The 72,089-nt window shown below is 35.7% G+C and overlaps 2 protein-coding genes, 2 long non-coding RNA genes and 3 pseudogenes across 6 annotated transcripts; 2 read left to right on the top strand and 5 right to left on the bottom strand.

Annotated features, from left to right (window-relative positions):
• Positions 1-14,574: 14,574 nt before the first annotated feature.
• Positions 14,575-18,164, bottom strand: LOC147499214 (protein TRIGALACTOSYLDIACYLGLYCEROL 4, chloroplastic-like). Its single transcript, XM_086559112.1, has 7 exons — positions 17,906-18,164; positions 17,671-17,766; positions 16,484-17,576; positions 16,197-16,277; positions 15,195-15,307; positions 14,851-15,073; positions 14,575-14,762 (listed from the first exon to the last, which is right to left on the bottom strand). The coding sequence occupies exons 3-5, from the start codon at positions 16,869-16,871 to the stop codon at positions 15,279-15,281; spliced, it is 498 nt and encodes a 165-aa protein (XP_086415238.1). The 5' UTR covers positions 16,872-17,576; positions 17,671-17,766; positions 17,906-18,164; the 3' UTR covers positions 14,575-14,762; positions 14,851-15,073; positions 15,195-15,278.
• A 395-nt stretch (positions 18,165-18,559) lies between these two features.
• Positions 18,560-20,260, bottom strand: LOC147499213 (uncharacterized). Its single transcript, XR_015194438.1, has 3 exons — positions 20,097-20,260; positions 19,594-19,810; positions 18,560-18,652 (listed from the first exon to the last, which is right to left on the bottom strand). It is a non-coding gene; the product is annotated as an uncharacterized LOC147499213 (long non-coding RNA).
• Positions 20,261-27,105: 6,845 nt separating this feature from the next.
• Positions 27,106-28,086, bottom strand: LOC147499212 (GRF-interacting factor 1-like; annotated as a pseudogene). The gene is made up of 3 exons (XR_015194437.1): positions 27,974-28,086; positions 27,750-27,834; positions 27,106-27,658 (listed from the first exon to the last, which is right to left on the bottom strand). The product of XR_015194437.1 is annotated as a GRF-interacting factor 1-like (transcript).
• Positions 28,087-38,824: 10,738 nt separating this feature from the next.
• On the bottom strand, positions 38,825-39,972 carry LOC147499211 (uncharacterized). Its single transcript, XR_015194436.1, has 3 exons — positions 39,419-39,972; positions 39,088-39,162; positions 38,825-39,007 (listed from the first exon to the last, which is right to left on the bottom strand). It is a non-coding gene; the product is annotated as an uncharacterized LOC147499211 (long non-coding RNA).
• Positions 39,973-49,388: 9,416 nt separating this feature from the next.
• Positions 49,389-54,870, bottom strand: LOC147499210 (uncharacterized; annotated as a pseudogene). The gene is made up of 3 exons (XR_015195730.1): positions 52,643-54,870; positions 49,983-50,146; positions 49,389-49,603 (listed from the first exon to the last, which is right to left on the bottom strand). The product of XR_015195730.1 is annotated as an uncharacterized LOC147499210 (transcript).
• Positions 54,871-55,603: 733 nt separating this feature from the next.
• LOC147499209 (uncharacterized) lies at positions 55,604-60,490 on the top strand (annotated as a pseudogene).
• Positions 60,491-61,228: 738 nt separating this feature from the next.
• Positions 61,229-61,900, top strand: LOC147499208 (zinc finger BED domain-containing protein RICESLEEPER 2-like). The gene has a single exon (XM_086563441.1). The coding sequence runs from the start codon at positions 61,229-61,231 to the stop codon at positions 61,898-61,900; it is 672 nt and encodes a 223-aa protein (XP_086419567.1).
• Positions 61,901-72,089: the final 10,189 nt, after the last annotated feature.

The raw sequence follows: 72,089 nt of genomic DNA, 5'->3' as shown, positions 1-72,089 counted from the left end.
GTGCTATATTTGATCCAGTTGCAAGCATGAATTAGGATTCAATGGTGGATTTAAATTTAATATTTATGAGAGCATGACTAAAGTAATATAAAGTTTATTGTAGTATCAATGACATGAGTGATTTTTGTTTTAAGTGTATTAGGACACTAATTTTCTTTTATGCATGATATGAAAGACTCCCTAATGTTTTATATCGAGATGAACTTTCTCCATATTATTGATTAGTTAAGTAGAATATTGATTTTCGTAGAGTTTGCTACGTGTCAAGAAACTGCATGCTAAAAAGATATGATATATTTGTCTTGTGTTTAAATAATAAAGAATAATTTGTTTTAATATAGACGGTTAAACTATAATAGATTTTGTAATGGCATGAGGACATATATTCGAATTAATTAAAATAATTAATACCAATGTTATCTTGTTTAAGTCTAATTAACGTGCATTCTTGTATAGGTTCTAAGTTAATAACCAACGCGTTTTGTTCAGTATAGCTTTACTTCGAATCTCGGGACGAGATTCTTTTGAGATGTGTATAGTATGCCCGTGATATTTTTAAAACACGTATTTTTATATTTATTAATTAATTAAATTATTTATTTTCAAAATTGGCTTGATTTGGACTCGGGATCGTGGGCACGGTTTTGGGCCCGAAGTTCGTGTTGGGCTTGGGTTTAGGACCCAAGTATATAAACACTTTTCTAGAAAATAGGGTTCATAAAATAATAAAATATATTAAAAATGGAGGCGAGCATGAAAGTTTGGATTTCGGAGGGTGGGAGCGACGGTTCGGACGACGAGGGATTAAGTAGGATTCGTTCGACATTGTGAGTAGCTATTTTGCTATATCACCGGATTTGATTTTTAAGTATATCGGTGTATAGATTCTTGTTTTTATATATTGATAAAACCGTCGGTATTAAAATTGAATTAAAATATGTTGAAACTTCGAATTTTTCGGTGGTACGAAGCTTTATGGCCGTTGGGCGATTAAAGCCCCATTACGTAAATCGGCGATTTTCCTTATTTTCTGTTTACACTCTTTTTGATTCTTGTGGCTTTGTTTGTTAATGGGGATCAAAACCCAGCCGATTTGTGGATCGATGTTGCGGGGGTATATATTGTTTAGTTCAAAACTCTTTGGAGCTTTGTTCATGGAGGCGCTTAGCCATGAATCCTACGCCATCATATTATGTTGTTGGGTTTTGGGGTATTTTGTAGGTTGAAATTGGTTGATGGACGTCGGGATTGAAGTTTGGATGCTTGTTGGAAGCTTGAGGCCGCCATTTGATAAAGCTTTTAGATCTAGTTTTGGAGGTGAGGGAAATCGTGATTTGTTAGTATGGGAAGATTGGGTTTTTCCATATGAGTCAAAATTTGGGATGAGGGGCGATACTGGGTGAGGAGTAATTGGATTTGGTAAGGCGAAATTGGAGGTGGTGGTGGTGGAGAGATTCTTTGGAGGAGGAAGATGACTATTCGGGCACAGGGGTTTGGGCCTTAGTGGTCATTAGAAGATGGGCGAAATGTTTAAGTTCTTTGGTGCCAAATTTCTATTTCTTGTTGGGCCCGATTTTTAGTTAAGTTGTGGGCGAAATGTTTTTTATTGGCTTGGCCGAAATTTCAATAGTGGTTGGACCGAAATTTCGGTTTAGTGTTAGTTGTGGGCGAAGTTCTATTAGGATTTGGGCCAAACTAATTAAATTTCGCTTTTGGGCCCGTTTCTAATATTATGCCGAGGTCACCCATGACTTAAAATAGATCTGTTTGGGTTTTCCAATGTTTAAACTTTTCGGGTTAAGGTTGGGCTCGAGGCGGTTGGGTCCGAACCATTACCTAGTCGTCCAAAGCTATGTCACTGGCCTTAGCTTTTCCTGTCGAACATGGAAAACAGTTTGACTTTGACCGGACGGTTTGACTTTGGCGCTTTGACCTTTGACCATGGACGGTTGACTTTGACCGGGGACGGTTTGACTTTGACTTTGGGACCGGGTTGACTTTGACCGGGACCAGTTTGACTTTGACAAGGACATGTGGACTTTGACTTTGACCGGGACCTTTGACTTTGACCAGGACCGGTTGACTTTGACCGGAGACGGTTTGACTTTGACGGGACACGTTGACTTTGACCGGGGACGGTTTGACTTTGACCGGACATGTGGACTTTGACTTTTGACCGGGACATGTGGACTTTGACCTTGACCATGACGCGTGTTGACCATTGACCATTGACGGTTGACTTTTGAGATTGACTTTTCCAGGTTTTCACATATTTGATCATATGGATATATATAGTAAGAAAATATCATTTGATATTATATAACTTGGTTGGTCATTATCTAATTAAGATTTGGCGTGAGTAGTGTGTAAAAAGTATATAAATATTGGGCTTTGATTGTAGACTTTTGACCGCCTAATGTCTTTACGTTTTATGTTGTATATTGTATGGACAAGCCATAAAATAAAATGAATGCGGAAACCTCAGATAATTGGTTAGTCAATTATCTAAGAAAGATTTGATGATGGCGTTGTGTATTTTTGACACATGACGATATTGAGATGTTAGGAGACATTATATTCCTAATACGTTATAATAAATAATGTATACGATCGTGGAAGCATTGTGACATGACATGATATAACACGTTATAATATATTGATGCAATATCTTGGAGAAATGTATATACACTCCATTATTTTATATGTGAGATGCTAGTATCTTGGTGAATATTTGCTTCACCGGTGTGTGGTGTAGGCAATAAGATATTGGCACGTGAAAGTATGAAATATGGTTATGAGATATATTGAGATATTTTAGAGATTGTGGCTTAGTGCAATAAGGTAATTGATGCGTGATATAGTAGAAATGTTTATGAGTCATAGATGTATGACACCGAATAAATTACGAACGAAAATCCTAGAACGACTACCACAACTCATGTGATTGGCCCTTCCGGCGTTCAAGTTAAAATTTGAATGGCCTTCCCTTCCGGGCGGCAAGTTAAAATTTGAATGGCCATGTAACCCGAATAATTTTTTGATTATTCCGTTCGCAAAATAGAACGATGATGCTAATATTTTTACGCGAATAGTGGCGTTACTTACATAATTGCTTCCGTGTGAGGATTTACGGTGTCGCGGCATCCCATTTTCGGTGGTTACGCACGCGAGTGGTTCATTATGTGGGGAGGCATGTGGATGTACATGTTCGGCGTTGGGTTCGCGATTGTGGTAAGGGAAACTAGGTAAAGACATAGATACGACGTGATTTTAGGGACACCACAAAGAAAGCCCGAAATAATCTAATTATGGTAATATGTTGGTAAAGGATATATCTCTAGATAGATGATTTGTATATGGTTGGTGGTTATAGTTTAGTTAGAACCTAAAAGGCCTCGATGGAGGAACTACATGCCTTATTTATTATGAGTATAGTTGTTGTGTGGTTAGTGGAAAGTTAAAAGGCCTCGGTGGAGGAACTACCTGCCTAGATTAGTGTACTTAAGAAGCTTCGGTGGAGGAACTACCTGCCTAGATTATTGTACTTAAGAATGTTGTATTAGTCGTTGAAAGTTAAGGCGCCTCGGTGGAGGAACTAACTGCCTTATGGATTGTGTATATATGTGTAATATTATAGGTTGTTTTAAGGCTCACACCACAAGCATTGTTTATAATGTCGACCGATTTGCATGTTTGCTTTATCGGGTGTGTTCATTAAATGAACATAGTTGATAAGTCTTGATGAGGTTTAGTGATGAAGAAGATTGGTTCTTTGCTTGTGGTTTTGCGTTAGCATTGCATCTCAGGTTGTGTTTTGTTTTCCCTTGAGGTGATATAGATTTTCAGTTGAGATAATATTATTTGTATTTTCATTTGTAAATTGTTTTATAATGAAGAGGACTTTGTTTAAGTTAAAATTTTTATTGGTTTTAATTATCCGCATATTTTAAAACTGTTTATGGGTTTTTTCGTCACACCTCGGAGATCGAAGAGTCGGGGACAAATAATGTTTTTCCGAATTCTGTCGAAATTCGGGGTGTGACAGTATTCTTAGGGGTTTGCAGCTGGTTTATTTGCTGGTGTCCTTGAATGGTTGTTTATTTTTCTACTATTCATTAATATTGTGTTCTCATACTTGGACGGGTGCCGTTAAATGAATAATTTTTTTTGTTAAAAAACTTGCAACTATTTGTAGGGAGGGGTTCTAGGGACATCATTTTTTAAGTTTGGACCCTTTTTATATATTTTTTTTCATTTTATTATTATGTATTAAAAATCTTATTTCCAAACTATATTGAAACTCATACAGTAAATTAATTTATTAAAGTTCCAAGAGCCAATAATTTGTTATGGTTATTAAGCAAAGTTACAAACATAGAGAGCACTGAGCAAAATCCATTAAAAAGTAAAAACTTGCGCTGTTGGTCATCAGTGTGGGGAAGACTGGCACGAAGGAGCTCCATTGGCATTTCCTTATAGCACTTGCTGCTTCTAACCCCAATAACTGTAACATTTTGACCCGCTAAAGAAAGCAATTGATTATACCTCTTTGCTTCCACTTATACTTGTAAACGACATATTAAAATAAGATTTTGTTATATGAGAAGCCACAATTGGTTTTAATCTAATGGTTCAATCTAAATTTGTTTTTATTTTATTCCAAAAAACTACAAAAGATAACCAACTTTAGAATACTAATTTTTTTAGTATTTAACCTCAGAATATTTATATCGTCAAATAAAATTAAGCACAAAACAAAATTTTGTTGAAATCTTACATGTGGCTAGTATAGCTTATGCATCAAAATCAATTAAACAGAGATAAAGAAAGAAAACCTGATAAAAAAACAATTAATTATACCTCTTTTTTGCTTCCACTTATACTCACATTAAAATGATATTTTCACAAATGAGAAACAATGGTAAGTATATGGAAAAATATCATAAAGTGCAATATATATGTAATATATGTATTATGTAGTACATTACACAGTAGTTGGGCAGAAGCTGATTAGGATTCATGCATGTAAGCACTTTTCAAAATGCAATTGCTAATCTAATTTCGTATAATTAGTTGGAAGTTAACGTATGGTAGTTGTTTAAGCTTTATCAATTTTGTTTGGTGTGCTACTTTAGCAGTACCACAACCTTTATGCTGTTATACTTTTTGGTAGCTTTAGTATCTGAGAGTTTTGGAATCTGCAACGCAATAATCACACAACATAATAATATAATACATCATTTTGGAAGCTGATGCTGCTCAATTTTCAGAGAAAATATATATAACACTACCTTTTAAAATTGTTTCATAAGACATACACCAATGAGAAATGAAAAACCCTTTTGCAACATAAGAACTCTGTTTACAATAGAGTTGTCGTACAATCACATACAATTGTTGCCTATGTATTAAAGCACTATACATATGCATGGATTCAGACAAAAAAGGATACAAAGCTTCTTATGAATAATGCACACCCTTAACGTTATTGAAAAGTGTTTGGCACTAATTTTCTTGTGTGAACCGGCATATTGCACTCTCGCAATTCCATCAAACAAACTGCTACAATGCTCCTTAAAGACTCATAAGTCATATCCATTGATTTGCACAAATTCTTCGAATATTTAATTCCGTCATCTAAAACTTGTCAATCAACAAAAATCTAAAAAACTGCAAAATAATTAATAAAATCTGATTAGAATAGCGGTAAGTGAGGTATCGATCCACATCTTGAAGTGAATAAATGGGGGAGAAAAGATTTCATAAACCAATAGCTAACTTGGTGATTAATATTAAAACAATTGTTGAGGATTTCTAATTTCTTATCTAAACTAAAAATAAAAGTAACTTGAAAGAAAATAATGACTAACTAAAGCAATTAATTTTCAAAGATCAATTTATCAAAACCCATGGTAGAAAGTTATTAACTCACCAACAATTCTTGTATTTTAGTTTTATACCTCTTGTTAAATTTCTCCGAAACTTCACTAAATCTTAAACGCTAGTTCTAGAATTAGTGGAAAATATAACTTGAAGAACATAATAAAACATCTCAATATTAAATTCAATCCTCTATTCTCTTTGACTCCAAATGAGGAAATTTTAGGCATTCAATGTCCACAATAAGAAGTACAAAAATCCCAAAAATCCCTTAATGACTAATAAAGTTGAGTCTAAAAGATTTTTAACAAAAAGAATAAACTAACAATGGAAAATACCCCGTATTTTTCACGGTGATAGAAACCATGCACATTTAACCTTAGTGCAAAAATCAATTAAAAATAGATATCATTAGATTTCATCAAAAACACATATAGTGGAGATTCTAACAAAAAGGACAAAAACAAAATAACAAGAATTTCATGGAGAGCTTTCACTTTCCACCATGGGGTGGAAGCTTAGCCCTCCATGCTATTAATTAACATGAAATAATAATTAAAGACAATGGATAGAGTGAACATTGAAACTGACTTTATTGCTTTGATGTTGATATCTTCTGAAACTTACACACTCAAGAGCACTCTTCCTCACTAATTAAATGAACTAAAACTTCAAAGCAAAATTTCTACTAGAATGGAGATAGAATGAGTGTAGAATGCTTGTAGAATGGTGTAGAATGCTTCTCCTCAATGCCAATTCTCTTCTCTATTTATAGCTTCCACCAACAAGATCTTTGTGCATATAATATCTTCACACAAAATAGAAATAATCTTTGGGATATAGGAAGAAAATATAAGATAAAAGAATTTAGGAAATGGAATACGGAAGAGATATTATCAAGGCATGAGGAAGGAAAGAAATATAAATTGGAAATCAAATAAAGGATAAAATGGAATGATATGGTTTTGAATTAGGAATGGAGTGATTGACAAGAATATGGTGAGGATATAGGAGAATATATGGTGGCTAGGATATAAGGTATTATGGAATGATTTGATATAATGAAATTTAGGGAATAAGTAATTAATGGAAATTGGGATATTTAATGTGGTGAAAATGGTAAGAATATATGGTGGTAGTTGCAATTATCCTTTCTTGATTTCCTTCCATAATTATCAATTCTCTAACATTTCCTTCCATTCTTGATAGCACAATTTACTCCATGAGATCTCACTTATTGATTCTTTAAGTGATCCTCTTTGGCTTATGGGCTCAGGCTTTGATTGGGCTTTGACCAACATATTTATTTCCTACAAAAAATATTAAACCAAATTAATAAAACATATTTTGCATTGGAATTTTCCAAAGACATGCACATATATGCAAATAAACCTTTATGACCAAAAAATGTGCATAATGCCATGGAATAAAGCAAATGTATGGTTTTACGTTAAAAATACGAAATTAAGCATAAATGATATTATAAAGTGCCTATAAAACTATATATAAAATATACAATTTTAGGCACTTATCAAACACCCCCAAACCTACATTTTGCTAGTCCTCGAGCAAAACAAAACAAAAGAAAATCCTAACTCACTTTCGCAGGAATCGCGGCTGCACTTAGTTTGTGCAACAAGCCGTTAAACCTCAAGGTTACCCCTAGAGGACGAGTGTTATCTCGTGAGGGTTTGCAGAGAATATACCCACAAAATTCTGGTGTTCGGAATTAGACTATAAAGACTCGATTATCAAGGTTATCACTTTAAGTTATCTCAGCAAAGTCCTTTCATCTCTTTTGGCAACAAACTTCAATTCTCGTGACACCAGAGTTAATAAGAATGCAATAAACACAAGCATTAAACAATATAAGCATTGTGCTATGAAAAGATGCAATGCTATGCACGAGTAACTTCACTTCTGGTATATTTAGAAAGAATCATTAACTTGGGTTCTCACCGGTTGTGTCATAGACACATATCACTCATATTATTACACTCCAAGTCAAGGTCTCTCTAGTGTGCGGGGCACACTCAATCCTTACACTCTCAATGACTAACCAAAAAAACCGAGGTCGATCATCACATCATCTTCTTACTTTCACACCACACTTAGCCTAGGAAGCTAGAGGTCTTAAATGGGTTGTAATGGGGCTTAGGTAGGGGTTCACAAGAAAAGGAATGGATATTTCAAAGAGCTATTACTTGAGAGAATAGGGTCTTCACAACTACTTAGAGAAACTTCGAACTTTAGTGCTTCTTCAATTCAAATTGTAACTTTCAAAAGGGCCCAATTTTTTTTTTTTTGAAGGTGGGCACATCTTCTTGCCATTTTGATTTTTAATTGACTTGTGGCAAGGTCTTGAAATTCTGAATTTTCTGTTAAGGAAGCAACTGACTTTGAGGACCCTTTATTTATTTTCTTCACAGTCATCCTAACTCTCAAGCAACAACTTAGGTAGGTTATATTATGGGTTAAAAGATATGGTTTAAGGAGTTTGGTTCACAAGAAAAAGGCTTAAAGAGCAAGGCTTCAAAAGGGCTTCTAAGGAAATGATATATATGGGTGGGATATACCAGGATCAAACGGTCAAAGAATGCCTAAATTCTACCTAGGTGTCCGTGTGCTGATCTAGCAAGAAGAAGTGTGCATCTCTCTACTCGGAAAAGCTTCATCCATGGTGTCATCACTCGAGAAAATTCACACATAATGCCGACTTTTGGCTCAGACTCACATGTTTTGTCTAGTTAATTCATCTGACTCTTGGATTCCAGAAGTTCATTACTCATAAAATGCAATGCAAGATTCATGCAAAGATACTCAAGAACTAATGCAAGGTCTATTACTCTAATTAGCTCAGATTTCTAAGACTCAAGTCAAAGTATGTAGCCAAATTGAGACTTCTAGATCTATTTCATCATCAAAAGTGTATCAAACCTTTATTATCATAAGAATCCTATAGTTGAAATCTAGAACACCATTTTTTTATTTTTTATTTATTTATTTTTTAAATTTCAACACCCCCAAACCTAAATGAAACATTGTCCCCAATGTTGAAAACTAAGCCACCAAAATGACAATAATGATGTTAATGACAAAATGAATGTAAGCTTGGAAAGAGAGAAATTAAAACATTTTACCTTGTTTGATGCTTATTTACTAATCACATTTCCTGCCAATAAAATAAGAATGAAAGCACATGGAAATGCAACTATACTACAACGACTATATATACAAGTGCACCCCCAAACCTAGAGTTTGGAATAGGTACAATACTTTGGGTTGCCTCCCAAAAAGCGCTAAGGTTTATGTCATCAGCCCGACGCATCAGTGATCAAAGAGATGATCAATCCTGATAGATAGGATCTTCTAGAAGTACTTCCTCTACTTCTGGGGAACGTAACTCCAAAAATGGCTTCAAACGTTGACCATTGACTTTAAAAGTACTACCATCTTTTGGGTTCTCAATTGTGATTGCTCCATAAGGAGTGACATGTGTGACTATGAAAGGACCAGACCAACGAGTTTTCAATTTCCCAGGGAACAAATGAAGACGGGAATTATAAAGTAAAACTTTTTGACCGACGAAAAATTCCTTCCTCATGATTTGGTTATCATGTACCCTCTTCATATTGGTTTTGTACTTTTTAGAGAGGTCATATGCATCATTCCTAAGCTCCTCGAGCTCATTCAATTGCAACTTCCTATGATCACCATCCTTGACAATGTCAAAATTAAGGCTTTTTACGGCCCAATAGGCTTTATACTCTAACTCTACAGGCAAATGACAAGGCTTACCAAAGACTAGACGATAATGTGACATACCAATGAGTGTTTTGAAAGCAGTCCTGTAGGCCCAAAGTGAATCAGGGAGTCTTAAACTCCAATCTTTCCTATCTGGTTGGACCGTCTTTTCAAGGATTTGTTTAATTTCCCTATTGGAGACCTCAGCTTGGCCATTGGTCTGGGGGTGGTAAGGTAAGGCAACCTTGTGAGTAACCCCATATTTCTTCATTAAACTTTCAAAAGCCTTGTTGCAAAAGTGTTTTCCCTTGTCACTAATGATAACGTGGGGAGTACCAAATCTAGCAAAAATGTGTTCCCTTAGAAAATTGACAACAACTCTATGGTCATTGGTCCTACATGCAATAGCCTCAATCCACTTTGAGACATAGTCAACTGCCACTAAAATGTACTCAAAGCTATGGGAGTTAGGAAAAGGTCCCATAAAGTCAATACCCCACACATCAAAAACTTCCACAATCAGAATAGGGGTAAGAGGCATAATGTGTCTACGAGACATACGCCCCAGGTGTTGACATTTACTACAAGCGTGACAGTAAGTATGGGCATCACGAAACAATGTAGGCCAATAAAATTCACATTGCAACACTTTTGTAGCGGTTTTTTTGGAGCCAAAATGGCCACCACGCATGATCATGACAAAATGAGAGAATAGCTCTATGTTCCCACTCAGAAATGCATCTACGTACTATCTGGTCTGGACAACACTTAAAGAGGTAGGGGTCATCCCAAGCAAAATATTTGGTAGTGGCCAAAAACTTAGACCTATCGTGCTTACTCCAATGATTGGGTAATTAAGTGGTGACAAGAAAGTTCACTATGTCAGCATACCATGGGGTCTAAGCAACAGCCATCAAGTGCTCATCAGGGAAACTCTCAGAAATAGGCCAGTTTTCAATGGCCTCAGTCACTAGCCTAGACAGATGATCGACAACTACATTTTCAGTTCCTTTTTTATCATGAATCTCAAGATCAAACTCCTGCAACAACAAGATCCATCGGATCAATCGTGGTTTGGCATCCTTCTTAGAAAGAAGATGCCTTAAAGCCGCATGATCAGAGTAAACAATCACTTTGGAACCAATCAAATAGTGTCGAAACTTATCAAAAGCAAAAACAATTGCCAACAACTCTTTCTCGGTGGTTGAGTAGTTAAGTTGGGCATTATTGAGAGTTATACTAGCATAATAGATGACATGAGGGAGTTTATCAACCTTTTGACCTAAGACTGCACCAACCGTGTAATCAGAAGCATCACACATCAACTCAAAAGGGAGTGACCAGTTAGGTGGTCGAATGATGGGTGCAGTGGTCAAAGCATTTTTCAGATAGTCAAAAGCTTTAATACAGGCCTCAATGAAATCAAAAGGAGCATCCTTAGCAAGTAAGTTACTCAGAGGCCTAGCGATTTGACTAAAGTCCTTTATGAACCGACGATAAAAACCTACATGCCCTAAAAAAGATCTAACATCTTTAACAGACTTGGGAATGGGTAGAGTAGAAATCACATCAATTTTAGACTTGTCAACTTGGATACCCTCACTAGAAACAACGTGACCCAAGACAATGCCTTTCTTCACCATGAAGTGGCATTTCTCCCAATTGAGGACTAAGTTTTTCTCCTCACATCTTTCTAAGACAAGACTCAGATGGTTCAAGCAATCATCAAAACAAGAACCAAAGACAGAGAAGTCATCCATGAAAACTTCTAAAAACCTCTCTACCATGTCAGAAAAGATATTAACCATACACCTTTGAAAAGTCGCAGGTGCATTACAAAGCCCGAAAGGCATGCGTCGATAAGCAAACATACCAAAAGGACAGGTAAAGGTAGTCTTTTCTTGGTCTTCTGGGGCTTTAACTATCTGAAAGTAACCAGAGAAACCATCTAAGAAACAATAGAAAGCATGACCTGCTAATCTATCCAACATCTGATCAATAAACGGGAGAGGGAAATGATCTTTTCTTGTTTGTGCATTAAGCTTCCTAAAATCTATACACATTCTCCATCCGGTCTGAATTCTGGTTGGGACTAACTCATTTTCATCATTTGGGACAACAGTTATCCTTGATTTCTTGGGTACAACTTGTACATGGCTAACCCACTGGCTATCTGAGATGGGGTAGATGATACAAGCATCTAAAAGCTTTAAAACTTCAGCTCGGACTACTTCTTTCATGTGTGGGTTCAATCTCCTCTGGGGTTCTCTAGAAGTTTTAGCATTATCTTCCAAGTAAATTTTATGTTGAACCACTAAATGATTAATACCTTTGATATCACTAAGGGACCAACCAATGGCAGACTTATGCTTTTTCAAAACTTCAACTAACAAGATCTCTTGTTCATCTGATAGATCAGAGGCAACAATAACAGGGTATGTCTCATTGGGTCCTAAGAAAACATACTTGAGTTCAGCTGGCAAAGGTTTAAGTTCTGGGCTTGCTGGTGAAGGAGTAGAATCAACTTTGGGCTCCCTACTAGGCTCAACCTTGGAATCAACACTGGAAATTGTTTTTGGAATAGGAGGGTGGAGTGGTTCTACCTTAGCTTTCCAATTTTCGGTATCTAGGATAGGTGCTGAGTCTAATAACTCATTCACAACACTAATGGATCCATCTATGTCAAAGTCACAAGCAAAATGGGTTAAACAAGCTTCTAATGGGTCTTCTACTTGTGGAGTAGGGATCAAACTATTGAGGAGAAAAACTTCACCAATATCCTCATCATCATTGTGTTTCTTCATAAGGTGAAAAACATTCACATCTGCAGACATATTCCCAAAGGACATCTTCATCTTACCATTTCTATAGTTTATCAAGGCATTGGCTGTGGCTAGAAATGGTCGGCCTAAAATGATTGGAATTCTATTATCTACTGACTCATGAGTGTCCAAAACTATGAAATCTACAGGGTAGTAGAAGTCAGCTACTTTGACTAAGACATCCTCAACTATACCACGCAGAATCTTAACAGATCGGTCTGCTAATTGCAAGGTGACTCTTGTGGGCTTTAAATCTTGTAGGCCCAACTCCTGATAAACAGAATAAGGTAATAGGTTGACACTAGCACCAATATCTAATAAAGCATTGCCCTTGAACTTGTTTCCAATGTGGCAAGAGACTGTAGGGCTCCCAGGATCTTTAAGCTTAACTATGGTTTTCTGGTGGATTAAGGATGTGGCTTGAGCAGTAAGAAATGCTTGCTTAGGGACATGGGTGTTCCTCTTAATAGTGCACAAGTCTTTCACAAATTTCGTGTAGGATGGGATCTGCTGAATTGCACTGAGAAAGGGAATATTAATGCTCACAGTTTTGAAAACCTCCATAATATTAGAAAACTGTTTATCCTTCTTATTTTGAGCAAGTCGCTCTGGGAAAGGGGCTTTTGGCATGACAGTTCTAATCTGGGACTTAGGCTTAGTCTGGGAGTCATCTGGCTTTTGTTGTGGAGTCTTAGAACTCGGGGTTACAGTTGACTTAGTTGCTTGACTAGGTGGGGCTGGAGTAGTGGACTCACTTGGCATCCTAACCTGATTGTCAATTTGTTTCCCTGATCTTAGTGTTGTGACTGCTTTCATCTCCCTAGGAAAAGTATTGTCTTGGGAACTTGAAACTTCAAAGGCATTTTCCTTGGTTTTCCCCTTTGGGTTAGCCAATGGTTGACTTGGGAACGTTCCTTTCTCTCTAGCGGCTACAAGATTAATGAGTTGACTAATCTGGTTAGACTGTTGGCTCACTTGTTGTTCAAGCTTATGGAAGGCTTCTTCCCATGGTTGTCTTTGTGGTTGTTGGGATGGAACATACTGGGAACTAGAAGATGGGTTGTACTGGTTGTACTGGGCTGGATTCATCTGCTGGTTCATGGGGAACTAGTTCTGTTGCCTACCTTGATTATTACTAGAAAAACCTGGTGGACCTAACTGTTGGTTTTGAGGCAAATTATGTCTCCAAGAGAAGTTAGGGTGGTTTCTCCAATCCTTGTTGTATGTTGGACTAAAAGCTCCTGGGGGTGTTCTCCTAAAATCATTAAAGGCACACACTTGTTCCATGGTGGACTCAGGTTGTTGAACAAAGATGGGACATGAATGGGCAGTGTGGTCTGGACCTGAACAAATTGTGCACGGAAAAGTGTTTGGTTCATTGTGCACACTCATCACGGAACTAGAAGCAGACGACACTTGTTGACTTTGGGCCTTATTGGATGTTAAGGCAAAAGTAGCAAATTGCTTAGTCAAATTGTTCAAACTATCCAACACAGTTTTGAGTTCGTCGGGATCTCTCTTCACTTCGTACATGCCTCCTTTCCTAGGTTCACTAGTCTGTCTCTCATAGATTGGGGTGGTACTAGTCACTACACCAAAACAGCAAATTTGTGACGGCTATTTGGCGTCACAATTATTTTTTGTGACGCCATTTTGGCGTCAAAAATTTGGCGTCTCAATTTGTGTCACTTTTTTTTGTGACGGCACTGTAGCGTCACAAATATTTGTGACGCCATTTTGGCATCAGTAATTTGTGACGGCACTGTGGTGTCACTTTTTTTTTTGTGACGGCATTCTGGCGTCAAATGCCGTCACAAATATTTGTGACGGCTTGTTGGCGTCACTTATTTATGACAACCCTTTTGCAATTAGTGACGCCTGACAGGCGTCACAAAATATCATTTAATTGAAAAAAAAATAACTTTCGTTTTTGATTGCCATCCTGTTTTTCTTTTTTCTCCCCCTTAAATCACCTGCATAAATACAACCACAAAAACCCCAAACGCCAAAATTTGACAAAGCATGTATCACAAAATGATTAACACAAAAAATATATCAAAAAATCTACCAATATAATGTAATCACTCGACTATAACTCAAGATCACATATTAAGTATTCAAGTTCATCTATGAGCAAAAAGTAATAGAAAAAAATTCATCATACATTTGTTTTGTATTCTGCAAACTAGTGAACATAGAGCGCCAATTGGCTCGGTCAAGGAATTGTGGCTGATATTCTTGTGCACAACAATAGAAAAAATGCTCGGAGGTTGACATAGGCACCCAAATGTTGCCAGCCAGTTCCTCTAGCAATACCTGCACATTACACAGGCCCCATTAATTCAAAACTTTTTTGGAAAAAGAAAAGATGGTCAAGCACTAAACTCTAGGACTTGTATCTAACCTGAAAGAGTTCCTTGTAGGGCTATTCATAATAACTTAGATACAAACTACAAGAGCCATTGCTATGACATAATTTGCCACCTCCTCCTCATTATTGTACGCGTATACCATAATGCGTCGACTCAAGAAAAGAGACAGATAACAACGTTGTACATATAATTCCCAAGCTTTTGGTATTGTTGCGCCACATAAGCTTGACTGCATAGTGTTGAGAGTGAACTCATCTGCGTTGGCAGAGTTGATTGACAGCACCAATAAAAGAAAAGAAGGTTAAAGTCTAAGGGTTGTTCAGGTGGTTGAATGTTTCTTGAAAGTTTTAAAAAACACAAAGATTTGGAATGTCACCTTTTCAAGAATGGGCTGAGTACGCTCCATCTCTTTCTTGGCATATTCAGAACCTTTCTCCAAATTGCTCTTGGCTGCTTTCTATTAGATCTTGCCATACCTAGAAATAGGACCTAAGATAGTATGATGAATTCATAATTCAGTATACAACAACCTAAGATAGTTAATAATTCAACCAATAAAAATGTTACTTAAACCAAGGAAATCTAATTCAACAAAGTATCTCAAGAGCGCATAAAAATGAACGAAATAATTACTACTACAAATATACAAGACAAGGAAGAATGGGACTAACGAGTAGAGGAGATTTGCCTGAGATTTACAGCAAGAAAAGGTATATATATTATAGCATCCAAAAGCTCCAAAACTCGTCCTGTCCTAATATTGGTCCTGTCTTAATACTGACGGGGTTATCACATGGTTTTCACCCCCTAAATGAACTGAAATGGGTCTATCTTCTAGAAGAAGAAGATAGATAATGAGATGGGTCTAGGGGTTTCTTACCTTATCCATTTTGTACTCCGGATTGGGTTCGAAAGATCAAGTTAATCCCAATTAGTTGGGCTGTCCATCACTCAACATTCTATGCTAATGGGGGTCTTTAAACTAAAACCAACTTAAGGCCCCTCAAAGCCCATAAGATGTTTACTTCCTAATCCAAATATACGGGGTTCTACATTTGGAGTTTATGCAAAATGGAGCACACACTCTCGAAAGAGAGCAAAACAGATTAAAGTGGTCAAGAATATAATAGGCCTAGAGAAACACATAATTTGTTCAACAGTCATAATCAAATAAGTTTTTAGACATACCCCTATCCTATATCTTACAAACTCTATATAAATTAATCATATGCTCAGCCAATTAATACGTCCTTCAATTCTAATTAAAAGAACATACTTGTGCCACTAAACTTGCACATTGTTCCTACGAATTGTGCAGTGTCATTAATAAAGGCAAATAATGAGAATGTAGAAGTTATATAGACAAAAAAAGTTGTACAAGAGTGCTTCAAGACTCCACATGCCCAACCAAGCGATTGTTTGTTACTTCGTAGTTGCATGGACCAAGGTGACAGACAACCTGCATGCTCAAGGAAATGGTAAATGAATAACTGAACAAGGTATGCATCACATGCACAGGTAAAGTTCACCAAATTTCAGTTTTCCAGTCTTACAGCAGAAACATTGTTTAGAAATTTTTAGAGTCAAAGTAATGAATAAGAAAGGCAGCAACATTTCACAAGAAGGAATAGGAGGAACTATACGAGCATAAGGAAAGAAAATTACCAAAGATTCCCGATATTGCAGCATGAGGTTCTTTGAGACGTACATCATAAGAAGGCCACAAAAATTTACCCTTCTCTGTCGCAATAATGATATCTTTTTGTTTCTCTTCCTGTCTCCAAATGTCACTGCTCTTCTCATAAGAGAAGACAGCTTTTGCACATATTCCAGGCATTAAAGCTAAAGGCGGGTAACCATTTATGGCATTAACAGCCTGCGGATGGCCGCTATTTTTGTTCACACCAAACCGGTATCTCAATCCAGAATTAGAAATGAAAGATGACATATCCAATGAGATCGACTCTGGTACATCCCAATATTTTCCGTTACGGTCAATGAAAAGCTCAGGCCATGTTGCTTCCAATGTAAGATCATGTTCAGGTAGTTGCATATTCAAGAAACCCTGAGAAATGATCTGGTAGATCTTTCATAAACAAGTACCTTACAGGAGTAAAGTAGCTCATAAGTCGTTAAAAGTTCCAAGAAACAATTATTTTATCTTTGCCTCAACACCACCACAAAAGTACATATAGAAAGAAATAAATTAATTAAAAGCGTCTGATCATCCCATGGAGGATCAAAGACTTGACAATACACAAGTCCTACGTCTTTTGGGTGTCATTTTTGGAATAAATACTTTATGGATTTGTTATAGTTTTTCTCCATAGCTTATCCTTGAAAACATATAGGATTTTCAAAAGACATATAATCAATCACCAAGGAGAGGAGACCACTTAAAAATGATGAAGCAAATGAAAGCCTTGTTGCATGCAATTCAGAAGGGGGGATAAATAGCAGCAACTTCGTTAGTCTATGTATTGCTTTGACAAAGAGACTTGAAATTCCCTAGCTGATTTAGAGAAAGGACGAGACCTCTGACAGCTGTGAGGCAAGCTATATAACAAGAATCAAGAGAGAAATTGGTAGAGATATCCACCTAGTCTAATGTAACTACCTAGTCTAATGTAGCACACAGATATCCAATGTCGACATGCACATGCTTATACACATCTAAAGCAAAAGCAGAAGATACCTACTCCTTTTTCTTCAATTCAGCCTCCTTGAATTGGAGTTCCTTCTCCTTCTTTTTGATATCCTAATTCAAAACAAAGTATGGTATGATGAGTTCAGGTTAAAGCTTAAATAGGGCATCCTAGTAAGGTAATTTGTTGTCCTGAAATTTATCTCACCTTTGAAGAATCAAGAGGAATATCAACTGTTGCACCACGTTCAGGAGGGAGAGGTGAAAGGCCTGAGTTTGCAGCAGGAGTAACACTTCCAGGATTCTAACAATCAAACCAAAATATTAGCTTGATACAGCATAATACATCAAATGAATCTCAGAAGCAAACAAAAGGATAAAAAGCGGAAAACTCCTAGTCATAGTAACATATATAACTAACAATTTCAGAAATTAGACATTACCTTCAAACAAAGCAAAACCCCATGGCACCATCTACTCGAATTGAATCAAAACAAACAGATCTGAAATTCCGGTGAACTAGATACCTAGTCAGCAAAACCCCATGGAGATCAGATGCTCGATCTAGTGGAGAAGAGAAGCTCGAGAGCACCTAGGTTGATCTAATTAAGACAACCATCGCGGATGAGTTTCCCAAACCCTAGAATTGGTTTGTGCCTACCAAAAAGTTTCTTTTCTTTCTTTTCCGGTAAGGCAATGAAATAACACACAAATTCTTATATCTAACGAAATATTCTTATATTGCAAAAAATGTAAGTGATATTATACATACTTAACTACTTAGATGGGTTGGAACTTTGTGATATAAAAGGTTGGATGTGACATATCAGTTATTATGTAAACGACATGACAAAATAGCAACCGATATGAAAAAATATAAACCGATATGAGAAATCTTGGTAGAGAATATTATATCGGTTTTATTAAGAACCAATATAGAGGTATTCTTGTAACTGATATAAAATATGTTTTTTTTAGTAGTGATTCTTATCTTTGGCTCGGTTCCTTGTTGTCTTACCTTTTGGAACAAGTTCAAGTATTTAACTTGGATCCTACCTTCTCTTATATAACCTAAGGTCCATGGCAGCAGCAAGCACCACCAGTGGCAGCAACACCCAGCAGCAGCAGCATGGAATTCACTTCTATTAAATGAAAGAGTTTGATGGGAATTGTCTTGATCGTCGGATATCCTGAAGAAGAAGAAGTGTTATAGAATGATTTTCTGCAATTCTTACCAGTATGGAATGAGTAAATAATCAAGCTACAAGTCTCGATCTATATGAAACGGGTTTCTTTTTCAGCTATCCTTACCTAAAGGCACCGGCCGGTAGGGTGTCAAACCTATACTAGGAGTCTTAGACATACTTATGAAAGCCGGCAAATATAGCAGCATCTGGGGAAGCACTAACTACTAGTTAGCGGCTATTCGCGGAGACTCAGACATGTACTAAGCTAACTAGGACTAGTACGGCTTCAGTACCTAGTCGTTGGTTCTCAAGTTCCAGCTGTTGGGCCTTACTTGAAAATAGACAAGGAAAAATCCCAAGACAAGGAAGCAAGGAGAAAGAAATGGGAAATCTACCCTACAAAGAGAAATCCCAAGCCTACAACTAAGAACTCCCCCATTTACAAAAAAAATACAACTAACATCAGTTGCCATCCTCCCCTGATCAGGCCCCTTCCACGTCATCATCGACCTAAATCGGATGTGATCATCCTCCTCACTGTCCACGTCATTTCATGATTCCAAGCCACAAATGTAACTTTTATTTTTGATCCATCAATCTAAATATATTGAGATAATTTAGAGATTACATCAACACCTAGAATCAGGAAAAAAAATACAAAACCAAAAAGTTAATACTAAAACCAGAACTCCAGACCCAACTCCCTCACCACACACACACAATATACCCAACTAATTAACACCCAAAGCAGATAAGCAAGCTAAATAAAACAAAGCAAAAGGCAAAAAAGAAAAACAGACACAACTACTAACGCATACACAAAGCCAAATGTACAACAATAAGAATTTAATTCACGCCTTTTAATCAACTAGAGAAGTATCTAGAACATTTTAGAATAACCAAAATAAAAGTGCCTAGCGCAGAACAAATGTGAAGATACCAACCGTGTCATCTGTCGACGCAGAAACTAAACTAGTGGTCATCCATGTGCCAATGGATAAGGCCGTCACTTCTCCATCGTGTTTTCCAACAAATTCGACACCATCAATCAGCTTGTTAATAGGACACTTTTTTGCTTCCTCTGCAGAAAATACTTCCTTTTTTCCAACTTGAATTGTATCAATTTTCAGCACATTTTCCGATCCCAACTACCAAATATTCCTGTAAATGGTCAAGAGCGATAAAAATGGGGTTTGAAGATATGAGAAGGAGAGGAGAGAATGTGGTTAGATGATTTGTTTTGATCAAGAGAGTAGAGAAGAGAGTGGGGTTCTCACACAGATGGTTCTCGTTTCTGAATCTGATGCAAATTGGGTGGAGAAACTCCATAGGAACAATATTATAAACCCTAGAAAACGAAATCACGTTAGAAACCCCAAAACAAAAATCAAGACAAACAAAACTTATCTTCATCGACTGTAACCTTAAAAGATTGAAAAGAGAGTACCTCTGTTTAAGATGGAGATGTTGGGATAAACAAAGCTGTCGCCTTCAATTCACCGTCGTCGAAATTAGGGGAAGGAAGTGGAATATGAAGAAGTGGGGAGGAAGAGCATATTTAGGGCAAGGGGTTTCACTCTTTCAGAGAGTTGAGATCGAGAAGAAACCCAATGTCTTTCATGTTTGACGCTTGTGCAGAACACGTGAGCTGATTTCAACTTTTTTTTAGCTAAAATCTCACGCCTATATGCCATCACTAATTTTTTCCAAAATTTTCTTAAAAAAATAAAATAACCTTTTGATTTATTGTGACGCTAAAAAACAAATACTGATGCCTAATTGCTGTCACAAAATTTCTGATGCCATTCTGGCGTCACAAAGCCTCAAAAGCCTCTGTCACAAAAATGCAGTTATGGTGTAGTGAGTACTAATACCCCACTGTTGTGAATCCTCAGCTAAGTCTTGGAGGAATGTGAATGCCTCTGATCCGGTCAAGTAAGTGAACTTGCCTTTGTGCATGGATTGGATCATTTGGCGTTGATCTTGCAACAATCATTTAGTGAAAAATTGGACTAATTGCCACTTTTCATAACCATGGTGGGGACACTTCAAAAGAAGAGTGTAAAAACGGTCCCAACACTCATAGTAATGCTCGTTTTCAGCTTGCTTAAAATCCATTACCACCGCTCTCATCACATTAGTTTTCGAAATGGGATAAAATTGTCCCATTAACTTTTTCAACAATTCATCCCATGTGCTAATGGGCTTGTCCGGGAAAGAATTAAGCCAGAAAAGGGCTTTGTCCGAAAGGGAGAATGGAAAAAGTCTCAACTTCACATTGTTCTCATCCAAATTTTGATTTTTAATGGAAAAAGTACCACAAATGTTGAGAAAGTTGATTATATGGGAATATAGATCTTCATTATCCAAGCCATGAAACTAGCGTTGAGCAAGCATATTAATGATGGGCGGCCTAATCTCAAATTGAGCTGCCTCCACGGGTGGGTAATTGATGCTTAAGGTGGGTTTGAAGCAATAAGGGCAAAGTAGTCCCTTAGTTGCTTTTCAGCTGGTTGATTATTTGCAGGCATGGTGAATGGTCTTGGGCTGACTGGTGGAGAGAAACTTATGATTGTGGGAGAAAAAGGTGAATTTCGCTCAGACTTACCGTATGGAGTCCAAGAGCCGTTTGTTAACTCGTTTCCAACGGGGCATAAACGAATGCAAATTCTAACCTAGATGCACACACAATTCTTAAACATTCACCTAGCAAACATTTTCTTTTTAGATGCACAATACAAATGCCAAGCAAAATGCAATAAATCCTAAAGTCTGACTTAAAAGGTTTACACTTGAATCTCCGTCAAGGGAGTTTGTGTTCCTACCAAGAGCAGGGGTGTTGCCTGGGCTTTACCACTATGAATAACCGCTCACATCCACAAGGTGGTCAATGGTAACTCCAGTGGGGCTATGCGTACTCTAAGTTCACTGAACTTTCCACATTCCACTAAAATTCTCTGGCGGTTGCACCAGTAGTCACCGAAGTGAAACCATGTGTTCCAAGAACTTGAAAAATGTTTACAGTCAATAGTGGGCTTTTCCCAACACTCTACCCTTTAGTTGGGGTCCTATGAACACCGATCTAATTAATTGGCTCTAATCTTTGTCAAATTTTAAGTCCAGGTCCAAAACTCAAACAAGTCAGAATTAGGTGATCACTTGTAGGCTGGGTCTGCCTTTAGTCAAATTGGAAATTTAAATTGACTCGCGAAATTTAAAACACCCAGCACACAATATGCATTTGAACACACAAAGAACTCCTCTGACAGGGGATTCGAGGAGGGCTTAAAAATTGTACCTCCTTTGCTTACTTCCTTATGCTTTCTTTCCTTTTTTTTTTTTTTTTTTTTTTTTTTTTTACCTAATTTGCAACTGGAAAATCAACTCTTTCACCTCTTTTTCTTCACACTTCAAGACGGCAGCGGCGCCATTTGATTTGCACAAATTCTTCGAATATTTAATTCCGTCGTCTAAAACTTGTCAATCAACAAAAATATCAAAAACTGCAAAATAATCAATAAAATCTAATTAGAATAGCGGTAAGTGAGGTATCAATCCACATCTTGAAGTGAATAAATGGGGGAGAAAAGATTTTATAAACCAATAGCTAACTTGGTGATTAATATTAAAACAATTGTTGAGGATTTCTAATTTCTTATCTAAACTAAAAATAAAAGTAACTTGTAAAAAAATAATGACTAACTAAAGCAATTAATTTTCAAAGATCAATTTATCAAAACCCTTGGTAAAAAGTTATTAACTCACCAACAATTCATGTATTTCAATTTTATACCTCTTGTTAAATTTCTCTAAAACTTCACTAAATCTTAAATGCTAGTTCTAGAATTAGTGGAAAATATAACTTGAAGAACATAATAAAACATCTCAATATTGAATTCAATCCTCTATTCTCTTTGACTCCAAATGAGGAATTTTTAGGCATTCAATGTCCACAATATGAAGTACAAAAAATCTCAAACATCCCTTAATGACTAATAAAGTTGAGTCTAAAAGATTTTTAACAAAAAGAATAAACTAACAATGGAAAATACCCCGTATTTTTCACGGTGATAGAAACCATGCACATTTAACTTTAGTGCAAAAATCAATTAAAAATAGATATCATTGGATTTCATCAAAAACACATATAGTGGAGATTTTAACAAAAAGGACAAAAACAAAATAACAAGAATTTCATGGAGAGCTTTCACTTTCCACCATGGGGTGGAAGCTTAGCCCTCCATGCTATTAATTAACATGAAAGAATAATTAAAGACAAGGGATAGAGTGAACATTGAAACTACCTTTATTGCTTTGATGTTGATCTTCGGAAACTTACACACTCAAGAGCACTCTTTCTCACTAATTAAATGAACTAAAACTTCAAAGCAAAAATTCTACTAGAATAGAGATAGAATGAGTGTAGAATGCTTGTAGAATGGTGTAGAATGCTTCTCCTCAATGCAAATTCTCTTCTCTATTTATAGCTTCCACCAACAAGATCTTTGTGCATATAATATCTTCACACAAAATAGAAATAATCTTTGGGATATAGGAAGAAAATATAAGATAAAAGAATTTAGGAAATTGAATACGGAATAGATATTATCAAGGCATGAGGAAGGAAAGAAATATAAATTGGAAATCAAATAAAGGATAAAATGGAATGATATGGTTTTGAATTAGGAATGAAGTGATTGGCAAGAATATGGTGAGGATATGGGAGAATATATGGTGGCTAGGATATAAGGTATTATGGAATGATTTGATATAATGAAATCTAGGGAATAAGTAATTAATGGAAATTGGGATATTTAATGTGGTGAAAATGGTAAGAATATATGGTGGTAGTTATAATTATCCTTTCTTGATTTCCTTCCATAATTATCAATTCTCTAACATTTCCTTCCATTCTTGATAGCACAATTTACTCCATGAGATCTCACTTATTGATTCTCTAAATGATCCTCTTTGGCTTATGGGCCCAGGCTTTGATTGGGCTTTGACCAACATATTTATTTCCTACAAAAAATATTAAACCAAATTAATAAAACATATTTTGCATTGGACTTTTCCAAAGACATGCACATATATGCAAATAAACCTTTATGACAAAAAAATGTGCATAATGCCATGGAATAAAGCAAATGTATGATTTTACGTTAAAAATACAAAATTAAGCATAAATGATATTATAAAGTGCCTATAAAACTATATATAAAATATACAATTTTAGGCACTTATCATCCATCAAATGACATATACTTATTTTTTGGGCAGGCCATCTGAAGTTCATCTTCATGATGCTCCTCTAAGAAATTAGCTATGAAAAACCTAACACATGGATTACATATTACTCCAAATAATTCCATTAACAAATCACTGAAGCTTGCGCACTGCATCCAAAAAAATGGTTCCAAGTATGCATTTAATGATGTGTATGGCTAATCTGTACCACTATATTGGTGTTAACGAACTTCTTTGTTTTTTCTCAAAAAAAGTGATTAATCATAATACAAAATTTACGTTGCGTATAAATGTAGGCCTTCCAAAATAAGAAAGCTGTGTTTCTGTGTCTGCAATTAAATCATGATATTGGTTCCCACTTTTACCTTTATAGCTTATGTTTCATGCTAAGGCTTATCTAACTCACCTTAACAATCACTCGATCAATATAGATCTCTCTAACCAACTAAACATTCCAAGGATTATCTCCATGTTGCAAAAATATATTCTCAGACACCACATTAAGATATCATCTATAAGTTATCTTATTAATAATTGCCTATCAGCTTATTAAATGAATCGAAAAGTTGAAACATGAAACACGTGTAGAAATTAATATTGGCTAGATACTCTGTAATCATCTTGGCAAAAAAAAAAAAATAGTACTGAGCATCTTTAGTCACCCACTCAACCAAATACCTGCATGTGAGAGCTTGAAATCAAAGGATGCATCAAACATAATAACATATCCTGCATCCAAGTAATAATTATTGTTAGTGAGACTTGAAAGGTTGATAGTTGCAGTAAGCCACGACAATTCAATTTGTAATTCTTTGATGTGTATCACTGAACGGGTGCCTTTAAATGAAATATTTTTTTGTTAAAAGACTTGCAAGTATTCATAATTAAGCCTAGGATGACACATATGACCCACTAAAGAATAACAATAACATTAGCCATTGATCAGTAGATTATGTACTTTCCCTTTAATAAAATTTCCTTTACTAAAAGAGAAAAAAATAAAAACGTTAACAATATATAGTCTATACACGAAGCAATAGTGTTTTCGAACCCGTCCTACGAACGGGTGCCGTTATATTAAATTATTCTAAAAAATATTTGCAACTATGCATAGCTATGAGATATGAATGTAGTATTGATTACTGAACCAATTTCTTGCAAAGTGAAAACCCGATTACCCTTGATTAAACCCTTTGATTTTTTATTTTTTTTTGTTGTTTAATAATATAAGTTTGATTGAAGTTTTGTGAGAATGCCCAATAAGACAAACATCATATTGAAGCTACTTGAATAGCAAGACATTCTCCATCATACAAAAATTAGAAATATGATAAACACCATTTTAAATGCAAAACTATACTTGTGGAGACATTCCAGTCCCACTATAAATAATATAACTAAGCTTTGAGGATGCATGGTTCAATACATTTGCATCCAGTTTCCTATCCTCCATTAGTTATTTTTTGAGGTTAGTTTACTACATTTGCATTCAATTTTCGATTTTATGTTAATTATTCTTTGATGCTAGTTAAATGCATTTCCATCTAGTTTTCGATTTTCCGTTAATTATTCTTTCAGGTTGGTTCAATGCATTTGCATCCAGTTTCTGATTTCGCTTTTAATTATTCTTCTTTGAGGTTAGTTCAATTCATTTGCATCAAGTTTTCGATTTCCCGTTAATTATTCATCGAGGTTAGTTCAATGTATTTGCATCCAGTTTTTGATTTACCATTAATTATTATTCTTCTTTAAGGTTAGTTAAGTGTAATTGCATCCAATTTCCGATTTCCCGTTAATTATTCTTTGATGAGTTAAGTTCATTGCATTTGCATACAGTTTCCGATTTCCCGTTAATTATTCTTCTTTCGAGTTATTACTTCAACCCAAGTTTGTAATTTATGTGGTCATTTGATCACCATAACATATGTATAGATGCAGTTCTCTTCGTTACAAAATGACAGAGTAGACCCTAAAATAGTTAGCTCTATAGAAGACTTTAGCAAGTGGGTTCAAGGAAATAAGAAAACCTTTTCTTTCCTTTCCAGCAACCTATATATATACAAAACATACGATCATATCTCCCCACCCCCAATGCATATAAAAAACACAAGTAAACTTTTGGTTCTCAATTATTTTTTCTGACATACATGTTGAATAAAATATTACATATCTAATTGAATTCCTCTAAATTTTTTCATTGCATAGAATAGAAGATATTGAATTAAGGCTACATAAAGAGTAACACAAACGGTTAACGTAAGCAAATTTTTATTTTTACATCTACTTCAATTTTATTTATTAGTATTAATAAACATGTTTTCTTTAATCAATGAATTCAACATAAAAAATATATGTTATTGCCTTCTATTAGTTTGTGTTCAAGTATTACTAGAGTTATTGTTGTTAGTTAAGGTAAAAAAAACATGCACATAAACTGAAACCTAGGACACCAATGCAAATTGATACAAATAAACAGTTAAGCTAAAAGTTGTGTACCTTAAACCGAGCATGCAAAGTGAGCAAAATATCATTTAGTAGTGTTGAAGACCAAACTGGATTAGGATGCTCAGATGCGATTATGGATCCCAATTCATCAAAAGATTCATATGAACTTTGCATCTAGATGAAAGACCCCTTTCGCGTAAATAAAGATGTCAATCATGTAATACACACAACAAATCGTCAAGGTAATATACATTTAGAACAATATATATTCATCATCAGGATAAAGAATAAACATAAAAATTCAAGACATTCTAGCACTTTTTAAAAGCACAACATTAGATTTCAAATAAAGACATTTAAAAACACAATTCATCACGTTCTGGTGGAACAGGCAATGCTTCAATCTAATATATGAGCTCAAATAATAAGATTCTGTTAAACGGGACAAACCTTAGCACCCCGGTTCGGTGGTCTTAGAGATGGTCACGTTTTTCCAAAACCCCAAAAAATCAAGAATAGATGCAAAATAAATATGCTAAAAAAACTTACAAATCAATATAAGAAAAACTGCTTATAAACTAATTTTGACCTGCTTTTGTTAGTAAAAGCAAGGTGTTAATCGCTTCCAACTTATAACCAATAAGTGATATAGCCAATACCCTAACTTCAACTCAAATGCCACATGCCACACATTCAACAAAGCATAGATTTACATAATAAACTAACTACTGTCACAAACTTAAAACAACTGTCAGTTCCCTACAAATAGTACTGCTAATCATCATTACATATTAGCTTATAAGTGAACAACACATACCTTGAGCTATAATTCTACTGCATTCTAAAGTTATGCTGACGCCCGTCCAGCTCACTATCTCCACTATTTAGTTCCCTTCTTCGCCGTTTTTCAAATAAAGAGATTCACCTCCATCTCCACTCTGGCCTCCTGAGTTCCCACCGCGGCCTTCACCAGGACCCCCACTTCCAACATCTTGCTTGCTAGCAATAGTTACTGCCCTGCTTGAAGCCTGCAAGCAAGCCCTCACCGCAAATTCCGCGGTCAAAATCAAGATAACCACCACCTCCAAGTGCCCCATTTCCTCCCACACTGCCCTCATGCATCATGTCAAGTCCACTGCTACCACCGGAGCTCATCCCAAGCTGGCCATGCATGGCTTGCTGCTGCTGCTGCATTGCTGAAAGTGGTTATGCATACAACAGGGACGATCGAGCAGCCATGAGTTGTTGTTGCGTCATCTGCTGGGCCTGCTGATGCTGCATGTAATGCGCACCTGGTTGCATGGGTGCACCAGAGTACTGCAACCCAATGTGTACTTTTAGTTAAGTGATCTGGGGGGATACCCACATTATATAAAATCAGTAATAACTTGGAGGAAGTTGGTTCTACCTGAGCATGTACGTTGGGTGGCTGTGGTTGAGAATCAGCAATTGCAGCAAGGTACATGAGGTTTCGTTGAAGCCGTGCTTGGTTCCTGCGGTGGTGGGAAAACAAACTATGGGGCGTAAAATCAATCTCGACTTTCTATACATTCTAAATCACAAAGGAAAAGGATGGCAAGCATAATGTGAAGGATCATTCTTCGCAATCAAGATGGTTGTAGCCAAACTTACTCTGCACATTCACTTAGTTTTCCATAATTCTGGTTCTCAAGAATCTTCAGAATCAACGATTTGTTTTCATCCAGATACCGCATTTTGTACATCCACCATGAAACAGAAAGAGGCAAATGATTATGAAGTGGTATACAGAGTAAAATGAAACAGAAGAGAGCAAGAGATAATGTTTATAAAATCACAAAGGGAATAAATTCTACTGTAAAAATGATCATGAATGAAAATTCTAAAGAGAAGCAATAAATGCTATTTAGTGAAATAATATACACCTTTTGTTTTTTCATTCATAAGAAGGGTCTGCACTCATTCTTGACACAATCTCAGGAGGAGAGGTCAGAAAACATATGAAAATTAATATACTGAAAAATGAAAAATGGGATAAAGAAAGTGAAGAGTGAAGTAAAGATGCCATTAACAAAAGTATTTGACATATACAAGCTAGCTAAAAGTTTTCAAAACAAGTAAGTTGTCTGACAATAACCAGTCTCCTCAAGAAGTATCTTGAAGGATTTATCTCAGCTCAGGAGCTTGAAGCTTCCAATCTGATTTTCTACACTACGAAAGCAGATTTAGGAGGCAACTTACATGTAATCCATTTTATAAAATTGGGTATGGCTCGAGAGGGTTGAGCATTCTATATCTATAACAGATGGAGCATTTGTCATTGAAACACTAAACTTGGCGGGACTAACTATTTACATAGTACAACTATTAAAAGAAAAGACTGTTGAGAAAGACATAAGTAGAGTAAATCCAAACAACTATCGATAACACACCAAATTTTACCTGACCACTTCTTAGCCTGACTCCAACAGCTCGACCCTTTTCAACAACAATATTTTATACATGAGTTCCTAGAGAGAGCCTTCCACCAAATTTTTGCATTCCCCTGACAAGAGAATCAACAACTCCCCCACTTCCATGAAGAAAATACTCGAGTTCAAATGCAAAAAGTACCAAGCATGCCCAACAGCAACAATAAAATTTTACCTACAGTAACATTAGAAAGAGTCCCTAGATAGTCCATGGTAAGAAAAATGCCAATGAAGAGGACGACAACAACAACAGAAACTCTTAAGTCTAAAAATCAAGTATTAATAGTTACCATCTCTGCTGAGAGTGTACCATTAGATTTCATCCCTGCGAGTAGAAAGCATAAAAGGTCCACCCAGTTACGCACAAAACGATTTTTTAACTCTAACGAGTCAAAAATATCTGAGAAAGGACTGAGAAGTTTGTGGCACTAAGAGCTCCTTGAGGTCCCATTTGGATAAATGATTTCGATAAAGGCGGTAGAGAATTTGCACCAGCAGACATTGGAACCACTGCGTCCTACATGAACATCTCTTAGGAGACAACAAGAAGAAGCATATGCTAATATAACAATCAATAAATTCGTTCAAAGATTGCCTGTTAGGAGACAACAAGAAGAAACATATGCTAACATAACAATCAATAAATTCGTTCAAAAATCACAATACTCACAGCATCTAAACTTACATACTTCTTAAGGTCGTGAAAATTTAAACTGTCAAGTGTCAACAACACAACTCTATACTTAAACTGAGCTACAAATTAATTGGTTCAATTAGTAGAAAATTGAGAATGCTGGAAAATAAATAGCTCAAAAGTGCTTCAACCTTTAGAAAATCTGTAGGACCTATGCGTGACAAGAATTCACCTTCAGGTAAGTATACCATCCAAGAGTCGTAGCTGGCACATGGTACTGACTCTCCAGCCTAAACATATGTAAAAAATGCATATGAGAGTTAGGGGTGGTAGCTCTGACAAAATCATGTAACCATATAGTCGTGCATGGTATACAGTCTGATTCCCAGGCCTACTTAGAATTGGTTTAGCCCAATAATAAAACCCAAAATAATCGGACTTAATTGGAATCCCACCACCATAAGGACTTCTTCAACCCAAATTCCTATTAACGTAAACAAACCTTTCTATATACAAAACTAACGATCTACTTGGCAATCACTAAAAATACAAAATAATAAATAATAGAAAACACCCCACCAACTAACCAAAGAAACAAGGAGCACACAAAAAGTATAAGCAAAAAAGATTGAAAGCAAAACAAATTCAAGTTTTCTGTACCTTATTGTTTCAGGAGATCATGACATAAAGTCAAGTGTCGAAGAACCTACTAAATGGAAAATTAAGAAAGAACAAGTTCAACTTTGTGCAAGTCGATAAATGGTAAGACTGGTTATTTCTGGATAATAACAAATTCTCTATACTAATAAAAATCGCTTGCCTTGAGCTTTGAACATGTCAAATTGCCATTGTTAGTGTAAAATAAACCTAAGTTGTTGACGAATGACTAGGGCTATTAATGTTACCTTCTTCATTAAACCAAAACACTTCGTCACCAATTGGTTGAAAATTTGTAATTGTTCCCGTTCAAACTACAAAACATTTTGTTGTCGTTACTATCACATTCCAAATCATTAACTATTGTAATTTTTAAAATGCAGCTCATGGAGTATGAAACCAAATACAATATTTCACTCAAGATAGCGTTGAGGAAAATTCTCATCAAGGAAAAAATTGAAGGAGAACCAGTTTACATATCAAAGATTGAAAACAACAAATACGCTGCGGATGTCATAATAGATTTGCCGATAATGAGAGAAATCTTCAAAAATCCAAATTACCCTATAAGCCAATCATTTCCGGGGACGCTAAGAAAGTGGACTCAGAAAATGCGGCTGCAGGAAACGCTATCTGCTTTCTACAGCAGATATACAAATTTGAGGTTTTAGACGTCAACGACAAAGAAGTCATTACTAAACGTGAAAAGCTACATGAAGCAAATACTAGAAAAAAACAACTTCAACAATATATTGAAAACTTGAGAAAAGAAAATGCCTATTTGAAGTCAATAAATTAAGCATTGCTTATAGGATGACCAAATTCGGAAATGGACTACCTAAGCATCCCAAATAATTCATCAGAATTGGATGAGGATTAGCGTAGTGTTAGATCAATCAAATTTATTTTTTTAGTTGTTTTCGAGCTGAATTCTATATTGGATGAGGATTAGCACAGTGTTAGATCCATCAAATTTATGTTTTGTTTTTTTTCGATTTGAATTATCTATAGTTCATCATAACTTAATGAAATATTTATTTTTCTCTACATTTGCATTTATTTTTACAAAAAAAATAAGTTTTACATTTGTTATATAGATGAAGGCAAACAACCGACTACCAATAATCACGGCAGACATGTACACAGGTTTAGATGATAGTACTGACAACTCAATGGTTAGAGAAAAAAAATTCAGCGCTATCACAGTCACAAAAACCCCTGAAATTGTAATGGATTTCAATGTTGATGAAGAAATTGCAGAATGTATTGAAAAAAATGGAATTGCCTCAAGGAATGAAGGATTTGTCAACCGAGTATTCAAGATCAAACTCGAGAAATTTATGATGAATTTACGCAATAGCCAATATTTTGAAAAAGGTAAATCAATACGTTTTACATTTACTGATTGTTAAAAATTAACAAATCAATGTTAGAGATAAAAAATGATAATTATTATTATTATTTTTACAGCTATCTACAGGATAAATTTTCGACCCAGAAGATTTCCAAGAGCAAATATTTTTTTTATTTTTACAGGCCGTAGAAAAGAAAGAATATGCCAACAACGAGGAAAACAAGGACACACACCCAACTGTAGCAGAAGCAACTTAAAGGACATTCGAATTAGAAAACGAACAAGTTTTCTATATCAACAACACGTAAATAAACCATCAGAGCGTGACAGGCATAATACTATGAATAAAAGCTTACTATTTATGAACATTAGTCACAATTGAAACTGCTATTTTAAATTTTAGATTAAAAACATATTTCTTGCTTCAGCTTAGCGCCTTAGCTCCTCGCGTTAATTTGGCAAAATGTACTTTGTCCACTGTCCACCAATAAAAGGAAAATAAATTTTTTCATCCATTCCCTGGTGAAAATGGGGGCAATGCGTATGTACTATGGGTATTATTTTGCCAATTTACATAGCCATGTAGTGAGGTTTATGGTCCAAAAAATATCCCAATTACCAAGAATGTTTTGCAATTTAACAGTTCCATGTACATTTTGATATATGACAAATTTTTAAGTAGAAATTGAACAAAAAACAGAGAACATATCACATTTCGTTAAAATGGTACCTGAAATGCATTACATTGCGTTTATAGACCAATAAGGCAAGATCCAGTAGCTTATGTATTGGAATGACAGAGAGAGTGGTACCTTTTGGCCCTGGGGAATAGAGGAACGGAGCTTTTGGATGTTGGAATTGATGGAGAGGGCACACTGACGGAGCGATTGTTCTTCGACTGTGGATTTGGGGATGAAGCTGAAAGCTGACTCTTGCAACTCCTTTGCAAGCTCCCCCAATTTCCTTGCTTAGGTTAAAGTCTCCGATCATTTGAGTTGGGGTGTGCTCTGTACCTTAATTTGAATAGAAGTTGCCGATACAAATACCCGCTTAAAATATATCTTATCAAATTTGTTGGGCTTAGGCCCAATAGTACATGTAGAAGTTTGAAAAAAAAAAAACTAATTTAAGATATATATACAAAACTAAATTAGAATCCTACGAAAATCCAATCTAATTGAGCCTCCTATGAAATCATGCCTTATCTCCTACACGTAGAAGTTTGAAAAAAAAAAAACTAATTTAAGATATATACAAAACTAAATCAGAATCCTATGAATATCCAATCACGTAGTAATTGAGCCTCCTACGAAATATCATGCCTTATCTCCTATATATGTAAAAAAAAAAAACAATTGCACTACACATCTCGAAAAACCAAGTAGTCTACTTTCTTCCTCTTCTCAATTATTTACAATTCTTTTCTGAGTTCATTTCATATTGATTAAGTTTTTTTTTTTTTTTTTTGTTATATTAAAGAGTATTGGATAAATAATTTCTAAATTTTATTATGTATATTGTAGATAATGGCGTATGAAAATTATAGCTTTTGTAAAAAAAAAAATGCTAAAGGAAATTCTAGAAGCAGGACTTAACGTTCAACAAGATCCGGTCTACAACACAGAATTAGCGAACAGACGATTCAAAAGCACTGTAACATTAAAAGTACCAAAAGACATATTCTTTAACAATGAAGACGTCGTAGTTACATAAATTGATGGAAGCACTACATTTTATGTTGCAAAAGCAGAGGATTCAGCAGCTTTTCACGCAATACAGTTTATAAAGGATGAACGTGATATAGAAATTGAAGACTTCAATTTCAAAGAACCTATGAAGAAAAGAAAAGAGGTTGAAGAGAAACAGAATCAACTCGACGTCCTCAGAAATATTATGCTAGATTGTTTGGTTGATGATAAACAGAACAAAGATAAGATATATTGTCTTGAAGAAAAAAATTAAAGAAATGAATTGAAAGACATTGAGAAAAACCAAAACAAGGACAAAAGCAACAAAGAGGAAAAGAACTATTTCAGAATAAAAAAAAGAAGAAAACCATGAGGATTAGTACGCTTCTTTGGTATCATACACTGCAAATGTGAGATTGTTGACAGTACAGTAGTACATAACTTGGTTTGGTTTTGGTTTTTTTTTTATTTTTTTATTTTTTTATTGAGTATGATGTGAAAGTTAGTCACAAAGATGTTTAGCCATCAAATTGAAGAACTTTACTTGATTGGCAGTCGATTATATGATCAATTGAAGAAAAGTGAATGATATTAACAAAAATTGAGTTACTGGCTAAAACTATTCATGGGCGTGGAGGGTTATCATACGTTCTTACTAGCAAAAGTTGTGTGATTATTATTGGCTTTGACGTAGCAGTAGAAGGCACTTAATTCTGACACAATATCCTTTTAACTAATTGTTTCCGTTTAATTGGGTATCTCATAAAAATGCTTGGCACCCAACAACACTAGCTAGAAGTCTCGGAAGTAGATTCGTATAGTACCTTATATCTATTTTTCTTGGTCAAGTAGTTCAGGTATATTGGGAGAGATTCCCGATCGAGATACCTTTGTGAAAAAAACAGATACAAGAAACAACATAGCCAGAGGCGACTCTCCTATGTGGAAATTAGCCTAGAAGTAACTTGGACTGGAATGCTTTAAAAAATTTGTATGTAATACGTTATTTGGCCAATGCTGTGGCTAGAAGTAGCTTGAACTGGAATGCTTTTGAAAATGTGTACATAATACGATACTTGGCTTAATATGGAAGATGATCTAAACACCCAAGAAAAATGAGTGAAAATATGGAATGGAAAAAAACTGTAGGTAGACAAACCGCTAGGAATCTCACACACAATAGAAGTCCTACATACATAAATTAATGGTAACAGGCCTACTAGGCCAAGGACTACACCGCACTGTTGGAATATTTATATATAAATATTTTCAATTGAACTACAAGGAAACCCCACTAGAGTACAAATGAATGCCAATTTTTTATAATGGCGTCATACACTCAACTTTGGTTTTCACTTCCCTAGAACAACCCACTATATCTCCCTTCTTGGTAATAAAATGATTCTTCCAATTTTCCATATATTTAGCACATTCAGCTGCTGTTTTTGTTGCCATATGACGACTGACAATTTCCCTTAAAATGACTAAATAATCTTCATGATAACTCAGACAACGAGAATCAATTAAACTTATTAAACTGCAAGCACATATCCTTCAAAACAAAGTAAACAAATTAAATTAGACAAAATATTAGTTAAATGTAATTTGGTGTAATGATAAGGGACAACATTCTTAACTATTTACAAGTAAAATAAGTACACTTAAACTTGATAATTGATTTATATACACATGAATAGAAGACTATACGCTATCCGGACTCATCTTCATGTAGTTCAGAACACCCAAGTCCCCAACACATGCACATGTACAACTCATCCTACTTTGTCTCTTAAGTATCTTAAGCAATTGGACTAAAACAAAATTTGACTAAAACAACTTACCCATCCATGGCGTTTACAGTAGTAGATAAGTATGAATACAATGAATATGAAACCAAAAGAGCAGAGAGTGAATACTATGAGTTTAGGGGAAAGGGGTTTGTGGCTGGAGGTGTAAGGAACGATGAGGGAAAAACTTCTACACTTCCACCCAAACAAATTTCAGATGTCAAAACTTCCTCTTTTTTTGTTGTAAGCACATAAATAATAGATCCTGTACACGTGGTCTTCTAATAACAAGTCAAAGAAACAAAATAAACCAAAAAAACAAAATTGAAAATAAGTAGAGACCAAACCAAAATAACATAGCCCATTTGAAAGCTTATAGACAAGTGTTTATAATTTGCCTTATTTTCAAAGCATTAATGTTATACCAACCAACTTATTTCACAATTTTGAACTACTATTTATATCTATTGATGTGTCAAAAGTCCTAATCATTGATTTACATAGAGATATGTATCCGTGTGTATTGTAATGCAAACCAACATTATCCAAATAGTCAGTCGCAATAGTATGTTTAAAAAGTAAGTCCGTGTAACAACTTTCAAAGAAAATGCATTGAGTTTTTTTTAAAAAAAAGTAAACAATGAGGCCAAAACGATTTTATGGACAACTCGATGTTTAGACACCTACACCATCACAAAACTCCAACGAATTAATGGACTATGGGCCAAAGTTTGGGCTTTTGTAAAATATATACATATTTAGAAAACTTTGAGCTTTTGACGTTCGTACATTTTTTTTCCTGGATACACTATTCATAAATACAAAATACACTCTAACACTTTGTTCAAACAATATTAAACCATATTCAAACAACATTATGTAAAGTTGCATACCTGTTTTTAATATTTTAACTATAAATTCCACAAACCTTGATAAATAGTAGCAGATAAATAATAATTCAGTTAATACAAATTTTATCCTTCCAATTCTTTGATTCTTCTTCCATCACAATTTAACGATTCAGTAAGTGCAAGTTTATACATCAATAAAAAGTTCTTAATAAATAATACTCTGACCAAGGACACATTTTCATTAAAAAATTACACTCAACCACAATTAAATGGGTTAACAAACTTTATTATGGGCTATGTTTAAGATGCACTATAGCCCTAATAAGTTCACTATGGGCCTAAGCGATAAAATTGGACTGTATGCAATTTTAACATACTTTTGAAGTAACATTTTTTATACATAATAATAAAATGAAAAAATCATATAAAAACGGTCCCTTTTTATATTAAATCTAAAATTTTTATATTAAATCTAAAACTTAAAAAAAAAAAAACTTAGCTTGATAGGTTGAGAAATGGTGTGAGATCAAATCTAAGGGGGGTGAGTATCAGGCCTTTGGAGATCACTGCAGGTGGTGCTAGATTGCAAAGGAAACAGGAAATTACTCTAATTCCATCAGGAAAGAATAGAAGGGGCATTAGTCTTGGGCCATCCAAGATCGCTTCTGGTGTGAGATCACAGAGGGGAAAGTAGGAAGTGACGCCAATTCAACCGGTGAAGAACCGAAGGGGTATTAGTTTTGGCCCATCAGAGATCATTGCTGGTACTAGATCCCAGCAGAGAGGAAAGCAAGAGTTTCCTCCACTAAGAACAATCGGTGGAAGTCATGCTTCTATAAGTTGCAAGAAGTTGATGAAGGAAAGGTTTTGAAAGCAAGAGGGGGTAGGAGTCTGAGTCTAAGCCCACAATCGCGTTGCCCAGTCGAAGATACAAGCGTCCAAACAAAGATTTATGACAACTAGATCTAATAAAACTGTGAAGAAAGATGATCGAGTTCTTTTTGGTGTTTAACCAAAGAATCTTTTCAAAGAGGGGGAACAATCATCCTTTAGTAAAAGGCCAATTAAAAGTGGGAGGGTTGTATCAAGTCGTTACAGTCAAATTCCTATTCAGTGTTCTGGAAATCAGACGCAGAATGATCGTAGGAAGATGTCATTGCTTGGAAATGACAAGTGTGATAAGAAGCGTTCTTTGGTTGGAAATACGTGTGTGTTTCTGCCTGAGACTGGGTGCAATACTGAAAATCAGGTGGATACCTCTACTGAAGCATTGACGTACAGAATTTTGACACACAATAACCCCCATCCGGTTATGAATGTTGTTGATGTTCTTCCAAAGATTAGAACTACTATTCTAAACAGATATGAGAGTCCATGATATTCTGGACCTGCAAGGAAAGTGGCCGAGTTAGTGGGAAAGAAGTCATATTTTGGTGAAGAGGAAAGGGCCATGGAGACCTAGCTCGGTTTGCTAGACGTTGAGTTTTGATGATGAAGAAGATAAATAGGATAGCAAGGTATCATAATCTCTTTGATGAATCTTTTCCTTATATTGTTTATCATTTTTTTAATGTGTAATCTTTGATGTTCATTTGGTATGACTGAGAATATGGGGGTAAGCTCTTTTGCTTCCCCAGTGATCTGTTTGAAATATCCACTGCCTTCAGAGAATGTATCTACTTTAGGCATAAATGAAAAGTCTTTTCTTATGTTTTCAGTTTTAAATGTTTTTAATGAGGCTTTACTCTATAATGAAATTAGTGTATAACAAAGTTTAAGCATGACAACATTAATTTCCTCTTTATTGATTGGTTGCATTAACATTGGATCATCAAAATGGTAAACATAATCACTATCAAGTCTGATTGACTTAGGTGTTGCTGTCGGTAATAGAAAACCGGATTGGTTAATTTGATCCGGCGGTTCGTATTGTTTCTTAACCAATTCCTTTTTGCTGTATATTTTATAGGTAAAAGTGAGAAGAAAAAATTGATGAAGGTTTGAGACAAAATGATTAAGTTCTAGAGTAAATTGATTCATTCAATCTTTGGTACCCGAATGAAACGGAATTTATGATATACAAGTACACTGATATGGATTGAAATATTGTATTTATTATTATTATTTTATGTTTTTTAGTGAGCCCAATCATAGTCAAATGTATTTAACCATTAACACAGTCCAATTCTATAGAAATAGTTTCTACTGATTCTCTTTTTATTTTTCGGTTATGTGAAAGTATTGGTGAGGTTGAATACATTAATTAAACTAGCAAAAATGCACGTGCTTTGCACATGCTAGACAAACAAATTTTATTGAAGAGAGTGAGCATTGTATGCCTTTATGAATTTATTTTATTTTTAGAGGCAGAACTGTGAAACCCAATTTTGTATATTCATGCTATCCAAGTTCATAAAAATAAAAATGATTACTCGAGCTTTTTTTTAACAACATGGTGTATTGAAGTACCTTCGTGACTGCATGTCTATCTAGTGAAGACAAATCAAAATCAAAATCCAGTTTAAGGTATCATATTTGAATAACTCAAGGAGATGGGTTAAGTATGGTCAGGTAATATAAGAATGAAACTTTTGCACTTCATTACACGCTTCTACAAAGATAACCAAACAAAATAAAAAATTCTAGGGTTTGGTAAGAAGAAATTTAATTTTTGAAACTAAAATACAATCCAATTGCAAATTCATTCAAAGATTTTATTTAATGAGTTTCTCGACGGGTTGATATTGGTTTGCTTAATATTTTAGTATCCTGTCCAATTAGGTTATTTTCCACAAGTCGGTGGCCTAAAGATGCTAATTTTCTGAGGATCTAATTTAAACAGGTGCGTGACTGTAGCAATGCATATGAGAATTTTTTCCTTGGAAATTTACTTGGCCTAGTGGATAACTAACTATGGGACTGAACTGACATGTTAGTTTTTACGCCACTCATATTTTTTGAGAGAGCATCAACGCAACTTCATGACAGTAATCATCACAAATTGTTTCTTCCCAAGTCTGGACTTTCTAAACACACAAGTCATCAATCCCATAAAAAAAAAAAACACAACTATTGTATTTGTATTGAATGGAAAATCAAATTCAACAATTCAGTAAAACAAATTGTAGCAACTATGAGCTCAGCAACAGACAGGTGAAATAAAAGAACAATGAAGAAGCAACAGCCTAAAAGAGAGATGTTCCCTTCCCCTTCTTGTCCCAACCAATCAAAAAATGTTTGCACTTCTGCGGAAACCACAAATCACGCATTAATAAGCAGGTGATTTAATGCATAAACATAAACAAAGTATATTGAACATAATAACCTTGATCGCATGCTGGGATACATGCTTGCAGCTCTGGCACTGCAACCTCAGTACAATCTTCTTAGTTGTCTTGGTCTAGAAAGAGAGAAAGGAAAGAAACACATTAGTCAGACAATATCTGTATGCAATACTTACATTGTACCGTCCGAATATACTTACATTGGACACTTAATAACCACCATCCTACATGATTGACAGTGTTTTGAAAAAAACAAAAGATTTATTCATGTTCCTATAATGTGTCAATCTACTATATTATAAGAGTACTATTATTCCTTATTCCAACTGTCTTGTCTCCTACCGATTTTGCTTCCAAAAGTGAAGTACCTACCTCTATATATATTTCTCTGAGATCAATAAATATTTATCGACTCTATAGTGGGCTGGTGGTGTTTATATGAACCCCCAGTGCTTGACTACCATCTCAAAAACTTGCCTAAGACCAACCCAGGCATCTGTTGCTTCAAGCTTTGTTTCTTCCCATGCGGAATAAACTGGATACATATGCTGATGCCAAAAGATCTTGTGTTAGATGACCTTAATTATGTTATGTTGTAAAGAGCTTGGGCCCAATACTTCGACACACATTCTTGAGAATCAAATTACGTACCTAAGACTGCAAGCAAAGCTCATTCATGGTAGGAGACCTTGGCTTTAAGTTGGTGGGGACCTTGCTACACAAAATTACAGAAGCACCCGTATACAAGTTTATGGAAAGTTCTACGTCCCCACCTGTCTATCGTTAATGGAAATTCAAGGTACTTACGATAGGCATCAATGTTGGCTCATTGAAGAAATCTGCAGACGCCTATTATTTTGGAGAATTGTTCCACTCTCCAAGCAATGACATACATTCAACATGTAAGTATGAAACCACTAGAGCAGTCACATCTGGAAAGGTTATTTTTTGTAAGGTTAGTAAACATTACCTGAAGTGTCTCAACTCTCAAGGAACAAAATGGAAATTCAAGGTACTTACGATAGGCATCAATGTTGGCTCATTGAAGAAATCTGCAGATGCCCATTATTTTGGAGAATTGTTCCACTCTCCAGGCAATGACATACATTCAGCATGTAAGTATGAAACCACTGGGCCAATCAAATCTGGAAAGGTTATTTTTTGTAAGGTTAGTAAACATTGCCTGAAGAGTTTCAACTCTCAAGGAACAAAAATAGAAAAAGTTAACAAAGAACGTGCAATTTTAATAAATCATATAGTATTCAATCAATATGAAACATAAACAGCGACTCCTGTGATTAGTACAGAAAAAGGACAAATATCAGGTGCTTACTTTCATATTTGCAAGATCACCAGGATTATGCCACAATGGCTTCTTTAGCCATGTTTTACCAAGCAAAAAAGTTGTGTAGTATACACTTGATAGTGTTTTAATATTCTTTGAAAACTCATCTGTACTGTCTTTGTTCATGGTATAAGCTCATATAAGTAAATATAGATCATTATTTCAGATAAAAGCTCATAAAAACTTAGTAGAAAATGATTATACCGTCGGAATTCCTCTTGCCCATTCTTCCATGGTTCACAAAAAACATCCTCCTGGACTCCCGGCATGCTCAAAGTTTTGCATTTACCATTTCAGTAATGGAAACTTCAAAATAGTAAAATTAATAAATAACCAACATTGCATACATATGTACACACATTAGGTACAAATAAGAAGAAAGGCTTACTTCGTAGAATGCAGAATTAATCCCCCCATGAGGACTCAAATCCTGCTTGATAATATTGGTTACAATTGAAACAAATCCCAATCTGCAAAGTGATTTCCTTCTTTGAAAAAGAACATGTCGGTGCCACTTGTTTCCATGATCTGCGAGTCCCTCTTGTACCTTTCCGAAAAGGAAATCCAAAAATATGGTTTTGATTCATTCTATGAGAAATGATCGAGGAACAATTGGGAAAGATCGAGGGATTTACCTGGCACAAATATCTATAGTGGGTGCTTATTGTCTCAATATTGAGAAATTTACCTAATAATATCTGAAGGAGACAAAGGGAAGGACTGAGTAAGGCATGCCTATTAGAGGGAGGGACTATTGCCATGGTAGCATGGGATGGCTGATGCCACCCATCTTGGGTGCTTATCGTCCTTCGGTATGTAATAGATGATCTCGTAACCCTTTTTCGAAAAAAAAACTGATTACCTGCAACCTCTACTTATGTTTAATATTAACAACAATCTACATAGATTATTCAGATCTACAATCTGTGATAAAGAGTAATGCTAACCCGGCTTCTTTAAGGAAACACACCTTGCATATGTATAGTATATATGCAGCACATGACCCATTTCTGTTTGGTCAATATAATTACCGTGTAATGACATGAAAAGTTTGTGATTCTTTAGCCTTTCACCCCAATATAATTTATGTATGGCATCTTCAAGCACATAGATCAAATGACTAAATGCTCTGGTTTTTGCTAATTAGGCCATTAAGTGATGAACCAAAGGAGTGTACGTGAGTGATAACATCACAATTCGCATTATGCAACCCTTGAATAAGTTATGTCAAGCAAAACAACCAAATATTTCTAAGCTGACATGAACTTGGTATAAGTTAACAAAAGTAGACTCACCATTTAAACAGGTGTATCTTTGCACAAGTCCATAATTCATCCTTCTTTAATGAATCTTTTGGCATATAGAATGCCTTGTGTACAATGCGAAACAAGAGTAAAAAGTTTACTGGTTTCTACAAAGCAGAAAACAGATGAAGGAACATATGCACATATCAACAAATTCTAACTCAAAAGCCATAGTAGAATGCTAAAAGTTAAATAATTTGCTGTCTATATAATGTCTAAGAGTCTACATAAGGGCTGTCAGTCAGAGTTCAAATGCATTTTATCCAAGATTAATCTACCAGTTTAAATCATACGGTCAATTTTAATAATGTCTAAAACCAACAGCTCAACACACATACTTAGATTGAAACTTCAACAATTATAGAACATTTTATAAACTAAGGCATACTAAACAACAGAAAATCAAGCATCCATATATGAAAACTGCAAGCATCACTCTAAATTATGGAGTCAACAGAGTTGAAGTTGCATTTGATTACATTTCACATTTAAGACAAAGTAAGCATAACATAATTCAATTACTTATATATAAATATCCCATTATCCCTGTCAATTAATTTTGAGGTACTTATATAATACCCTAGTCTACAATGTTCTGTATCGCATTACAAGTTTCCAATTTAAATTTACAGCAGTAAGTGTACAGAGATACAGAGTTACCTTAGGTCATTACTTGAATTAGTAGAATTCCTTAACTCTTGATCTGTATATCCTCTATTATGGCAGAAGGAGGTCAAAGAGGTGGAGCTTGAAGAAGGGGAATCTCAGCGTATACTCATGCTTACCGGCGTGCCCTTTACAACTGTATGTGGATACATGACCGGGTATGGTCCCTTCAACATCTGGAACTGGTGCTAGTCTTGAAAGTCCAAAGTCAGCAACCTTGGCATTAAATATGGAGTCCAACAGTATGTTGCTGCCTTTGATGTCTTGATGGAATATTGGAGGATCGACTTCATTATGGAGGTAAAGAATACCCTTTGCTGAACCCAAGGCAATCCTCAACCGTAGAGCAAAACCAAGAGGTGGGAGTAATAAGTGAAATGTATTAAATTTCCAAGATTGCAGAAGATGGCAAACCTGGGGTGCCTTCAAAAAGTACAGCACGAGGTCTGTTAGACTCAAACTTTTATCGAGTGCCACAAGCAATATCATCATATACTTTATGACTATGTAGCGCCAACAATATAGTATCCTCTATTTCACTACAAAACAAACAATGTCATTTCAATTTCATATGCTATGAAAAATTGTTGTACTGAATGTAAATTTTCTTACCACCATTCCTGATCCACGCTGTACTATATATTCATGCATAATCCAATCTGTCTTTTCATCACGACCAGGCCTCTCTCTATAAAAACTGAACGGCTTCTTGTACCCGACATTCCCATCTTTGCTGAAAATTTTTGAACTACTTCCCGTTATCTTCCAATACCCACCTTCACCAGCAGCACAAACTCGATGAAGTGCTAATGGAAAGTTCCTTGCTGCTTGTATTTCATCCTCAGAAGCTTGACCGCTGATTCTAAGCCTTTTGTATCAGTGAGTCATCTTACTCCGAAGATGCAACTGCAAGAAGAAATTAAACTGATATTAAGATTAAGAAGAAATGAGCTCATTTACTCAAAAAATGGAATTCAAAACAGAGAATTGTTAAGTTTACTCAATGGTTAACTGGAGCACTATACTTAATATTGAGGCTCATGTTAAACTGTATTCAACACTTGAAAAAAAATAATGAGAATTTAAGAGAAATTGGAAAAAGGGAATAAAAAAAAAGGAATAACAAACAACAACAAAACAGGTTCAAGTAACTGAATTGCTAGAGCATGGATTCAAATCTAAAGTATTTCAGATGCACCTAAACTTGATTCTACGGACATGCATCTCTCATGACAACAACTCTATGTAGAGTAATTCACTTCCAACCACGTCTTGACCATCCTAGTGTCACTTGAGATATATATGCCAGATTATGATCTTGATTCTTATTGTAGACTACCCAATAAGTTCAATATATAAGTACACTAGAAAACTCCCATTAGGAAGCTAAGGAAGTGAACCATATCGTATGCCCCTGACCCTTTTCTTTTCTATTATATAGTAGTATCACAACCAAAGAAAGATATTTTCGAAAGTGTAAAGACATTCTTTACATTCACAAGGTCACGCACGATAAATAACCAAAAAGGAGTAGCATACTTGATCAGCTTCAAGGGCTGCCCTGTAGGCAGCGTCCTGTTCCTCCCTTAATCTTGAGTTGTTCCTCCTTTCTTCTGCATCAAGCCTAGCTGTGACCAGAACTGGAGCACTCTCTTCTACTACCTTCTGAAGGATTGCAAGCATTTGTTCAGGATATACTTTGGTCCTTCAATCTGCAAGATACATCATTTGTTTACATGTGTATAAAAATATTGAGGAGATGCTCACCCAACCCCTCGTTTTGAATGTCAGGGACTTTCCGACCAATTTCACGCATTATCTGCTGCCTCCATTTATCAGCATCGAAAAGATCATGACACTCGAAAGCGAGAAAAGGGCGGCATTCTTTAGGTTTCTTATTCTCTTTGTTCTTTGCTATTATGTATCTATTTAACATAGACTGCGCTCAAGGAATTGGAGGAACCATCCTATCACATAAATACTGCAAATTATGAAAAGTGGTCAACATATACAACTTAAATTGAGCATAAACAACATCCCATGGAACTTTAATAACATGATTAAATGAGCTGACGGTTAGATAAACGCTCAGCAGAAGATTTACCTTCATAAGCACTGCTCTGTGCCAACATACACCCCACCGCAAAGTCCCAATAGATACAATATTAGAATTACGCGCTTGTTTGATAATACACAATGATTTCTTACACAAATCGATGAAGTTGAAACTCTCAGCCATGCTCAAATTCTGCTTAGAGGATGACCCATTAACACCATTTCTAGTTCGGCAAGTACACACAAAAGGCTTACGATAATTTGAACCAGACCAAACTTTTCGTATCTTCATAGTAAGATTACTTCTATCACTGCCTCCAAACCAATTTGAAACAAATAGGCCAAGCAAAGAGGCCCTCTGCAAGTCATCATCAGCCAACTCTTCCCCGTGTTTGTCTAGAAGACTTTGTTGGTACAAACGGGACACCAATGTTTTAGCAAAAGATGCAACCACATCCAACTCAGCATCCATTTTCCAGAAAAAAAAAAAAAAATCAAATTACCTATGTCCATATGGCACAAGCTCCTTAGCATATTTAATGGCCACTATAAAATGGCTACAACTGTTATAGTGCAGACAATCAGAACTCTTTATCTCTTATTTTAATGCTTACAAATACTTTAAAATGGAATACAATACTAACCTGTCTACAATGACAGAACATCCCCACTCTTTGCATACAAATTAAATCAAACAAAGGGTTACTGACTATTAGATAAGATTCCAAACCATATTGTATAATCTTATCAATACCATCGCAACATATTCAATTTAATTTAGTTATTATTCAATCAAATTCGTGGCACTAACATGCGAAAGTAGCAATATTAAGACATGTACCTCCGTCTGCTAAAACTCTCAAAAACAAACCAACACTTGACAATACAATTTCTTTGTGAGCAACGCAAACAGTACGTATACCATTCGAAGAATAAACATCAAATACAAAAATTAATAAAAGATTTACTACATACCTTCATATTTACCATTACGCAAATAAGCCTCCATAAGATGAGCACACAAACGACAATCTCCATCCAACCCAGAAATAAAAAAATAAGACTCCTAGCGTCTCTAACTGACCCATGTACCAAAACAAACCTTCAATAGCCAAATATAAAAAACTGAAATACAAAATGAAAATATCTCGAAAAGTTGAGCTAGTTGTAGCATAAATTACGCATATCATCACAAACGGATCAAAAAGAAAAGGTGTGTAAGAACTTCACATACAGGTTCTAAACATAAGCTAGAAATTGTGGAACAGTACATATTTACTCAACAGAAATATGATAGCTAAAAGAGAAAGAAGCTGCCAAAGAAAATCTAAGAAATACCTTCTTCCAACCTTCTCACTAACTCCTCTAAGAAATATAAGCCAGGATTTTTCATAGAGAAAACCACTTTTAGATACTACAGGAGGAAATATCTTATCTTTTGAAATCGAGAATTTTTTTTTGTGCTTTAATCGGCAGTAGAGATACAATTAGGGATATATGTTTTTGTTTTTGTTTTTTTTGGCTTTTAGCTTTTGTAAGAGAGCTAATGAGGGGAGATTTGAGAGAAGAAGAGACGTCTGGTTCCCCATCATTTAAATTCGATATAAATGATAATAAATTCGACATTAATTTGAAGGTAAGTCGCGAACAATTGAATAGTGGCGTGTAGTTGATTTCAGACCTGAATTTACACATACGTCCTTAAATTACTATGTAATCTTAAGAGTATAGATGATACTAAATTTTGAAATGACTAAATAGTCCTTCTTAAAGGCATTGAATAATTGATTTTAATATTTTATCAAGGGTATTTTATGGTAGAAAAAAGGCTGGTCCAATTTAAATGTCCATGTTAATTATGGTATACTCTACTAATTGAGATTACATACCAAAGAAAATGCAATAGTTATTTTACAGTTTATGAGATAATTTGCGATGGTGTTAGCCTTAACCCTCCACCTGCCATTCGTTTTATATATAGTATTGGCTTCATCAAGTTAGATTGTTTTATGTAAAGTTAGTAACACACTTAAACAATACAATTTACAAAAAAAAAAAAAATTTAATTAAGTTGTCTGTAATCGCTTGCTGCAATTTTAAATTAGTAAGCAAACTTTCCGTGTACAGTGTACAAAGTTCTATGAGCATTTGTCTGAATTCACGAATGAATGGGATCTTTATCTCACTGAATGGGATCTTTATCGACATAAGTATTGGGTGATACGTAGTAGGAGTAGTAGTAGTTTTGGAACGAAAGAAGGAAAGAGAATGCAAGATAGGAGAGAGAGTACAACATCGCCATTTTGAGTTTTAGATTCTCAACAGTTGAGTGTCGACCAGAACAAATGAAACCCAACTGCGTGTGTCAGTTGCATTTTCACTCTCTTTTTCTCATTAAAAGTGGAAGCCCAAAACCCGAACACAACCCAAGAAGCCCAAAACACATTACCAAGTACAAATTATCAACATCGAGAATCTATGGTCCCGAACATTGTCACCAAATACGGGTTTAAAACGCGTTTAAAACCCGAGATATTCAGCCGGTTCCAGGTTTAAAATCCGGGTTTTTCAACAAAATGTTTTTAAACGTTTTAAACCCGTTTTAAAGCGATTTAAACCCGTTTTAAAGCGTTTAAACGTTTAAAACCCGAGATTTTGAAAATCTCCCGTTTAAAACTTTTTTTTTTTTTTTTAAAAAAGAAAATGCTAGAAAAGAAAAGGGTTTTGGAGTTTACCTTTTTGAAGAGTGGGCGTTAGATTGACTTATTGAGACCGTTCTATTTTGCTTTAGACTATTAATAATTAATTGAAAATTTTAAAGTTATTAACTTATTTGTAGTACTTAATTATGCCATTATGGTTGGTAATTAGTAGTATCTTATTTTGAATAGTGTTTTGGCACTGAATCTAAAACTTCTAGTATTTGGATGAGTAATGATAATTTGATACTTTCATGTATTTGAATTTTTCTTTCATTTGTATTATTATTATTTTTTATTTTATGTGTCTATTTTTTTTTTTCCCACTTTTATAGAAAATCAAACTCCTTATCTATTATATTATTTATCATCGGTTTTACCGTTTCTTTTTACGTATTATCATTGATTATGCGTTTAAACCCGTTTTACCGCTTTTAAACGTTTTTTTTATGCCCCCGTTTTTTTGGCGCTTTTTTTTTAGTTTTTAAAGAGGCGACGTTTAAAAACACGAACTAAGTTTTTTTCAAGTATACCGTTTTAAACCCGTACCGTACTTGGTGACAATGGTCCCGAACCGACTTTCGCTTCCTCCTTTTACCTTGTTCAGCCATTTGGAAGTTGGAGCTCTTCAACGGCCATGTTGTCTTAGCCTCTTAGGTCCAATAAGATAATGGGTTGGATAAGGGGTCCGTAATTTTGACCCGACTTGGATAGTCGATTGCATGGCAGTGAAGGCAATGAGAACCTGACGATTGGAGTAAGTTGTTTGAGTTCCATTACACGTGACAGGATGGGAACCAAAGATTTTAAGGGTTCATGTCACTGGACAGCAACCACTGGTCCGAGGGGAATTTCGAACAGCTCAGATCAGATATCGTTGAACGTATTTTGAAATACAATATAGACAGTTGAAACAGTTCATCAAATATCGACTGGGAAAAAACAAGCATAAATCCCAGCAGGCCAAGGCAAAAACTAGGGGTGTCTCTTTTTGCCGAATTTTCAATTTTTCCGAAATCCGACCTGAAATTGGTCTGGCTCTGGGTGTAGTTTTCATGGGCCGATTTTCCGATTTTCAAAAATTCCGAAAAAAAATTGGATCGGATTTGGATATAATTCTAAAATCCGATCCGATCCGAAATTTCCGATATTGCCAATTTATTCCGAAAATATATACTTCTCTCACTATCCACTTGATTAGATATTGACCGTTCATTCATTTTCTAGTTTTTTACTTCCAAAAACAAAACAAAAACATAATCTAACCGCTACTTTCCCACTTGAATTGGACCACTCTACTGTCATTACACCGTCTGCCATAACAACAATGATATGAAAAAAAATGTCATTGAGTCATACAATGACTTCCGCACCAATCCAAAAGCCAAATTCCAATAGATAGAATATTATGTAAAGCTACTTAGAGTCCAAGACCATAATCCATTATTTATCGCGGACACTTCACGCCTTCAATTTCCACACACTAAAAAAGATTGAAACATTACAAATACCCGGACCTCAATGAGAATGCAATGCTTGCTATTGTGGCGGCTCTGAGGTTTCTTTTCCGTTTTTTTTAGATCACTTGTTTGAATGAAAATGAGTTTTTCAATAAACAAAGCGCGTATTATTGTTGTTGGTACATTGGTGTTGTGGGACATGGTTTTTCTCCCTACAATGAACATTGGCATTATGATATTCCAAAAATAATTGAAAGTAAAGAGATCTTTGAAAATTTACCAAGTATTCTAAAATTTCCGAAATTTCTGAAATTGGAAATATATTTTGAATCCGAAAAAAAATTGGATCGGATTTGGCTAGCATATTAGGTTCCGAAAAAAATTTGGAAAAATTCCGAAGGAGGTTAATCCGATTTTGACCCCTAGCAAAAACAGAAGACAACTAATAATATTACGATTTACATGAATGGAAGACAACAGTAATACATAGGTTCAGCCAGCTAGGTAAGAAATCCACTTCAGAGACTATGTTGATAATATCAGTGGCATTCGCATCCCTGTTATCTCCCACAACAAGCACTTCATTCTCTTCTAACACGGAAGCCAACATTTCAGCCACCTCAAAGTTTAGCGTCCTCAGTACTTTATGCATTGAACGGACTCCAGTCTGCTTGATGTTAGCTTACTTGTCCACAATCTGCCATAATAATAAAATAATAACAATAATCCAAAAACTTAATTATGAGCGTCTACTTCAAATAACAATACCAAACACTTTTGTGTTCCTTGAATAAGAGAAGGACGACGAGTCAATAAAGCGAAAGATACTTTTGTGTTCCTTGAATAAATGAATCTACAAATGCTAGTAAAATTATAAGCATGTACGTAGCAATTTATGATCAGCCAAGCACTTGAAAGGGGATAATCAATCAGAATACTCTTCTAAACCGAGCAATATGGTAACCCCTGAAAACGTTTTCTGTTGCGATTGTATCTTCAACTTGACTTCGGCCAGCTCCTTCTCCTTGCTGCACAACTCGATAGTCAATGTAATGCCGACTTTCTCCAACACCAAATTATTTCATAGCAAAAACTCAAGAAACTTGAATTCGTTTTTAGACCCTGCATCTCAATAGACTTTAGATGACGAAACATGCATGTGAACGATAACTCTCTCTCTCTCTCTCTCTCTCTCTCTCTCTCTCTCTCATTACTTAGTGACAGAGAAAATATAATAGGTGGAACTCTTAGCAATCAAAAAGTTCATCAACACAAAAAAACACTTTGCTTTCGCAGTGAACCTTAGAAAGCTTATAATCTGACACAAGTTTACACTGTAACTGTCCGAGTACAAGATAAGAGTTGAAAACTTGAAAACTTGAAACAGGTATAATACTAGGTCAATACCTTCCTTGTCTCCAAAACAAGAGTTTCTAAATGTGGGAAGATCTCTAATTATTTCGCCAAAGAAAAGATGTGGGATTTATCACACCATTCTACAACCTCAAATACTTCAATTGTCGGAACAAAATGGGCACTCCTTCCAACATATTTGGTAGTTCTTCAAAAGCCTGACAATTAAAAAGAGAACAAATTAGAAACAACTACTTGCAGATAGGGTGTGGTTAAGTACAGTCTACAGACCAAAAGGTTGGTTTCCATAAATCAAATACAACAAAAATATTTGAGCAGAGTATCTACAAATCCACCATTTGCAGCCTGTTGAAAATACAAACAGGATCTTAGCACCATAACACTCTTGTTTACTGGAGGGGTATTCTTCTAATTTTTATGACATACACACACGTAAAACTCAGTTGCATTAACATCACGAGATTCAACAACTATCTCCTGTTCCTGAAATTGGCCAAGGATGCAGGGGTGGATCTATGAGTTGGCTGTCTGGGGCTATACTCCTCCCCCCCTCCAACTTTGCCCCAAAAAAATTTAGTGGTCACTATTCATGAATTATACGCCCAAAAAAGTAAAAAACCAAATAGTAGTGGCAATTAATGCTAGTAGCCCCCCCTTGTGGAGAATCCTGCATCCGCCCCTGCAAGGATGCACCGTAAAAGTAACTAAACTAAGTAGACAGAGAATAGAATATACATCAAGAAAAACTAAGTGCCATAACATTTAACAAGAATGTAAAGGAAGTCAATTGCAACTTGCAAGAGATCCTTTTCCCGGTTCCCCCACCCCCACAAAATCCGCCTTCCCATAATATAATGTTAAATCTAGACACTATGATAACTTAATCATGTGCACAAAAAACAATGACTTACAAAAATAAAATACCAGTAAGTGTACCTTTATCCCCATATATTTAAGATTATGTGTTGTACCACATAACCGTGTTCCTGAGTCCTTATCCAGGTATCATAGTCTGGGACCTATCACCACATTGATCTGTCTGCTATTAGCTTAAGCTTCCAAACGATACTAATTGTCGTCCTTATTCCATAGGCATTTGGTAGATCTGATTGTTCAGTTACTCAACCGCTCTGCGAATTTGCTATGGGGAGCCAAGGATAAAAGAAAAAGAAACTCTAACATGGAAAGTGAATTAGGAAAATGACTTTTGAACATGTCACTTTCATGAAATATACAGCTTGTACCAAGTAATTGGAAAAGCTTTTTTTCTTTCCAGAGTTTTGGGAACTAATGGAGAATTACCATTCTGAGAAACTTATCCACTACCAGTAAGTTTAAGAGGCTCATTGGCATAAAAAAATAAAATTTCAAGTGTGGTGAGCTGCTTCCGCAACCAACCATCTACACCGCCGTATCCATGTCCTAGGTTTTATCATGTAAGACATAACTTTACCTATAGGTGAACTTTCTAAGTTCATAGTACTACCCAATGGTATCTCACATGCATAGACTCTCCTGAAAACAGATGGAAAATGTTCTTAACAAACTATGCATACCAATAAGATATTGCATACATAGTACTTTTAAGTTTTGACCAAAATGGTATTCCAATAGGACAACGAAAACGTCAATGCTCTTCAACAATCTCTCAAGAAATACAAAGAATGCATAATATTATACAGCAAACCATAGATATCGAACGCATCAATGCTCTTCAAGATTAGCTTAAGAAATACAAAAAATATACATAATCATATACAGCAAACAATAGTTTAGAAAGACCTCACTTTGTGTAAGAGTTAATAGTATGGATACTAATATACTATTAACTGAGATATAATCCGTTAAATTGAAGGTAATATATAATGGATGATAAAAAAAAAAAAAAACATATTAAGTTATCGATTAGAAAAATTTAAAACTTATGAAATTCAAGAAAATGGCTGGAGGACGTACTCGTTACAAATTAATTATGAGCTGATGTACCAGGATAACAAAAGCTTGTTCATCAAAACAGGTCATACAGAACATGATTGATAACAACAGTCCCAACCGAAGAATATCATCCACAGCTCACCCTTATAACAAGAAATTATGAAGTATGTCCAAACTCTCATGATTTGGTTCATCTTTAGCCAGTAATCGAAGTAGTAACCACTTACAAAATGAAAAGAATGAGTGGCGAATCTTTTTTAGACTTCTTGAGAGCCTCTAAACAAAATTTCAGATATCCGTCAAATGATGAAGAGAATGGGACACAATGAGGGAGACACATTAAGAGTGTTGTGAAAACCCCAATATATGCTCAATTTGGCAATGAAGTATGAAAACAGTCATTTCCTTTTCCTACTAATTTAATAGCTTGTTTAGACAGTAAACACCGAGTGAAATAATGGGGCGTTAAAAAAGTTTAGACAGTAAACTGCTATTTACATCATATCGTATGTGATATACCTTAATTTTTTGATATTTTGCGGTGTCCGATATGGACACACGTATCCATGTCAATGTAACTTAGGAAAATTAGGCAACCTAAGCTAGATCCGAGTCAATTACTTTAAGAATTACAAGTACACCACGGAACCATAAGGATTAACTTAGTAATAATCCATTAAATTGAAGGTAAGATATACTGGATAATAAATAAATAAAAGAACATATTAAGTTATCGATTAGAAGAATTCAATACTTACAAAATTAAAGAACATGGCTGGACGTACTCATTACAAGAATAATTGCCAGCTGATGTACCATGATAACTAAAGCTCATTCATCACAACATGTCATACAGAACATGATTTGCAACTACAGTCCCAACTGGAGAATATCATATGCAGCTCACCCTTACAACAAGAAATTACGAAGTATATCCAAACTCTCATGATTTGGTTCTTGTGTTGCCAGCAAATTTATAATCATTGACATAGTATTTGCATCTGCTGAGAAACTCCTCTCACGCATTGCCTTAAGAAATTGTACTGCCTTCTCAAAATTTCTGCCTTTGAGAAATCCTTGAACCATGATATTGAATGTGCGGTCATTTGGAGCAACACTATTCTCTTCCATCTCTATGAACAAACTTTGAGCATCAATTAACATGCCCTCCTTACAAAAGCCATTGATCATTGTCGTATATGTTATGGTGTCAGGCAGTACCTCTTTTGAAGAAAGACTGTAAAATAGTTCCTTGGCTTCCAACAACATTCCTTCTTTGCACATGTAGTAAATAATATTGGTATAAATCACGACATTAGCTCTTAGCCCATTGTTTTCCATCAATCGAATCAAGTCCATTGCTTCTGAAAGTCCACCATTAGAACACACACCTTCTATTAATGTACTATATGTGACAATATTTGGACTCTGCCCACGAGTTTGCATGTCTATAAAAAGCTTCTTTGCATCCAAAACTCTCCCAACCTTACATAGCCCACCTATAAGGGTGTTATATGTGATAACATTAGGTTTCAAACACTTGCACTTCAATTTCTCATAAAGTTGCATAGCCTCATCCAATCTCTTAGCCTTGCAATAACCATTAATCAAAGTATTACAATTAAAAATGTCAGGCTCCAGACCAGTGTCAACCATTAAAAGAAAAACATTCACAGCCTCTTCCATTCAACCTTGTAAACAATACCCATCCATCAAAGAGTTGTAGGTGATATTGTTAGGTGCCATATTTCTTTGGATCATCTCCTCTAATAGTTGATGTGCCTCACTAACCTTCCCTTCTTTGCAATACGTATCGACGAAAATACTGTATGTTCTCACATCTGGCAAGATTCCTCGACTGATCATATCATGAAACAATTCAATTGCCTTGTTCCAATTACTGGAGATGCATAGGCCATGAATCAAAGAAGTATATGTAACAACATTAGGCATTATACCTCTTTGAAGCATCAATTCTAACACTTGAAGTGCTTCACTGGTCCTACCCTCATTGCCAAAGGCATCAACAAGAATGTTGAAGGTTACTACATTCGGTGAGATGCTCCTTTTGGACATATCTTCAAACAAGTTGATGGCTCCTTTCAGCTGACGAATGCTGCATAGTCCATAAATTAAAGAGTTGAAAGTAATGACATCTGGGACAACTCCCTTGTAAACCATTTCCTGAAAGAGATTGAAGGCGTCATACACCTGGCTTTCCTTGCAAAGGCAGTCAATGATCATACTGTATATGTGGATGTCCGGCTTCAGCCTTTCCTTTTCCATTGAGCTCATCAATTGAAGGGCAGTATCTGAATTTAATGATTTGCAGAACCAATTGATGACAACCCCATAAGTGACTACATTCCATGGATATCGATTTGCCACCATTTTGTTGAACAATTCCAAAGCTGGTGCTGATTTTCCCTCCGTAAACAAACCCTTGAGAAGAGTATTGAAAGTAAAAGCATCCGGTTCAAACCCACGTTTCAGAATATTCCCCAGTAGAGAAAACCCGAAATCCACCCGACCCATAAAAGAGTAGCAGTTGATCATGATAGTAAGTGTTACAATGTCAGGTTGGACTCCAGCGGAAGCCATTGCATTGTACATAGATAAAACAATAGAAAAGTGTTTGGTCTTGACAAGGGCTCCTAACAATTGGCTGAAAGGGTGAATGGAAGGAAAGGGTCGATACCGAATCAACTCATTAAAGAAACCCAATGCCTCGTCAAGCTCAAGCGTTCCAGATTTACAACGATCTCTAACCAATTTGTCTAATAAATCAAAATGAAGGTGGTCTTTATCGGCAGAAGTGGTTGATGATTGACGTGGGTGATACGTAGTAGTAGTAGTTTTGAAACGAAAGAAGGAAAGAGAATGCAAGATAGGAGAGACAGTACCAGAAGAAACCCTCCTTCACATCGTCATTTTGAGCTAACGACTGCAACAGTTGAGTGTCGACCAGAAAAATAAAATGTTTTTTTTTCTCAAGGTGAATAATACTTGTTGGATATCGATTAAGGTGGTGTAGGCAAGGCCCAAAATATCCCCCATATATATCGTTTTTTTTGGTACACCGATATAAATATATTCGATATATCTCAACTGAATATTAATTTTTTTTCCCGATATATATCACAATTTCCAATATAACGATATATATTAACCGATATATACGATATAAATGGTTGACTTTGACCTATATTGTTGACTTTGACTAAATATTGTTGACTTTGACCGATATATTGACGATAGTTCCGATATATTTGACGATATTTTCGATATATCGATATACAAAACAAAATTTTGACTGATCAACAAAAAAATAGATATTTCCGATATTTCTAATATATATATCGGTTTTTGAGTACATTGAAATATTCATCGAATTCGATATTTTGGGCCTTGGGTGTAGATTCAGCCAAGAAAATATACTACATCGTGAATAAACGCAACGGTAGAACAGTAGAACCAGAGTTGAATATTTCAAATTCGTTGAAATTTAATTTTTTTTTCCAAAAATCGGAATTCCCTACGAAATCTAATATATTCCGACAAGATTTCAAAATATAATTATTTCGACCATATATTGATATTTAGAGCATCTCTAGGTGGAAGTATCACCTCCACATTTGCCTCCACAATTCAGAATTTTGCAAAAAACCATGGGAAAACCTTGTCTAGCCGCATCAGTGGATGCAAATTTGTGATTTTGGATGGGGATGCAGAGCGACAGTGGTAATGTCGTCGTGCCATTCCTAATGTCACCCAATTTTTTTTTTTTTTTTGACTTTGACCAGCACACCGCGCCATTGCTAATGTCGCGCGACATTTTTACTGCAGCACGACACTATCATTGTCGCGTGCTCCAAGCCTCCAACAACCAAAAAACCGTTGGAAATCTACATCCATATATCTACACTCATTTTCTTCTTCATTTTACATACACTCAACCAAAACATTCTAATCAAACAACTCAACCATTTCACACACAACACTCTCAATGTCACAACCAAAACAAGGTAGGGGTCCAACTTGGACAAATAAAGAAAACATTGGTCTTACTAGAGCGTGGATTGAGATTGGAGAAGATCCTATAATAGGAAATGATCTATCGGGACAAGTTTATTGAGAACGAATTATGGCTAGGATGAATCAAATTCAAGGCTTTAACCAAAACCATAAGTGGAAGGGAGTCTCATAATGTTGGTCACTTCTTTTACCGTTTTTGAACAAATATCATGTCATATTAAGAAAGCTTGAAGAACAACCTCCTTGTGGGTGTAGTGGTGTCAAATGGGCGGGCCAACTTGGCCCGGCCCTCAAACAATGAAGCCCTCATATTTAGAGGGTCGGGCCAGCCCTACCCTCATTTACCTCAAGGGTCGGGTTGGGTCGGGCCAATGCTTAAATCTCGAAGCCTTTATCCGTCCCTCAAACCTCTCGAGAGGGCTTGAAGGGCTGGGCTTGAGGGCCAAACGTACTATGTTATACATTTGATTTACAAAATAAATTTAAAAACGTTAGTTAAAAATGATAAAATTGAATGCACTTCACAATTAAACCTTCAAACTACTAAAAAAACTTGTTAAAGTTGTATTAGTCAACTAAGATCAGTTAAATTCATTTCATAAATTATTATAATGAAATTATAAGGTTGGCGAATTTAATAGATAAACGTTCTTTTAAGTGATTTTTAGCATATTAATTCTAAAATAAAATATATTGTAAAAAAATTATTAAAATATATGTAATAAATGTTGAGGGCCTAATGAGGGTCGGGCTTAAGTTTCAAAGTCTAGGCCCTTACCCTCCCCTCAAAGGCTTGAGGGCCGGGTAGGCCTAGCCCATGAATGTGTGAGGGCCTCATTTTGAGGGCTTTTTCAACCCCTTATGCGAGTGTGAAGTAGTTGTATATTAGTAAGTAAATCAAAGATTGACAAGGTTCACCATAGATTGTTTGGAAGATGGATTGATGGGAGTTACGAAGAAGAGAAGGTAGTATTAATTGCTTTATAATTTGATAATTTTTTTGTGTTGCAAACTCCAAATGTCAAACTATAAACATTCCTGGACTGTATAAGCTAACTATAAAGACCTGGCGCTGCCATCCATGAGAATGGTGCTAGTGTACACTTTCCATTCAATATCATTAATTAGGAACCTCGGCTAAATCAATCATATGACAAGCATGCATGGGAGGAACTTATTGACCTTGTTGAGCAAACTGGAGTTGTAAGCTTTTATTTTTTCTTATAAATGACAATTCATCTGAAATTATCCTCTTTATCATTTTGACAGGCGGTTTACAAGTACTATCACAGAGCTCCAGTTCTGGCTTTCATTTATTCAATTCCCCTTTTGGAGATACAATCTATACCAAGGTCTTTTGTTAGGGATTGGCTTGGGAGACCGAGAGTGAGACCATGCATCGTTATTTTGACCAGTTCGGAGACATCCTCGAGGCTGTCATCATTACCGATAGGATCACTAGAAGATCCAAAGGCTATGGTTTTGTCAGTATTCATTCTTTGTTATTTTCAACAATTGATTGACTTATTATTCTTCATTTTGCTAATTATTTATTTATTTATTTAGGTGACTTTTCGTGTTCTCAAAACTGCCAAGAGAGCCTGTATTGACCCAAGTCCTGTTATTGACGAGAGACTAGTGAATTGCAATTTGGCTTCACTTGGATGACCTCGCCCTCCACTGCCTTATGGTAATCTTATTTCCTCCTTTTTATTTCGTGATTACTAAATGGAAAGCTTAAAAATGTCATTTCTGTGTAAAATATATACGATAGGTGTTTGAGAGTCATCTCAGAACTAATTCTCTTTTTATATCATTTAATTGCTACCCTTATAGAAGGTGTAAAATGTATAGGTACAATAGCTTTTTTTGCATTCCGTGTGGCAAGTATAATTTTATGTTTATGCTATTTCCCCTAGGGCATTTGAGGGCAATGGCCCCTTACTTTGCAAGTGGGCAAAGCTCGAGGCCCTACATTGGAAGCCCCAGTTACCACTAGCTAGTCACTTACAACTACCAACAAGGATTTGCATACCCTCACTATGGGTGAGTAGTCTTCTCCAAGATCTCACACTATTCACGATTCATCAATTAAGTAGCACCTCAGGATAAAAAGGTAAATTGTCACCCATATTGGCTGATGTATGTTAAGATATATGTTTCACAGAGAATTTCATGTCTGTTATATATTGTTGTGCAGGTACATAACATATGGACCTAATTATGTCCAGCCACAGGTTGGGATTTGAACTTTTGAGATAAAATTGAAAAGGAAGTGAATGATTATGGTTCCTACAAAGTTGACTTGCTGACTTTCTTTGGATTTAACTTAGGTTCAGCAAGGTGTTTTCAATCCATATTTGGGTCAGCAATACCTTCAAATATATGGCGTACCAAGTAGTGTCAATGCTGCTATCTATCCATATGGGCAATCGCATTAACCTCTTCCCAGCAACCAGGGCTATATTGCAGTTCATGGTTATGCAATGCCAGGGCACCACGTAGTGCAATTTAGTGGGGCCAATGTCAATGCATTAACAGCCGCACATATTCCTACAAATCAAGCACCATATCCGGCAAGAATTGCATCAAGTGTGATTAGTGCTGTCAAAACAGCCCTCAAGCCCTCCGCCCGACCCGGCCCATGGGTTGAAAAAGCCCTCAAAACAAAGCCCACATTGATTTGAGGGTAGGGCCAGCCCGGCCCTCAAACATATGAGGGGAGGGTAAGGGCCTAGACTTCAAATCTTAAGCCCGGCCCACAACCCGACCTTATTAGGCCCTCATTCAGGCCCGCAGTAAGCCCTCATCTATAATTACCTATTTACCTTATTACCATATTAAAATTTTGTTTTACTTAAAATATCCTTAGGGTTATAATATCTACCCTTTAGAAATTGGGTAAAGTTGTCATTGTACTTAATATAAAAAGTACTAAACAACAAACCCTATTTTCCCAACCCCTCATTTTCCCAGCCCCTCATTTTCACCATGGTTGCCGACAGGTTGAATCTCTCAAGATTAGTTTTCATTCTTTTTATACTTCAATTATTTTAATATCTAGTGGGAGATCGGGAAATGGTCTCTCTGTCACCTGTTGTTTTGTGTTAGATCTTCCACTTTTGTATTTCTTGGCCACTCGATTATTCATCTCTCACGTTCCTTTAGTTTGGGGGAGCAATAAATACAATTATATCTTTAGTTTGTACTTTAGATTTCCGCATCTTTCACTAAATCTTTCTAAACAAAATTCCATCTTTATAGGAAGTTATGTAACTGATTCTCCATGGCCAAAACTCTTTTGAAATCAGCTTTTTCCTTCACAATTTTCTCCATCTTCATTTCCCAGTGTCTCATCCTCGCTATCGACGGAAAACAAGACGTGTTCGGCCAACGTCTAAGCCCAACAAAACATGGGCTAAAGAAAGAGAAGCTAACTCATTTTAAAGTCTACTGGCATGATGTTGTAGGAGGGCCTAAACCAACTTCTGTTATCGTTGTAAATCCACCTAACAGCACCTTAAATGGTGGATTTGGATTTGGATCTGTAACAATTGAAGTTGTGGGCAGAGATTTTACAACCCAATCAAGTCAATCAAGTCAAGTTTAAGCTTCATATGCTTTCTTTTCCTTACCTTTTTTTGTTTTTTTTTGTTTATGGTCCAGGTTGTTGTTTTGGTAGTGGTGGAGAACCAAGCTATAAGAAATCCTTGAATCACATCAAAGTGTCTTTGTCGAGGTAAAATGATTTTCAATACTGTCCTCAAATTAGTTACTTCTCTCATTGATCAAAATAAATACTAATATTCTATTATATACTCATTTGTTTTTAAATGCAGAGAGTTGACAACAAGCATTGCGTTACAAATTATTATTTCCTTAGGTTTGCTTCCTTCAGCTTGTTATATTTTCTTTACTAGATGGATAACATATTGGATTGTGATTCTGAGGTAGAATCTCCAGTTGAACCTTCCGATTCTTTGTAGATTCGATTTGGTTCTCAGCCCCCTACTAGTACAGTTACTTCAGTATCCATTGGTAAAAAACGCCCAAGATCTTCTGTTTGGGACCATTTTAATGTTAAGGCTGATAAGAATGACGATGGTAGTGAAGTAAAAACCCGATGGGTCCGGTTAAATATATAGTTTGTTTGTAAAATTTGTGAAACTCCTCTTTCTAATCGGGGTAGGGGAGGGACTAGTCACCTTCGTAGGCATCGCGAGAATCTTGTGTTATTAGAACTTCAACCGAGAAGCGGTCAAACAATAATTGGTAGAACTGAGAATGGTGTGGTTTATTCCTTTAAGTTTAATAAGATAATTGCCCGTCGAGAAACTGTTAGGTATTTTGTCGTTGAGGAATTACCATTTGTGAAAGTTGAGAAACCAACCTTTCATAGATGGATTAAGATGGCATTTGGTCCGCAGTTTAAACCTCCTTGTCGTTCAACAATGAGAAGTGATGTGATGTTGAGTTTTCAAGAAGAACGGTCTGCTTTGAAAGATATCTTGAGAAGTGTTCCTGGTAAAGTTTGTTTAACATCGATTTGTGGGACGCCAAATCGAAGCTAGGATATATGTGTATAAGCGCCCACTTTATAACTAAAGACTAGAAACTTCATAAACGAAGTCCTTAGCTTCCCGTGCTTCCCGCACCTCACAATTGGAAGAGCGATTAGTGATGCAATGTATGCCAACTTGTTGAGTTGGGGGATATGTGATAGGATAGGAACTATAACTTTGGATAATCGCGTCTAACAATGATAGTCTTTGTGTCTCGGTTGAAAGATAAATTTTTGGTGATGCTACATTAAGTAGAGAGTTGTGTCATCTTCGTTTATACGTACATGTCATGAATCGATAGTAAAAGCGGGATTAAAGCATGTTGAGGTGTCCCTTAATAACATTAGAGAGAGTGTGAAACATCTCAAGTCTTCTCAAGGTAAACCTGGAAAAGTTTTTTGAGAACTGTAAATCTTTGAACATGAAGACAAAAAAAGATTGCCCGTTGACATTCGACTCGGTGGAATTCCACCTTTATAATGTTGAGAGATGCAATACCGTACCAAAAAAGTTATTGATCTCTTCTTTTATGGTGAGGAGTATGCAAATACTCCTACTCTTGCTTGATTGGAAAAATGCTTTGTTGCTATTAGAGATCTTTTCAAGGTTTACCGAGGGATGCGACTAAGTTGTTTTTGAGGAGTCGATTATGTTACATCTAGTGCCTTTTGTTATCGGTTGAGTAAAATCTTGTTGGTCTTGAAAAAATGTGATAGTGAACCTGCTTTCAAACCTATGTATACTAGCATGAGAAAAAAATATGATAGATATTGGAAAGATGTTCCTTTGGTTCTTGGGCTGGCTTCATGCATGGATCCCCGATACAAGTTTACGATTCTTGAGTTGTGTGTAGACCTGAATTATGAATCTGAGCCTCAAGTTGTACCAAACTCAGAACTTACATTTAATCAGTTGAAAATGAAGACTTATAAAACCAAATTGGCTGAGCTCTATGAAGAATATGAAAAGAAAATGGGTAATACTGAATTTGGTTTGAATCAGCCGGTACCTAATTCTGGTGATGATGATGACATTGTATTTGACTTGTTGTTACAATGGAGAGCATCTTCTAGTAATACTAACAAGTCTGATTTGCAACATTATTTGGAGCAGCCAGTCATTAAAGTCGACAAAGAGCCACCATTTAACGTTTTGGATTGGTGGAAAACTCAGGAAGGTACTTATCCAATTCTGTCGGCAATGGCTCGAGATTTACTAACTTCACTGTTTTCTAGTTCCATCGAATCGACTTTTAGCGCCCGGTGCAAGTGGTGGTCGCTAGCAAAGTACCGCAGCTCTTTGTTGCCGGAGACTATTGAGGCTTTGATGTGCTTGAAGGATTGGTTTCAAGCTGAAGAAGGGCTCCAAGATCATGGTGTGAAGGTGATGGAAGAGCTGATGCAAGATCTCGAGTTGTAACTCGATGTCTATTTTGGAGTTTTGGACAAGGGGATAAAATTTTGGTTACATTTTGCGTTCCATTATCGAACAAGTATTAAGTACATGCTTCATTTTCCTAATTCAGACTTGTTGGTAATTTTGGATAAATTTTTGGTGGGGAGATGAATGGTCTGACTAGTGACTAGGCCATTTATTGGAAGGGTACGATTAGTTTTTCAATATCTTTTTATAATAATTATTATTCTTTAAGTATTACTATGTCTTACTAAGTTTAATTTTATGTTTGCTGATTGTGGTGGTATAGGTATCACATTGCATATTCAGTCATATATATTTGTGTAGTGCTATGGTGGGTCGGTGACTCGGTGTTACCTTTCAAGAATAGTTGATGGTGTATTGTGTGTGATTTCTATGTTATTTTGCTTAGTTATGTACTTATGTAGCTTAATTTCCTTGTCACGATACTTGATATTGCCTTCACATTTTTAGACTTGCAATGTAAATTTTGCATATTTGGTAGTGATACAATTGGTTTATGCCATCCGAGTTGGCTGCTCAAATCAAAGTGTATTTTACACATAAGATTCTTTTGAGTGCATTATGGCTTTTGACTTAATTTGGCGGATCAATTAGCTTTTCAGGTCTACAAGCTTGTCTAACTATATATTAGTTTTCTTCTTATGCAATTATCTTTCATTTCCAAGTATAATCGGGTCACTTGAAGAACACCGAACTCGAGAAAGGCATGCCAAGTTCTCTTATTTGTTAATGTGTATGAAGTTTATTGTAATAATTAAGTTGGTTACTGCACCACATTTTTCTTAAAAGGCATGTATATTGTCGTTGACTCGTTGTCTTTGCATGTTAGGGTATGTCTTGAAGTCATGACCGATTCTTTGAATCATGAATGACGTTCGTTGAAGCGGGAAGTGGAGTATTGTTACGTGCAATGTGACATATACAGATCTTTCGAATTGTAGTCCACAAATAAAGAAAGTTTAGGATGTGGTGGGCTGGTGGCTAAGTTTGAGTATACTGAGGCACTAGTGTTCTTTTCAAATGTGTTGTACACTTGTCTTTTATTTCCTGAATTTCTTTGGAGTCCAAGTCTTCGCCTGTCTTTTGCTAACCACACCCAAAGATTTAGAGAACCATGCCGGTATTTTCTTGTGGTGCATGGTAGCTCCTCGAAGTTCGAACTCACTCCCAACCACCTAAAACTAAAGTGGATAAAAACATGGAAAGAGAACAAAGAGAATTTTATTTTGTGTCCGTGCATTTGGAATATCTTTGCACAGTGCTAAAATTCTTATTATATAACTTTTGTGACGAAAAAATATACGAAGTGATGAATGACAAATAGGGGTTAGGCGATAGTGACACTGTCGTCGAAAAGTTGGGCCATTTGAATCCCACCAACCTCTAATTTCCAAAGATATAGGTTTATAGTTTTATACTAATGTCCTCCCTTCCAAGAACTCCACCATTGAGCCTACTTAACTCTGCATCGATGTTCATAGAGGTAACCCATTCACAGGGAAGGTATAGATAATAAACCATAGTACAAAGTGCCATTTTTGTGAAAAATATTGGTGCACCCAAAAACCGAAAGCTTAGAAAATTAATGTCTACCAATGAATCCCACAAGAAGATCGGGTTAACAATTCATCTATGAATGTCCTGTTTGATCACTAAGGTGATCATAAGAAGAAACTAATTTCAAGAGTTCAACAATTAAATAATTTCGATCGGTCAGAAGAGGTATTAGTGAGTAAAAAAACTCCTAACCCGCCCGGCCCCCGACTCTCTAACCCGGCCCACCGATACCGATCTATATCGGTGAAGGGCGGGCAAGCGGCTTCATATATTTTCTATTAGCCCGTTTTGGCGCCCACCAACCAACACTAATGAGGGCGGGCCCAGCCCGCCCCTCAATTTGTGAGGGTTGTAAGTTTTGAGGGGGGCGGCCCCCGACCCATTTGACAAACTAAGTGTGATTGGTTACTTCTAAAAGATTGTAATATACTACTACATTGACTGCCAGGAAAAGCATAGTTGCATCTGTGTACATAATTACATCGGTGTGATATCCTTGGTAAGCTTAGTAATATCTTAGAATCACCCCCACCTCAAATAAGAAAGTTTAAGTACCCACTTTTTTACTCACGGGAAATTAGGACTATAAAAATCATAAAGAAAAAAAAAAGGAAGATTAGGAAAAAAAAAAGCGAAAAAAAAAAAAAAAAAAAAAAAAAACTAAATAGGAAGTAAGATGGAGTTTGTTTGTTGTCATTCACATTGATATGGAAGTTTTGGTTTTTTGCAAGTTCTCAATTGAAAAACTAGGTTTGGGTTTAAGTTTAATCACCTTTATCATAATGTGACGTAATGTTGATATCACTTTTCTTCACCCGCATCTCATCACCCTATGAGTCACCAAGATTGTTTTGTCAGCATAGTATGAGCTGTTAGCCAAATCTTTTATAACATGTAAAGAGGTAAAATTTATATCTGTATTTTTTAATCCAATATATTCACTTACTAAAATTGACTTCATCTGCCAGTAATCCACATATTGGATACTCTTATTTGTAGGAGCAAGCAACAAATAATGTTGAATTTGTTTGGTGAAGCTCAATTCCGACCCAAGTCCCTCAACAGAAGTGGAGTAAATTTTCCCCTATTTATCTCATTTATTTATTTTGTCTTGACCTAAGAGAATCTGAGATTTTCTTTTTTCTCTTGTCCTTCCTGAATGTTAGACACCAATAGTATCTAAAGCTGTCAGCAATATTGAATTTCTATCTGAAAAAATTGATATGACGGATGTCTTTGCAACGGATACGGTATGTTATTTACCATATTGGTTTTGTTTTCTCATTATTTATTTCTTTTTTATTACTGTTAGCAATGATTAGTGACAAGAGCCCAAAAATGTAGTTTTAACCCCTTTAACAATATTGCTTTTGACCAATTATGTGATTAATAAGTAAGAGTTAGTACCGTTATCGTGTTTTTGTGTATTTCAGGCATTGGAGTCGAATATGCGGAAAAATGCATCCCTTTTGAGAGATAAAGAAGCAAATGTTGGTTGTTAAGAAGTTCTATGATAAAAGGCCAAAATTCAAGGAGAAAAAACCTTTTTAAATCCCGGTCAAAGCTAAAAAGTCAAAGTCAACGCGAGCAGAAATAGCACACAAAAGTCAGCTGAACTTCTGAAGGCCATATCTTTGGACTCAAACCTCGGAATTGGGCCTACCTTACACTAAAATGACCGGCTCGGAAAGAGCTTTCTAATGGACCAAGCCTTGACCCCATTAGAAGAGCAAAAGTGGACGAAAAGGCTATTGAAGTCATTTCCAGCTGAAAAGCCCCCTGTGGACTAAAGAAATTGGGTTTTGGGCTCGATTTTCCGACCCAAAACATGACTCCTCAGCCCATGCACGAAAAAGTGGATCTTGTCTCCTCCATATGGGAGACAAAGACTTAGCTCTTAAGCATCTAGTTTTTTACTTAGCAATCATCGAATAGCTTAGTTTTAGATCTAGTTTTTTCTTACATTGAATAGATTTAGTTGATTAGAAAATAAATTAGTTTAGACTTTATTAATTAGTTTTATTATCTTGTTTTGAATTCAGATTTGAATCAATTTATTGTTATTATTCATTAGATCAATAAAGTTAGTTAGCTGTTGATAATTCTAGTTTCATTTCATTAAATCATTTTAGCTTTAATTCATAGATTTAGTTAATAATCATTACTAGTTTTAATTCAATCTTGCATGATTATACTTTCATTTTAAATAAAATAAGTAAATTTATATTCTTTATTCATGTCTTGTTATTGTTTATATATCAATGATAATATGATGATTCAAGGCTAAAACCTCCATTAGAGGGGTTTGAAGAAGCCTTGATGAAAACATGATTGTTGTCAGCGTAGAATAATTCGTAATATTCTATTCCATTCTAGAAAGCAATTAGTTCACTATGAGAATGGATTTGATTGTTTCACATGCTAGTTGTTAGTTAGTAGAGATTACTATGAACAATTAGGGATTAGGAAGACCCAATTGTTATGCGAAAACATTGCAATTTGGATTACGATAATTCTTCGTTAGCTGATTAAGTAGAATTAAGGTGGAATCAAATCCCCCTAATTCCTCCTCATATTGTCAAATTAGTAATTCCGTAGTTTGAATTATCGTATCTTGATTAGTAGTTTCCCATCGTAGTATAATTCCGTCTTTACTCTCATTGACTTTGATAGACTGATAATCGTAGTTAACATTAAATTCTAAAGAACTAAGAGTGGAACGAATTTTCTATTCCAACTATATTGCAATAGCATCGAGAGTAGAAAACTTTGATAACATTAAGCGTGAAAGTAGTTTTAGTTTTACTTGCATTTGAGTTTCGTCGCTTATGCGTAGGTAAAACTACCATTTTACCTTTTATCAAATGGCATCGCTGCCATCTTAGTTCTGTTTAGAATTGTTTTCATTAGTATTATTAGTCTTCCTAAAGTCCCATTAAACCCACCCACCCTTGTTTGGTTCTAACAGTGATTGTCTGGTTCAGAAACTAAAAAAAATTCCTAGAAAAAGCCGGCGAGAAGCCCCATCAAGGCTACCATACAAGTAGCCCTCTCGTCTTAGGTCAAACGCTGGAACTCGAGTTAGACCGAGCTGACCGCGCCTCTATCTAGGTTATTTCGAAGGCCACCCACCGACCGAACAACTCGATTTTCACCGGTTAGTACAAACTTCCATTTCTTCAAGTTATTCAGTGTTTCTAACTTGTTAAATACACTGAGCTCGCATAAACAAGACGTTATTCATAAGCGAAGTAAGGAGGCATTCAGGTACTTCTTTCTTCTACTCCTCGCATCTCTTGTTAGAGGATTTATACTAGCATATCAGGGTTGTTTTGACTGTTGTTGTAACGCCCGTATTTTTAAATACGTATTTTTCTATTTATTAATTAATTAAATTATTTATTTAAAAATTCGTCAGATTGGACTCGGGATACGTGGGCCTGGTTTTTGGGCCCGAGTCGGTGTTGGGCTTGGGTTTCGGACCCAAGTATATAAACACATTTTTCTAGAAAATAGGGTTCATAAAAATAAAAAAATAATGAAAATGGAGGCGGAGATGAAAGCTGGATTTCTGGAGGGTGGAGCACAACGGCTCGGACTCGGAGAAATTCGTAGGAGCTGCTCATACAGGTGAGTAGCTATTTTGCTATTTCATCGAACTTATGGTTTTCTGTGTATTGATACTGTTCATTATCTGTTGTATTGGACTTCGTGCCATTTGTTTTATTAAATTTTGTTAAAATTCGGATTTGTAATTAAACTGTTGAACTGTGCCTTAAACTGTCGAAGTTTCGAGAAGTTGTCAATGGCGGCGCAAGACAGAGAGATCGTCTCTGTTGCCTTTAAAACTTGTCGTGGGTTGAATGTAGGGTGTGTTAGTCGGGTATAATTGGTTGATGGAGGTCAGGGGTTAAGTACTGGTAAGTTTTGCTGCCAAAGCTTGGTTGGAGGCGTTAATGGCGCCGGCGGTTGGGCTGTTTGGTTGGGTTGATTGGTTGTTGGCTGGAGGCAGATGGATTGGGGTTGGATTAAGTTGTTGGTGATGGGGGTCGTGAGTGAGTGCTGTTGGGGGCGGGTTGAAGCTCGAAAAATTCATTAATGGCGGCGACCAGTAACGCCCAGTTTTCCTGTAAAACTTTGTGGTTGTTTAGTTGGTTTTGATTGCGTTTTTGTATGGTGGGTTTGGTTGTTGATGTATGATGGAAGGTCGAATTTGTGTGGGGCTGTCGCTTAGAGCTTGGTGGAAGCTCTGTTAATGGCGGACGGTCTCAGATCTAGTTTTGGTCGATATGTTGAAGTTAAGAATTAGAGTTTTTGGTTTTGTTAAAGCTGTAGGGGTTTCTAGGAGGATCAAAACCGTGTGTTTGAAATGGGTGGGCGATCGGAGTTTGTGGTGGCCGGATTTGGGCTGCTGTGGGTGGAGGGAGACGATGAACAGTACTTTCTCTTGGGCTTGGGCCTTAGCTGTTTGGTTGGGCCAAAAGCTCTAATTTTATGTGGGCCGGTTCTATTTATTTGGTTGGGCCCGATTTTAAGTTATTTTTGGATCAGTTTGATTAAGTTTTAGTTTGGGCCGGACCACATCAGTTTTGGTTGGGCCAGCTCTTTTTAGTTTTGTGTGGACCAATTCAATTAAGATTGGACCACTTTGGTTTAGTTTGGTTGGTAGGACCATATCGGTTTTAGGTTGGACCCGATTCATTTCTATTTTTCCGATTTGTGGACCAGTTCAATTTAATATTTTCGGGCCGAACTCAGTTATGTTTTGGGCCAGTTCAGTATAAGTTTTTGGGCCAGTTTCTAATATTGCTTGGGCCAGTCCATATAATTTAATATAGATCCCATTTGGGTCGGGTAGAATTAATAAGTTGGTTTTAGACTTTCGGGTTATAAGGTTTGGGCTTGGCCAGTTTGGTCCGAACCATTACCTTAGTCATGAGCCCACGAGCCATGCACATTGACCTTAGCCATGAACCATGGCTATGTCCCTGAACCTGTCGAACATGGAAACGACAGTTTAACTTTGACAATGACGTGTCGACTTTGACTTTGACCATGCCAGTTTGACTTTGACTTTGACCATGACATGTCGACTTTTATTTTGACCGTTGATCGTTGACGGTTGACTTTGACCTTTGACCATGGCATGTTGACTTTGACCATGACGTGTTGACTTTGACTTTGACCGTTGACCATTGACTTTGACCAGTTTTTCACATATTTGATTATATGGATAAATATAGTAATAAAATATTATCGTATATTGTATAACTTGATTGGTCATTATCTAATTAAGATTTGACGTGGATATTGTGATATCATATGATATGTTGGGATATATATATATTAAATGCAATAGTTTGGAGGAATAAATGTATAAACCCTCTATTATTATATATGTGAGATGCTACTATGAGGTAGTATAGTATTGGTGAATATTTGCCCACGGGAGTGTGGCGTAGTACAATAATATATTGGCACGTGAAAGAATGAAATTGGTTATGAGATATAATTAAGATATTTCTAAATATTGTGGTTTAGTGCAATAAGGTAATTGACCTGCACGTGATATAGTGAAACGTTTAGGAGTCATAAATGTATGACACCTGAATAAATTACGTAACGAAAATCCTATAACCCGACGACTACGACAACTCATGTGATCCGCCTCGCGGGCGTATTTGATATATAAGATGTTGTATATATATGAGATGTTGATTGACCCATGTGTTGGGCAATCGAAATTTAATAGTGGCTTGATTATTCCGTTCGCAAAAATAGAACGAGATGCATAATATTTTATGCGAATAGTGGCATTACTTATATAATGGCTTCCGTGTGAGGATTTACGGTGTGCGCGGCATCCCATTTCGAGTGGTGGTTACGCACGAAGTGGTACATTATATGGGGAGGCATGTGGATGTACATGTTCATGTTGGGTAGCGATTGTGGTAGCCGGGGAAACTAGGTAAGACATAGATACGACGTGATTTTAGGGACACACAAAGAAAGTCTAAACTAATATAATTATGGTAATATGTTGGTAAATAATATATCTCAGATAGATGATTGTATATGTTTGTCGGTTAGTAGTTTAGTTATAACCTAAAAGCGCTCGTGGAGGAACTAAATGCCTTATTTATGATCATTATAGTTTGTTATGTGGTTAGTGGGAAGTTAAGGCTCGGTGGAGGAACTACCCCGCCTAGATTATTATACTTAAGGATGTTGTATTAGTCGTTGAAAAGTTAAAGGCCTCTGTGGAGGAACTAACTGCTGTATGGATTAGGTATATATATGTATATTATATGTTATATTTTAGGACTACTCACACCAAAGATTGTTGATAATGTCAACCGATTTGCATGTTTGCTTATCGGTGTGTTCATTCAATGAACATAGTTGATAAGTTTTGACAGTTTAGTGTTGAAGAAGGTTGGTCAGCTTTGCGTGTGTTTTCGTTAGCATTGATTTCGGGATGTATTTTGTTTTCCCTTAAGGTGATATAGATTTTTGGTCTAGACAATGTATTTGTACTTTCATTTGTAATTTTAAATAAGGAGTTATTGAAAAGAGATTTGTAACCTAATCTTATTTGTAAATTTTTGTAATGAAGAGGACATTTGGTTAATTGAAATTTTTATTGGTTTTTAATTATCCGCATATTTAACACTGTTGATGGGTTTTTGGGAGTTGAGAGTGCGTCACACCTCGGAGATCGAAGAGTCGGGAACAAATAATGTTTTTCCGAATTCTGTCAAAATTCGGGGTGTGACAGTTTGGTATCAGAGCATTTGGTTAGCTTAGACTTAGGTGAGTCTAGGTGAGTCTCGGATCGTGGTTTATGGGTAGTGCTTAGGAAGTATTATTTTCAAAACTATTTCCGCTAGTTGTTTTATTTTTACAAAGAAAATGAAAGAGATATTGAAATAAATAGAGTCAATATTTTTTTCTTGATTTGATGATATGTGTAAGGTGTATATTTATATTAGTTACTTGTGGAGTGGATATGAAATGATTTTATTTTTCCTTATCATATGAGGAGTGGTTATATGTATAATATGTTAATTATTGACGGATTTGATCAAAATGATATGTGCTGCTATAGTGTGGTTTTGTTGTTGGTGATCATTTTCACGTGGAGTATGGATTAAGTATGACGACCTGTTTGTGAACTTTGTATTTGAGTGTTATGTTATTGTTTAAGAAACAATGAAATATTTTTTTATCTATATTGAATGAGTTGTATTATCTGATGGCTTTGTGACGTACTGAGTAAGGAACTAATTGCCTCGGAGTTGGAGGAACTATCTTGCCTCACTCGTACGCGTTAATGGATGAATAGTATTTTGAAGTATAAGAGATTAATTTGTTGGATGTGCTTAATTAGAAATAGACCGAATAATAAATAAAATATACGTGTATTCTTTTTGAGATGTGTATACTTGCGTATACACATGTATTCTTTTGAGGTGTGTATACTTATGATATACACGCAGTATTCTTTTTTGAGATGTGTATACCGCGTATACACGCGTTTATATATTATTGTATATATAGATGAACTATTACAGTGCGTATGTGATGATTAAAATTGTTTTACCAAGAAAACATGCATGTGTAGGTTGTTTTCTAAAGGTCACGTTATTAATGATTAATTAATAGAATGGTGATAATTGTTTTTAAACTAGATTGGAATTTATGTAGATGATGTCTTAATATAATGATGATCGTATTTCGACAACAAACGGATTTTTATTTTGTCTTATAAGTGTGTCGTGCCTATAAATTATGACATTATTGATTAATATCGTTAAATTAGTTTCACATGATTTTGGCATATTCGAGTATTTATTCCTAATTGTTTTGTTTCAGTCTATATGATTTTGATAGATGAATATGAAAAATTATTTTTGGATACGTGTTATATTTGATCCAGTTGCAAGCATGAATTAGGATTCAAGGATTGTTTTAAATTTAATATTTCTGATAGCATGACTAAAGTAAATATAAAGTTTTATTGTAGTATCAATGACGTGAGTGACATTTTGTTTTAAGTGTATCAGGACACTAATTTTCTTTTATGCATGATAATGGAAGACTGTTTTATACAGGGATGAACTTACCCTGTATTATTGATTAGTTAAGTAGAATATTTTATTTTCGTAGAGTTTGCTACGTGTCAAGAAACTGCATGCTAAAAAGATAAGGATGTATTTATCTTACGTTTAAGTGACAGTAATAATGTGTTTTAATATAGACAGTTAAACCATAATAGGTTTTGTAATGGCATGAGGATATATATTCGGGTATTATTTAAAAATAATTAGTACCAATGTTATCTTGTTTAAGTTTAATCAACGTGCATTCTTGTATAGGTTCTAAGTTAATAACCAACGTTATTTGTTCGTATAGCTTTACTTCCGAATCTCGGGACGAGATTCTTTTGAGATGTGTATAGTCAGAATTTATATTTTTAAATAATTATTTTCTATTTATTAATTAATTAAATTATTTATTTAAAAATTCGCCTGACCGACTCGGATACGTGGGCCTGGTTTTGGGCCCGAAGTCGGTGTTGGGCTTGGGTTTTAGGACCCAAGTATATAAA

The sequence above is a fragment of the Coptis chinensis genome, chromosome 5 (genome assembly GCF_015680905.1).
Source record: "Coptis chinensis isolate HL-2020 chromosome 5, ASM1568090v1, whole genome shotgun sequence".
Classification (NCBI taxonomy): Eukaryota; Viridiplantae; Streptophyta; class Magnoliopsida; order Ranunculales; family Ranunculaceae; genus Coptis; species Coptis chinensis.
This window is presented reverse-complemented; position numbering and strand designations above follow the sequence as displayed.

Coding starts and splice junctions, on each gene's coding strand:
- LOC147499214 (XM_086559112.1), bottom strand. CDS start 16,871: ATGCAACTACCTGAACATGATCTTACATTGGAAGCAACATGGCCTGAG. Junction 16,278..16,483: donor TGCAATATCGGGAATCTTTG/GTAATTTTCTTT, acceptor TTGAGCATGCAG/GTTGTCTGTCACCTTGGTCC. Junction 15,308..16,196: donor TGGAGTCTTGAAGCACTCTT/GTACAACTTTTT, acceptor ATACTATCTTAG/GTCCTATTTCTAGGTATGGC.
- LOC147499208 (XM_086563441.1), top strand. CDS start 61,229: ATGAGAAAAAAATATGATAGATATTGGAAAGATGTTCCTTTGGTTCTT.